A 72,089-nucleotide genomic window follows, 5' to 3' on the forward strand; every position below is an offset into this window, starting at 1 on the left:
CGACAATTATCTTAACACACAAATTTAACTCTCTTTTGACAATTGTAGTACAAGTATAAGTAGGGATCGTTCTAGACCAGGGATTAGGAGGGCTTGCTAATAACCTCTAAACTGACTCAAAAACATAAAACTAAACTTAAAAACACTTAACAAGACTCACAAGACTCAAAGCAAACTTAAAATACTCAAAACAGCTTAAAACAACCAAATAAACTTAAACTATGTAAACCATTGTGTATGTTGATGAAGAAAGAATATGCAGGAAGAAAGACAGAGAGAAATGTAGAAGAATAAGAGAGTAAGAGAGTTTAGAGAGTAGAGAGAGAATCAAGAATTGTATTTTCTTTTTAGTTAGTTACAACTGACTATTACAACATGTATTTATTTGTATTGGTAGCTTACACTCTAAGCCACACAATAACCACCTTAACTAACTCTTATATCACAGCTATAGAATCTTAGTACACCTATCATCCCCCCTCAAGCTCAGGGGCAGAGAAATTGAGCCTGAGATTGGCACAATGAGTCTGAAAGAGTGGTGCAGAAAGACCCTTGGTGAGGATATCTGCAAACTGCTCAGTAGACAATACAAACTGAACATGTAGTTGCTGTTTTGCGACCCTTTCTCGAACAAAATGGACATCAACCTCAATATGTTTCGTACGTTGATGTTGAATTGGATTGCAAGTCAGTGCAATTGCAGACAGGTTGTCACAGAAAAGTAATGGGGGCTCGGCCAAAGGAATCTGCAAGAACGACAACAGAGATTTAATCCAATCCAATTCAGCCGCTGTAGTAGAGAGAGCTCGATATTCAGCCTCAGTTGATGAGCGAGAAACAGTGTGTTGTTTCTTAGACATCCATGAAATGGGATTAGACCCCAAGAACACCACCATTCCAGTTGTGGACCGTCTATCATTCGGATCACCCGCCCAGTCTGCATCACTATAGGCAGTAAGATCAAGGGAACCTCGGATATACTGAATACCACAGCCTCGAATAACCTTTAAGTACCTAAGAATCTGTTTGACAGCCATAAAGTGGGAGTCCATTGGTCGTTGCATAAACTGGCAGACCTGATGCACTGCGAAAGCAATGTCAGGCCGCGTAAAAGTCAAGTACTGGAGAGCACCAACCAAGCTCCTGTACATTGTAGGATTATTATAAGGCTTGCCATCATTGCTGAAAAGACGGTTGTAAGGCAAACATGGAGTAGCACACGGTTTGGACAGTAGCATATCAGATTTAGTAAGCAGATCCGTAACATACTTGTCTTGATAGAGAAAAAAACCATTCTTGTTCTGTACAATTTGAATGCCTAGAAAATAATGAAGAGGTCTCAAGTCTTTCATATCAAACTCATGAGTAAGAGCTTGAATAACCTCAGTGATAGCTTGTGGATGGCTGCCTGTGATGATAATATCATCAACATACAACAACAGAATCACCACATATGTGTCAACAGTTTTTACAAATAAAGATGAATCTGCAAATGTAGACTTGAACCCTAAGGAAGGTAGAAAAGTAGTGAACCTTTCATTCCAGGCCCGTGGTGCCTGTTTCAACCCATAAAGCGATTTATGTAATCGACAAACATAATCTTCATGTTTAAGATCAACAAACCCAGGTGGCTGTGTCATGTAGACCTCTTCTTGTAATATGCCATGGAGGAAGGCATTTTTCACATCTAATTGTCTCAATGTCCAACCAAAGTTTGCTGATAAAGCTAGAACGATTCTCACTGTTGTAGGTTTAACAACAGGGCTAAAAGTCTCTCCATAATCGATTCATTCTTCTTGATTAAAGCCTTTTGCCACCAGCCGTGCCTTATACCTCCCAATTGAGCCATCAGCATTCTTTTTGATCTTATATACCCATTTACACCCGATTAAATTCTTGTGACGGGGCAATGGAACCAATGACCATGTTCCCTGATTATGCAAAGCCAATATCTCATCTTGCATAGCATTAAACCAAACAGGGGATTTCAACGCAGACTTATATGTTGCAGGTTCCACTTGTGTCAAATCAACCCCCCCATGTTCATGAACCTGAGCAAGTAAAGCAAGCTTCTTAATAATACCACTTTTGGATCGTGTCTGCATAGGATGGAAGTTCACTGGGGGAACAGAGAGAACCACTTGGAGCTGCTCAGGTTGGAATTCAGGTACCACAGGAGGTGCAGGGGAGAAGGGCTGTGTAGTTGGAGAAGTAATGGAGTGAGTAGCAGTTGAATTTCCTGCACTGTCAGGTGAACCTGTAACTGGAACCGTAGTGGAGGCTGCTAAAAGTTACTGGAGTACCAGATTTGGCATGCCACTAGAGATAGAATCTGAGCTTAATGATGCAGGACACTCAGTGTAGGGATTAAGTGACTCGGGTAACACAAGTACATTACTATGATTGGGAATTGGAATTGGTGTTTGAGAATGTGATGGAGGTGGTGAAATAGTGGTATAGTGAGATTTAGAGACCAAAGAACGATAAGGAAACTCTGTCTCATCAAATAAAACATGTCTAGAAATATACATTTTGTTTTTAGAAGCATCATAACAAAGATAGCCTTTATAGTTAGATGCATATCCCAAAAAGATACATTTTGCAGTGCGGGGATCTAACTTGGTATGAGTATAAGGCCTTAACCAAGGATAACAAGAACAGCCAAATATTTTCAGATGTGTTATTACTGGTATGGAATTGTGCAGCAATTAAAATGGAGATAAATTTCCCAAGGAAGAAGATGGCATTCTATTAATGAGGTACACTGAGGTTTTGCAGGCAAAAGACCAAAACACTGAGGGTAAGGAAGCAGACTGTAGCAAAGCAAGGGAAGTTTCAATAATATGCCTGTGTTTTCGTTCAGCTATTCCATTCTGTTCGGGTGTGTAAGGACAGGAAAGTTGGTGCTTAATTCCTTTATCAGACAAAAACTGTTGAAATGCTTTGTTTATGTATTCACCACCACCATCACTGTGAAGAGTTTTAATGACTACTTGAAACTGATTTAAGATGAAATTGTATAAAGAAACAAATATACCCGAAACATCACTTTTATTGCACATGGGAAAAATCCAGCAATATTTTGTACAATGGTCAATGAAAGTGACATAATATCTAAATCCATCTAGAGACACACAAGGAGCAGGACCCCACACATCACTGTGAACAAGATCAAAAGGTTTTACAGATTTATCTACGGAGGAAGGAAATGGGAGTTTACTGAATTTGCCCTCTAAACATGGGTGACACAGTGAAGGTGTTTGATCAGCAACACAAGGAACATGTGAGGATTCTAAAATGAAGGAAACAATTGAATTAGAGGGATGACCTAATCTTTTATGCCAAATACTGGTAGTAACTTGTTGTCCCAGAAAAGCTGCAAGGTTCCTTTTGTGGATGACTGCAGGAGAACTTGGTGAGATGATCGGATACAAACCATTGTTACACAGCCTTTTGTAAAGCACCCTCCCTGTGGCTTTGTCCTGAATCCAAAAGGAAAAAGCATCGAAGATCAACCAACAGTTATTATCCAAGCAGATCTTATGAACAGATAATAAATTTTGGGACAATTTTGGCACATATAGAACAGAATTAAGCCTAATAGGCTGCATTGGAGTTCGAAGAAAAGTGGAACCAACGTGAGAGATAGCTAAACCTTCACCATTTGCAGTCTGAATAGTCTCATTAGACGAATATGGAGTGGACAAGGAAAGATTTCCCAAGTCTGAAGTCATATGATTATTTGCACCTGAATCAGTAAGCCAAATTTGCTGCTGTGGAGGAGGAGATGGCACTGAGAAAGAAGGATTAGGACCATTGAGTGTTACAGCATGCATAGCACTCATTTGAGGATTGTCATTCTTTTGAAAACATGTTTCTGTAGTATGATTGGAGTTCCCACAAATAAAGCAGCCTGATGGACCACTTGTATTTCGAAATCTACAGGTATCAGCCATATGGTTGTGCTTCCCACAGATTTGGCAACCTTGTGAAACATTCATGTTTCGAAAACGACATGTAGAAGCCAAATGATTTGACTTCCCACATATTTGACAAAGTTGAGGCTGAAACCCATAAAGCTGTGTTCTTGGCGGAGAAGCACCAAGAATGCCAGGTGCAGGATTTGAAGAGAAGTTCTTTTGATTACCATATCTCGGATTGAAATTAGAACCAAAACGATTTCTGCCTTTACCATTGTGATTAAAAGACCTGTATGCATTTGTATTGGAACTAGGATAATTTCCACCAGAACCTGAAAAAGACTGATTCTTGGACACCAAGTCATTGTTCTGTGCCATTAGTGCAGACAAAACAGGTGATGCAGGAATGGTTTCAATCAATGCTTCTTCAGCCAACAATTGAGAACGAAGATCTTTCAACGATATCACAGTTTCACGACCCCGAATCACAGATCTTATAGTATTAAATTCAGCAGGCAGACCATTCAATTTAAGAATCACCATATCATCATCATCAAAGAAAACACCAGCAGCAGATAGTAAATCCCGTGCTTCTTTAATCTTCTGCAAATACACAGTGATAGAATCATTACCCTTCTTTATATTTTGCAGTTCAGATTTGAGTTGAAAGATACTGGTTCTTGTGATAGTTGAGAACTGTTCTTTAAGCCTAGTCCACAATTCTTTGGAACTGGTACTACCAATCGCACAAGAAATCCCAGCAGGAGACAAGGTTGCAGTGATCAACTGCATTAATGCTTTATCATGCATCTTCCATACTTTGTAATCATCCGATTGAACTCGGGTAGTAGAACCCCCAGATAATTCTTGGCAAAATTGGTCAGGACAAGGAATCGAGCCATCAACAAAACCAATTATACTATGGCCTTCAAGCAGGAGCTCCATCTGAAAATGCCAAGCCAAATAATTTGTTTCATCCAACTTCACATTAACTGAACTTGAAACCGACGAGATCAAAGAAGCAATCGGAGACTGAAGAATCTGTAACTGAGTAGCAGTCACCATTGTTACCAATTAGGAGAAAAATCCCAAGAAATCTTGACAGAGGAATAATCACAAACACTTGGTGGGTGTACTTTGATCGAGAACGAATCAAAGGAAGAAGAAGACTAAACCAGCCCAAATTTTAACACAAGAAATCACAGCAAGGAGAAGTAATAGGGTAGAAGCGGAAGCAACCATAACCAAGATCGAAATCCGTCAAGCTTTCATGCTTGTTCTGGCGATGATACCATGTAAACCATTGTGTATGTTGATGAAGAAAGAATATGCAGGAAGAAAGACAGAGAGAAATGTAGAAGAATAAGAGAGTAAGAGAGTTTAGAGAGTAGAGAGAGAATCAAGAATTGTATTTTCTTTCTAGTTAGTTACAACTGACTATTACAACATGTATTTATTTGTATTGGTAGCTTACACTCTAAGCCACACAATAACCACCTTAACTAACTCTTATATCACAGCTATAGAATCTTAGTACACCTATCAAACTAGACACTAGGAATGACTTTGGATGAAAATTTACTTTTACTTGAATCAAAACATTTAAAAACACAAATTAAAACAAATTTAAAACACTTTGAAACAAGAAACTAAAAGGGGGGTTTTGATTTGGATGAAGTTGAAACAAACAAACAAGTATGAAAAACTAGACAGATTGTAAAACGAATGTGAGAAATAAGATGATGGATGGGATGGCTAGAGGCTTTTTCTCCACACATGATATGTATGCAAACAACTCAATTTCCAGTTACTACTTCATTGAACTATGAATGACAATGCTCCAAATTAACCGTGACATCACTAATTAACTCTCAGATTTTCCATGTTTTATTGGATTGGATGACATCATTCGACAACCCAAAACATTCTTCAAAAGTTCCCTACATGACATCATAATAGAGATACAATCAAAGATCATTACGTTTAATGAAAATCATAAGCATTGACAAAAACACTTGCAACTATGACATCATGTCACTCATGCTAGGAATTGAACTTAACGCGATCGTTTATAAGCGACCTTCACTACATGTGAATATAAGTTTGTAACGATTATGTGAAACTTACTTATATTCTAGCAACGGATTTATGCATGCCAATTAAGTGTCGACCCTTAATTAACAAATACAAATAAGTTATCAATCAAATAGTTAAACCAATTGCATTCACGATTCAAGAGTTCATAATTGGAATTTACCAAATTATATTGCACACATAATCATGGCTTTGAAATCACCCTTAGCCAAGAGGGGTTTAGCCACTTATATTTACAACAAAACAAAAGGAAATGAATTTAAACATTAGAAACAAAAGAAAGAAAACACCTAAACGCTCTAACGATCCAAGTTGGACAGCAAGCACGTCCAAGCATTTTCCTTCCTTTCCTTTGCTACGGCACAAGGTGTTGGTGAGTGTTTGAAGGTTTGTTTGTATGGAGGAATGGATGTGAAGATGAATGGATGTGTTTGAATGAAGGTTGTGTTGAAATGGGAGTGAATGATCTAACAAAGTATGAACTCAATTTATGTTACACATACTTCCTTTTATAGAGGAAGTGCATGGCAATGGGGGGGAACATGGAGTGGTGTAGCAATTGAGTGCAATAATGCATGAAATCTGAAATGATGGAAGGAGCAAGGAATGGTGTAGCAATTGAGTGCAATGATTCAATGTAATGATGCATGAATCTGAAATGATGGAGGGGACAAGGGTGATTATGCATGGCATGGGTGGAAATGTGAGTAAGTGGTGAATCAATGAGTGCAAGGAGGTGAAAGGATATTGTACACATGGTAGACAAAGGAAAGGAAGTGGAATGATGCAACAAATGAGTCAATGGAGGGAATATGGATGATGATGCACGGCATAGGAATCCGAAGGGAGTGCAATGGTGGTGCACGTCAATGATGGAAAGGTGAATGGTGGAGTGACACTCCTTTGTGGCTGAGCTCTTTGTCCTTTTTACATTAATTCTTCTTTCTCTTTAACACATTCGTAGCCTTTTTAGTCTTCAATTTCGTCCATCCACCTTGCTCTATGCATGTGCTATTCATTCCAAGCCCAAAACTGCTCCAAAATGCACCAAAATGCATCTTATTGATTTATAAGGCCTATGGACCTACAAACACGAAAATAGCTTAAAATACATAATTAACTAAGAAATAACAACATAAATGCATAAGAACAAGCTAACTCAGTCGCATAAATATGCTCCTATTAACCAACTCGGATTTTCAGAATGACTAGTGGGTTTGTCTTTTGACAATATGGAGGGAGAAGGTGGGGAAGGAGCGTTGTCGACCACCCACATGCAAAAGTAAGAAAAAGAAAAAGGGAGGCTCTCCTTAAGAGCACATGGGGACATCGCAAAAGTAAGGAATAAACACCCCACCAGAATGATGTGATTTACTTTTCTTGTTTTTGAATGATGTAATTTATTTTTCTTATCTTTTGGAGATATATGTATAAACCCCATCAGAGGGTAATAATCATAAAAAAAAATAAAAACAAAGGCAAAGCCCAAAATAAATGGGCTGGAATGTTGTGTGGAGGGCGAAGGCCCATAAGCCCAAAATAGCACCAACCAGGTGATCAAAAGTACACCCAGTACTCCAAAATTATTCGCCAACCTGCCGCTATTACTACCAACTAGGTGATCAAAAGTACGCCCAGTACTCCAAAATTATTCGGCAACCTGCCGCTATTACCACCAACTAGGTGATCAAAAGTACGCCCAGTTCTTCAAATTATACATGAGCATTACTCATGTCAATCATACATAAACATTCATGAGAATCACTCATGTCAACATTCATAAGCATCACTCATGTCAACATCCATAAGCATCACTCATGTCAATCAGCTTCAAAATCTTCATTTGCAGAGCTCTAGCTTCAAAAGCTTCATTTACAAAAGCTCTAGCTTCAAAAGCTTCATTCATAGAGCTCTAGCTTCAAAAGCTTCATTTACAAAAGCTCTAACTTTAAAAGCTTCATTTACAGAGCTTCAGCTTCAAAGCTTCACTTACAAAGCTTCACCTACAAAGCTTCAGTGCAGGGTATACAAATACCACATCCGAACAACCACCACTTCGGCCCATACATGGATTCAATTTGAAGTCTCCAGCCAACAGACTCTATTGACCGAAGACTTGGGGGACTACATTATGTACCATATATTGGGCCTCAACTGGGCTTCATGAAAAATACTTGGGGGACTCTAGCCCATCATTCATGTATTGAGGAGCGAGCCCTTATTCTATAAAAGGGACTCCCTCACCACCAGTAGAGAGCATCAAGTCTAGCCCATTATTTATGTATTGATGAGCGAGCCCTTATTTTATAAAAGGGACTCCCTTACCATCATTAGAGAGCATCAACTCTAGCCCATTATTCATGTATTGAGGAGCGAGCCCTTATTCTATAAAAGGGACTCCCTCACCATCATTAGAGAGCATCACCACTAGCTGAGCAACCGCCTCGCCGCGAGCATCAACTCTAGCCTATCACTATATATTGGGCCTCATAAAAAAATACTTGGGGACTTAGCCCATCACTTATGTATTGAGGAGCGAGCCCCTATTCTATAAAAGGGACTCCCTCACCATCATTAGAGAGCATCGCCGCCTGCTGAGCAGCCGTCTCGCTGTGAGCATCACTCCTAACCCATCACTTATGTATTGAGGAGCGAGCCCTTATTCTATAAAAGGACTCCTTCACCTTCAACGTCATAAGCCGAGCCAACCAAGGCAACATAAGCCACGAGCTGAGCAGCCTCGCAGCATGTGCTACTTCTAGTTGAGCATCATTTCAGATTGAGCATCGCCTCATATCGAGTATCAGTCCTAGACGACATCTAGTTACTTCGGTCCACATATGGACTGAATTTCAAGTCTTCAGCCAAAAGACTCTCTTGACTGAAGACTTGGGGGACTATCGTTTGTACCATACTTAAGGCCTCCGTATTTAGATCTCGTACAAATACTCGGGGAACTTAAATGTAATTATGTAATAAAGGAAGGGGGCAAATATGTAATAAGTGAGGATCCCTTATTCTATAAAAGGACTCTTCACCCTCACAATTAGTGGAGGCCAATCCTTAGGCCTAACCCTTCATCCTCTCAAAACTCTGACTCTCAAAGCTCCCTCTCTCCCTCTTCAACATTCCTCATAAATACAATAATTAGTGTGGACGTAGCCCAAACATTGGAGTGAACCATGATACATCTTGTGTTATTTACATTACTTGCAGATTCACGGTCGGATCTACGTTGTTCCAAGACCCTTCCGGTTTTGTGCATTAACAAACTACATTTACAACATTTGAGATGGCAAATTTTCTAATAAAATTTACATTCAAAGAAGCAAGAATAAAGCTTGTAACAATTACGACATTCAAATCATAAACTATGAAAATACAAAACCCAAAAGGATTCACCAACTACTAGACCTAGGCTCTTGATACCACTTGAAGGATTTTTTTTTGTGAAAAACATGTTCATTTGAGCAACATCTATGGCATGCAATTAACAATTAAAGACGGAATCATGCTTGTATGCATTCAAAACAAAACATTACCCATGACATTCAAAGCCTAGTAGAAGGGTGAGCCAAGACTCAACTCAAGAACAAAGTGAGTTGAGAAATCTTATACCTTTGTTGAATCCTTTTTGCATAAGCAAAGGCTAATCACCCAAGGAGAGGGCCTTCATTCCTTGCTTCTTAGCTCCATGGATTTCTTGGATGAGGATGGTTGAAAGGATTCTCCAAGTTCCCAAAGTTGAGAACCTCTAATTTTTCCACACCAAGGAGAGACTTGAAGAAGAGATAAGTGACCTTGGAGGAGTGAAGATTGCTAGCTAATCTCCTCCAAGGGGGCCGGCCTCCTAGAGAGAAAGGGAGAGACATTGTGTTATCATCTTTTCTCCAAAAGAAACCCCAATGAAGAAAATGCTATAAAGTCACATTTATACCTACCTTTATTGGAGTGGCAAACTTGTTATAAGTCCAAAACCCACTCCTTTATCAATATGGCCGGCCATAGGGTTTTATTGGGCTGTTTGGGCCTTTGTGAATTATTAGTCATTAAGTTGTCATACAACTTCAGTTAATGGGCTTGACGTTCGAAACCCATTAGGCCTTGAGGCCCAAAACTAACCCGAGGTCTTTAACGAACTTTATTTGTTTGATTAATTAACATATTAATTAATCCTTGCCATAAATAATTAAACCATTTAATTATCCTTACTCATCTCCGTTGTTTCTTCAATCTCTACCTTACACGGTGTACGCTCCATTAGGTTCCTTGTAGCGAGGCAGTGGGCGATTAGAACTCTTTCAAATCGATTGTGAATTGAAACTTACTTTCAATTCTCCCTTTAGTGATTATACATGTTTAGGGTTTCCACAAACCATGAGTGACACCTAGCAGTATGTCATGGTTACCCAAGCTAATCAGAAGAGGTGGAGAACCTATTCAGTTTAGGATTACAATGCAATACGGTCTTTCTCTAATACAATACTCTTGACCACACTGTTTGGTTTGATAGTTTATTCATGTCTACTATCCAATGTGATTCTCCTACTTATATGATTACCTTGAATGTGATTTGGAACGATTTCCCAAATCTCATTCATACTCTGGCCAGAGATTCTTTATCATATCATAGAGTATTCTCCCTCAAATGGTTTAAAGGTTAGAGATCCATTGTTACGCATTCACTTACCTCCATGGCTAAGTGGCTTAACCCCAACTATGTCGTGGACACCCTCTGACGGAGTCACTTTGACATAGTCAAAGATTAAGGACCTAACCACAAGACAACTATGATGCCTCAGGTCAAATGACTACTTTGCATTATCCCAACCATGAGTTCTCATGTGACATGAGTATGAGAACTCCTTTTTTATCGTGTTCAGTGGACTCATTCTCTATTGAGCACCTACATGCTTGTCTTGGTGTCAGTCACACCAATGACTCGAGACCAGTCACTCTCCCTAAGAGAAGACATAACACGTACTGATCTTCATGGACTGTCAATGCCTAATTGGCAATCCTATGATCAGGAATGTTTAGGATATGTATATGAAAGAGAATGGTCTCATCATATGATTGGTTTTAGGGCACATTTCCAACATCTATCGGGTAAGTGGTGCAATACAAATTGAAGACCCCCGTGGGAGGATAGGTAGACAATTCGAAAATTGAAATTTTGACCATCGACTATTGGATTGCCCGACGGATCTCCATCGAGAAAGGTTAAGAATAATTTTTTCTATATACATATACAGAAATCGATTTAATTACACATGTATTTATTATATAGTTTCCCAATTTTATTATTATATAAATTTCGTACTCCAATCCAATTTGATACCATATTACTATTAGAATTGAACGTTTCAATTAGAATTGGACTTTTTTGAATTTTTACCACTAATATCAACCTTTAAGCATATGCAAACATGTTTAATGTGGCGGGTCGTTGAAACTTAGTCTTTTTTTTTATACTTTCATTAAGTACAATGTAAACTTTTGTGAACAAAGACTTAGCTATAGGGTTTGCAGCTTTAGAATCCATTAGAAAATATTGAGAATAAAAGACAAATTTACATGATACCATTAAATGTTATGATATAAGACAAATTTGATTTTGCAATGCCTAATGTATTTGTTAGGGATAACAAAAATTTATAAAAAAAAAAGTCGGGTCGTGAACTCACAAGGAAACACTTTTAAATCCAATCTTGCTTAAGCTTTACAAACAAGGCTGAGTCTTTTTTCTTGAACGGCTAAGCCTTATAATTTAGGGCTTTTCACCCATTATGGTGGTATCCTCTCCATGTTCTTCCACGTGCAAAAAATCCGAGAAACTTTTGTTCACCATCTTTTTTTACCTTATGGTGGTATCTTCACCATGTTCTTGCACATTAAGATAGTATCATCTCCAATTTACTCCCTAGACCTTTGGCCATAATAGCCATGCCTTTGCAATTGGCGTTTTTCATGACCTTGTCCAAAGTGGTGAAATGGTAAGGTTTGGGCAGTGGGAACAATGGGTCTTGAACAAAAGAAGAATGGGAGAAGGGAGAAAGATGAATAGGAAAGCATAGAGAAGAAAGAGAAAAATGAAGGTATGAAGAGGAAAAAGAAAAAGGAAGGCACAAACTTATAAACTAATGACAAGGACTTGCCCGACAAAATCATCCATCAAGAAAGTGTTAAGCAAACATCGAGCAAAGTTTGTGGCGGTAAACATTTATTACATGTCATTAATGGACTTTTGACCGCTGATATAACACTTAGCATACAAAACTCCATTGGAAAAATATTTCCTAAACGACGATCATCTTTTTCGTCGAATAAATGTCTCCTATCTGCGCCAAAAGTTTACTTGATGACTTTGTTCCTGCCCTACGGACCTTTTCCGTTGCGTAAATGTTATCAGTCAACCCAATATGTTGACCTTCTTCGCATTACCAACTAAAATATCCGTCGGGTAAAGCCTTTTTAATCGGCAAAATTCCTTCTGTTGCGCAAAGTTTTGTAGGACTAGCCATAGTTTTTGGTAGTGGCTCTTGTAATCTGTATGTCTACACCACAAGACAATAGATCTCATCGATGTAGGCACATGCATTTGATGAATCTAACTTTTGCATCCACCACACCACCACCAAAATTTAAGTTATACATGATATGATTTCGTTAGCCCATTTCATAATGTAGTTCAATGATCCAATTGTCTATATTTTAGGTCTTCCCTCAAATATTATCTCTACAAAAAATCACCCAAATTTGAAATCATATGACTATTGGATTTGATGGTAGTCATTTTAAGTGTTTCTTTATAGAACCATATTCATCCATTATCTTCACTACAAATGAATGCCTTAATGGTTTTGGATTTGTCTAATTTTTTGCAATGATGATCTACGAATGATGAGTTGAAATATTTTGAATCCTTGAAAAAAAATATGAAATGAGAACCACAAGAAAGTGTGTGTCAAAATAAGTGTCCTCCGATTGTAACCACATATGTAACCTAGATGATATTGAAATATTTCAAATACTTGGAAAAAATTACGAAATGAGAACCACAAGAAAGTGTTTCAATAGGTGTGATGTGAAAATTACTTGACACACAAATTAAACCCTATTGATGACAATTGTAGCAAAGATGTAAGTAGGGATCGTTCTAAACCGGGGATTAACTAGGGCTGCTAATCTACTCAAATTAAACTCTAAAACACTAAACTAGACTTAAAAACACAAGAATAGACTCTATAGACTCTAAACTGACCTAAGACACTCAAATCTGCAAAACTAAGTGAAATTGACTCAATTCTAAACCTAACAAGTGAATTGGACGAAATTAAAACTTACTTTGACTCAAAAGATTAAAAGAAAACAGATTGTAACTTAACTAACTCAGAAAACACTTAAAAGACTCAAAACAGCACAATACTAACAATTAGACTCAAAACAGATTCTAGAGATGAAATTGGACGAATTTAAGACTAAACTAAGACCCAAACAATGGTTATGGACTAAACCGAACCTATATTGACTCAAAACACTCTAAAGAACCTAATTAGGACAGATTCTGACCTAATAACATAAAACAGAAAAGGGTGTTTGATTTCTGACGAAATTGAATTAAAACTAAACAAATTGCAAATCAAAGTAAACTAAAACGAAATTGAGATGAATTCAAGGGTGAAAAACTAGTTAGAGGATCCTTCTCCACACATGAACATATGCAACATAAATCAATTTCCAGTATTGTTTCTTTAAACCATGAACGACAATGCCCCAAATTAATCGTGAATGCACAAATTAACTATCAGATTTCCCTAAATTCATTGAATTGGATGAATGCATGCAACAACCCAAATTATTCTTCTCAAGTTCCCTATATGAACAGCATGATAGAGATACATTCAAAGATCATTAAATTCCATGGAAATCATAAGCATTGACAAGGCAATTATAACTATGAACTGCATGATACTTTTGCCAAGAATCTACTTAACACGATTGTGACTAACAATCTCCACTACTTATAATTATAAGTTCCTAACGATTAGGTGAAAGTCCCTTATAATTTAGCACCAGATTCAAGCATGCAAACTAAGTTGGCCTCCTTAATCAACACACAAGAATAAGTTATCAATCAAATAGATAAGTAAATCGCATTCATATTTTACGAAACAATAACTGAAATGAATCAATTCATATTAACATATGTCCATGGCTTCAAATTCACCACTAACTAATAAGAATTTAGTTCCACATGTTTATATAAATTGAAAAGCAAATTGAAATAGACATTGAAACTGAAACGAAGGAAGAAAGAACTCTTAAAACTCCCAAAGATGCAGATGGCTTGCGCACAAGGCCCTCCTTCATCAATGGAATGCACGACAAGGCTCTCCTTCTTCTCCAAAAGGTGCGGCAGAGATGTATAAGGATGTAGGATGGTGTTTCGTGATGTAGAATGGTGATTAGGGTTGCGGAAAGGTGTTTCTGAATGGTGTGAAGGGTGGTTCCGAATTTAGGCTTTAAAACATCTATTTATAGGCTAGGGTTTCCACAAAATCTGATGAGAAAGGGTTAGGGTTTTGAAGATAAAAGGCTTGGCCCATCCAAGGGAGAAAAGAACTAGGGTTTTATGCAGATTTTTAGGCTTCTAGAACACTAGGTGCGGCACAACCCTAGGGTGGATGGATTAGGGTTTAAACTTAACAGAAAATAAAGGATTAGGGCCCTAGGGTGCGGCATGGGCTTAGAACAAAGCTGAAAAAGGTTAGGAAACTTCCAATTCAAGAGTAGAAACTTTCAAGAATGGAAACCTCCAAGAATAGCAACTTCCAACTTTAGAAACTTTGGTTTCCAATTCTGAACTCTTTGTTCTTCATGTTCATTTCTTCATTTCTTGCCTCCTTTGATCTTCAATTTCGTCCATCCATTTGACTCCAAGCATGTGATATCCATTTTATGCTCAAAACTGCTTCAAAAGGCTCCAAATTGCACTTTCTCTCCAACTTTGTCATTTGGACCTACAAACACACGAAAATAGCTTAAAACACTATAATAACCACAAACTAACTATAAAAGTGCAAGAAAACAAGCTAACTAAGTTGCATAAATATGCTCCTATCAAGGTGTCCCCTGATCATAACCACATATATATAACCTAGACGATATTGACGTTGATTAATTTTTGTGAGAATATGTTGTCAAAATTCACAGTTTAACAATATAAATCTAGCTAGGAACATAATCATAATAAGAGAACACTACATGACATAATAATATATTTATGTGTTGACGCACCTCTCCTTCTTGATTTTAATTTCTATCCACAATCTTAGTCATTGATTTTTTGTCTTGAAATTCACATTTTTGGCCGAGTTAATATTGCGACTTGATTTTGCATGCACTTGGCCCATATATGTTGTTTGATGAGAGAAATATTAAGGTGATTTTCAATTATTTTATATTGTTATGGTTTTGTTAACTATAATAATTATCTTTCAAATGATTGGAATTATCCTGATATTTTATTGATATTTACTTACCCAAAGATCATGATTGGTTTTTGGATAAAGGTTGAATTCATCACTCAATGCGACCATGTTTGAAATTTAGTTCGAGTAAGACTCAACGACAATTGAGCTTCTGCTAAGAATATTGAGTATATTTAGAGAATATGCTAAGGAATTGGAATATTATCAAAATCCTGCCACTCGGTAGACTTGGTCATCACGAAGTTCACCCCTATAGAAGTGCTTTTGCAACGTAGAGAAAACCTTCAACTCAAATGACGACAAATGCTCTACGTGAAACCCTCTCACACCCTAAGAAAAGTACTAATTGCTTCACTAACCCTTTCGTCACCACATATTCAGTTTGGTTAAACATCACTGAGTTAATAAACCTGCGCCATATTTAGTTTGGTTAAACATCAATGGGTTCGTAGAATCAATTGGTCTAGGAGTACCTTCCATTTGGTTAAATTAACAACACTACTTGTAATTCGGTTTGTTACCTATCCAATTCTCTGCCAGTGAGGAATCTTTGATTCTCTCACTAAACGAGGTCACTTAATTAGCTTTATCGGCAAAGTGAGCTGTTGCCTAGGTCACTTAGTATTCAACACATTAAAAGACAAACCATTGTTGAACTTCACAACAAAAGGCATAACCTTATCTTTAGGTTCTAGAACCCTAGGCCGAGAGTTTTAGCCGAAGTCACTTGGTGCAAAAGCTTGCAAATCACCACACCACCACATTTATCTCATTTGCCCAACTGGGCTCAATTGCGAATTTGAACGCCCACATCAACAGAAGGACATAATTGGCACAATAATTACTCAGCATGCGCGCCATATAAGTTTTGTAATTTCTAGGATCAATAATTACATTTCACCTCTAACTACTTACCATTCTCAATGCTTTTTCTATAATTTAATTCAAACAGCGTGTGCGAAATTATCCAAACATTGCTGTGGGTTTTGCTAAATAGTTACTGATATAGAAACTTTTAATTAATTTAATTAAAAGAAAGTATGATCATCTAGCTGAATTTTTCTTAAGTGCCATATGATGCTGCTAGTTTTTTTTTTTTTTTTTTTTCAATTAAAATTGCAGGGTAAAAAAAAATCCTAGAAAGTAACCGGTTGCAATTTATTGAAGAACTATTTTTCTCTTTTGCCGTTCTCTTTCCTCATGCTCTTCTGGTTCTTTCTCCATCTTCCCAATTCTACTAGCACATAAACTAGAAACTCTCTCTTCCGCAGGACCAAATAATTAGTAAATTCCAATTTAATAAATAGTTTGAGTCGAAATTTCCTAAAAAAAAATTCCAACTTCTTATTTCTCTCACCGCTTTCGAGTATGGGTTCCTATCTCTTTGTGAAACTTTGAGGTCTAGAAACTGAAAATTTGCCAATAACACTATCTGGATTTTGTTTCACTTGATCATAAAAATAGAGATGATAGAGAGAGTGGAGACGAGAAAGAAATTGCAGACGAGAGAGAAATTGCAAAAACGGTGGATCGCTTTTAGCGAGTATCTAAGTATTATCCTTAACGGGTCAACTCGTTTTTTGTGCTTCATAGTTGCAATTTGTTTTGTGGCCGTTCGATTGAGGAGGAATCAATCCTAGCCATGTGTTGGTCGTAGTACCTGACACTACGTAGCGTTATAGATTTTTCGCCTCTGGCTAGTTGGACTTACATTAACTGTATTAACTGACAAACAAATCCAATAATTCCTATATATCAATAAGGTGGGGTCAATACAATCTCTTCAAATTTTTTGCAGTCCAGTATATATCTAAAGTTAAAGGCATAAATTCAAAGACTTGAAAAATGCCATCTCAAGCTCCTTTTCTTTTTTAATTTCTGTCGGCATGGGAACATAATATTAGTAAACAAATGGAGTCAAAAAGCAGCTTACCAATATGTTATTGCTATGTTACGATTCGAGTCTTCCACAGAGAGCTAGACTATTCAGATTAAACCAGAAAAAGCAGCTTACAAAAACACTTTAGGGTTTCGAAGATCAATCTTTTTGGTTGCATGCATGCATAAAGTTCTGTTTAATTGTCTTGAATAATCCTACTTTTCTTTCACTATATACAAAGTGTGAAAGAAAACAAATCTTCTTTTCTAAATTGTTTATTTATTTTGATGAGCTAGCTAGTGAGGTTGAGTTGTTGAATTGAGCCTCTAAAGGAAACAAAAACCAAAAGAAGATTGCCGAGTCAATTTATTAGCCTATGTTAGTCAAACACCATGCAATTAGGCTTTTAAGATCTTGCAGCACCGCCCTTATTAGGTCTTAAATCTCAAGTAAAGTCATGATCGACCAACTGAAATGAATGTCCCCAGCTGATGTGAATTTGAAACCTCAAACATGATTAAGTAGGCATGCAGAAAATTAGACACTTCCCTCACCATAAAAGTTAAAGTTTCATGATTAAGTCAACAAATATATAATACGAACACACTCTCATGTCATATTGATCCTTATCCTACATGCGTAGAAATAGATAAATAACAAATAGAACAAAGCAAATTTTGTTCGTTACCAAATATATGGAATCAATATATATTAAGAAACATCTCTGGTACCAAACTAGACAATCGTTGAACCCAAAAACTTAAGTTACTAGAGAATGAGTTAATAATATATTCCAAGCGAACTATAAGCTGGCATCGAGCAGATGATGTAACATTAGGGTTTGGATACAGTGACAAATGTCCGCACCACATGCTGACGGGCGCATATTTCTCAAAGAATATTGCAACTTGTAAGTTGTAATTATCCTACTGAAAGGTAATCACTCGTTGCTACTTGTAAACGGCATTATATGAAAGTGTGCGGAACCCCAAAACCCCTGACTGGCCAGAAAACCTAAACCCTAAAATTTTGAGTTGCAAGGCATGCATGCACTATTAGCTAGCTATATACTACATGGTACAAAACATGAGGCCACGCCACTGCAGGCTTATATGTCTCAGTGGGACTGCCACGTCTTGGAAGGGGGTATTAAAAATAATGTACCATGCAAGGTCAAAGTGTGTTTGCCTTTGCTCACACACGAGAGATTTTTCAGTGTAATTGTCATACGAGGTGGTACACCATGTGTCCCTATATAAATGGTGAGATATGTGTGTTAAAAGGTTAATAACTTAAAAATTAAATTTTTTTCACCATTTACATAAAAACATGTGGTGTACTATCCGTATTCCCATCACAACTAAAAATTTCTCCTCACACGCAACAGTAGTGAGATAAGAAAAAGAAAAAGGGCATAATATATGGCTCCGAGTCTGCGATTGGCCCAAGGGTTTGTCTCTTTTCATCTCAGTCGACTTTCAAATTGAAAGCATTTTGTTTCTTGTACAAGAAGCCAAACACTCATGGACAAACAACTTGGAACATCCTTATCTTGCTCCATATATCTTGCACGATGTATTGGGGATTCGTGACAATACCATTCTTTTGTTGTATTATATTGTCGCCTATCATGTTTTTTGAGTATTATCGTGAACAAAGGGTTGTGTCGAATTAGATTCGCAAAAAAAAAAAAAAAGGAATTGTAGCAATAGTTTTTGAATTAGTGTATCGTCTTAAAACTCATTTTGGGCAGTTAGGAAAAAGAAAACACTTAATGTGTATGATAAGCTTATATTTGACAGATTATTATGCTGATTGAATTTGAAAATCGAGTCGAAATTTCAGAAACAGTCTAGAAGCAAACTAGATAGAAAAAAAAAATGAAAACAAAGGTTTTCCAAACAGGTAGGAAATATATAATGTGTTTTCCAAACATGAATAATGAATCAGCCCTAGCCTAGCTATGCTGTAACATATATAGGATACAGACGTGACCTGATATCCTTGTTCCATATATTGGATCAAATCTCATCCTGAGTAAAAAGGTAAGATACTGAATGATTTGGTTAGTTTTCTTATACTTCCATTGAAAAACAAATAACAAAGAGCAAGTATACATGATTTAAATAAACGATACGCACCCTCTTACATCGATTATTTTGATGAATATTGAAGGATTAACATAATTAATCTAGGGGTTGTGTTATTTTCTGTGAACATATATGCTGGTGGTTAAAGTTATGGCGAAAATGTAAGATATTCGGAGCTCATATACGAGCAGCCGCAGAACGTTTGTTCTATCCACATTGTATTGGTGCAAAAATTGAGTAGTGAGGAAGAACTTTACTACTGTGTATCAGTCATGACATCTTCTCAAATAAATAATAAAGAAAAGTGTGGTCTAAGTCAACATCTGAGTGTGAGCTGAGCAAGCATGACTCTTTATAGCAAAGGTAAAGCCTTCCATTTTTGGGGTTTGCACCTTTAATTGATTAGGATTTTTTTTATTTGAAATAACAACAACAAATTAAAAAAAAAAATTCCCTCTCTTTTGGGTGGGTTCAAATGGAATCATTTATAAAGGGGCTTTTTAAATAAATGTAATCAAACTTAGGGTGAAAAGGGTGACCTGAACTAACACTCTATATACAAGCAGTAGTCTAATTAAGCATGATGCTCTTAATCATTATCAATTATCGATCCAAATTTTTCCCTCCAAGAAATATGTGACCATTTCTAACTGTTGCAGGAGCAGATTAAGACCCAAAAGTTAAAAAGAAGGTAAAAGAAAAATAAAATGGATCAAGTGCAGTCTAAGTGAGCCATTTAAAAATTCACAAAACCTACTAAACTACCAGTCACAAGAAAACCTTTTTGTAGTCAACAACTTTTGGCTTTTGGTAAAAGTCTATAAGGCCAATTACCATTACCAAAACTATATCTAACCAATAATCCCATTTGATTAAACTCGATTAATTGGTGGTTAAGAACTTACAAAAGTTGAGCTAATTGGTCTCTGGAACAAGTCAAAAATGACATAATTTTCTATCAACCGCCATGAGAAAGGTTTTAGCTTTTTGTTTTTTTGTTTTTCTTTTGTTTTTTTTTTTTTTTTTTTTCGCAGACAAAGTGAAAAGGGTCCTTGCTGTGCTTCAACTTTCAGAGACCATGCAAGAAACTAAAGTTAGGGTTTTTTTTTCCAAAATTTTTAAAAGAAAACAAAAATATTTTTGGTGGATGGGGTAGGCGTCATATAATAGGTACTATAAATGTCACTTGCTGGTTGGAGCAACAGCCAAAAGTGACCACCAATGAAACTGTAGGCCATAACTATGCAACTTTTACGTGATTCTTCAGCATATAATCAGGGAAAAGGAACCTCGCCGAATCTTTTTTTTTAGAATTTTAGAGATTTCGTGATAATGATCGTTCATCGTATATCGTGCGATCAGTTTGTATTATTTATATTTAATTTTAAAATTTAAATTTTGAAATGGTTTATGATCGTACGATGTACGATGAACGGTCATAATCACGGGATCTCTAGAACCCTTTGGAAAATGATTCGGCGAGGATTTTTTCCTATAATCAGTGAACAAAGGCTAAAATTGATGCAGGCATCCAATGCCATGAGGCCACGTGTCAAGCAAGGGAAATTCCTTACTTATAGCACAGGAGAATGGGGTAGCTAAGCAGGCTATACCACAAAACACGAGTGCTTCTGATTATGCATTGCAGTAAGGTCTTTTGATGCAGAGCGATATGGCAGCTGCAAAGTCCAGATGCCATTGGAGAATACACAAGTTTTTCTCTCATTTTATTTCAATCAGAAGTACTGGAATATTATAATGAATTTGTAAAGGGTTTGTTAGATAGTTGAGCACTCACTTTTTCATTCAAAATTTCGAGTTCGATTTTCCTTCACTCATTATTGCTTGTATAAATAAATACTAAGTAAGTTGAATAAGCAAGTCCAAATGAGACTTGTTGGCACATGCACATAGTATTTCTTTGTTAATTGTTTACACACTCTTTTTCTCTTTGTATACACACATAGTTAATAATATTTGTTTTGATTTATTTAATCTAATGACCAGAAATATAGACTATAGATCTATATTGGATTTAAAGATATTTTATTCCTGATTTAGAGGAAGGGTAGATGGTGAAATGTACACAATAAATAGGGACATTGTGAAGCTACCAACAACTGCTATAACACTGTCTGAAATCTACATGTAGCAAGATATGGGATTTTCACAATAAATAAGATTTAAGTTAGTATTGGGAAATGAAGGTAATAAAGGGAGAGGGCATGCAGTCAAAGAAATTCAAAGCATTGAAAGGTTCAGAAAGTTTTGCAATTGTTCTCCAGCTGGTACTCCCTCAGGCTATCTTCACCGAAGGCTGGTCAGAGGGCTCGTTTTAGCCCTCTGGTCCTCCAATATATTAATATTTTAATGAACAACACAGGGCCATATTTGTCTCCGTCTCCAACCGAAGGCCAAATGGCCAAAGGGCTCATTTTAGTCCTGTCACAAAAAACCGTCTCCAACCGAAGGTCATAGGGCCAAACATAATTTATTAATTTAAATTTAAAAACTACAACAACTTAAATTTAAAAACTACAACTTATATTTAAAAACTACAACTAAAATTTAAAAACGACAAATTAAATTTAAAAACTACAAATTAAATTTGAAAACGACATTAACTTAAATTTAAAAACTACAACAACTTAAATTTAATATCCATAATCAACATCATCTTCATCATCCGCCATCGTAGGAGTATAGTCAGAGGTAAACAACCGTCGTCGGCTCATAATTTCTTCTTTTTTTTTCTTATCAAAATATGAGAATTGAAATGGTGTAGGAATGGTGAAAATTTTGTGAGGAATGGTGAATGAATGGTTTAGGTATTTATAGGAAAAAAAATAGATTTTTTGAGATTTTTTTTTTTAACTAGCGCCAGCTAGCCGTTGGATTCAAAATTCTTTTTAAGAATTCCTATCAGTTATATTAATCAGTTTTTTGGCTAGCCCTTTCAGATTCTGTGGGGCCCTCTCAGATTCCACGAGCCCTCTGGCCTAACCCTCGGTTGGAGATGGTTTTCGGACTATTTTTTGCCCCCTGACCCTCTGAACCCTTCAGTTGGAGATGGCCTCACATTGTGCAATTTAAGCTGTGCAGGCATTTGTTGTTGCACCAAATGGTATCCCATCTTTCTAGCTATTGGACATCTTCTAGCTAGATCAGCTGTTACCATTATTTGGTTTGTATTGGCTGTCCACTGAAATTGAAGCCTCAGCAGAAATGTAATTCAGAAAACCAGATGAGGTCTGGCGAGACAGAGTCATAGACAGGTTTTATCTCAGTGTTGTTTGTCCCCCTCACACATTCTGCAGAGGTGGCATTACCATTTGCCACAAATCATGTGTATGGATGAAATGTTAAGGAATCTTTTGATAACCATTTCGTTTTTTATTTTTAATTTTCATTTTTTGGTATACTTTTAATTAAAAAAAAAATTGAATACCAAAAAGTGAAAGCTCAAGGCCAAATAGAGAGTGGTTTTTAATTTATTTTCTAATGATATTTTTCTTCATCGGTAGGTGAGAGGTCTTATGTTCGATTCTTGTCAAATGCGAATTTGAACCATATTATTGCTAATCCATTGTAAAACTTAGCCCATTCTTTCACCCCCTTAGTGTATATAATATCACTTTTTAAAAATAAAATTACCAAACAAGATTTCATTTTAAAAAAGATAAAAACAAAAATTTTAAATTTAAAATGAAGTGATTATCAAACAACCTCTAACCTAATTATTATCTCACATTGGATGCAAATTTTTTTATCTATTGTTGGAGCAAACAATTCCAGTTCAACAACAAATAAAATTGTAATACGTTGGGAAGTAAAACGTCATCATCTTTCCTTGTCACTATAGTAACGGAAGAGCGGGTATATATTGCAGACATATGAGGCTCAAGTTAGTGAATGTTCAAGTAGATTGTAAGGTAAGAACTATTTTTTAGTATGTATTTGACCACACAGTATAGCAGACGTATTATTGTACTATGCTCTGGGATAATAGTCATAATACTAGAAATTTATGTATAAACTAAACATTACTTGATTAAATAATTGATGTAGAGGGCTAAGACCTATCTTCATCTATAAAATAACAAATAAATAAAGAAGTTTTGTCGTGGATTTATAACTTGCTAGCTACAATAATATGTACTACATGTATCTTGCATTACAAAAGAATATGATGCGTTTTTCCCTTTTGTTTATGAGTTTAAGTGGCATTCAAGTCTTGGCCTCCATGTGTGATGTTACTTGATTTTTATCCATGATCGTAATTAGTCAACATTTATCCGTTATTAGATTTGAATTTAGAATCTTTTTCAATAAGATGTTATTTAAATAATTAAAGTCCTCGAAAAAGGGTATTGCCAAGATAAAGCTACCAACTGATCTATTTTTGAAAAAAAAAAAAAAGTAATTGCGGCAGAGCCAAATTATGCTGTGTTTATTGTGTAGTGTTAGCAAAGATGTCTACATAAGAATATTACTTCAACTAATAGCAATGGGATATAAGTAACAGTTGGAGAACACAAAGATATATAGTCTTAATAAAATGCCATAATTAGTACTAATGACTTTAGTGTATGTTTGTATGTGGGTATGTTATATTATAATCAATTTTTTTTAACTAACAAACACATAAAAACATGCCTTAAACGCGCATGCAAGCATGCACAAGGGTTATACATACTATATTAGTATAAGCTCAATCCCCTACTACGAATAGTAATTATGAGTTTATAATCTCCAAACATAGGGACTTATATAGGGAGGTGGACAAAGAATTAAGTAGACAGACAAAGGAGAGAGGTGAACAGAAACAGCCAGAAAGGCCAATTTGGGGATTAGGGCAAATATTAAAATGAAACATGGTACAGCATATTATTTTAAGGGCATGGGTTCAGTTCCTGCAATCCAGACAATGAACAAAACTTAAAATATAAGCTTAACCTAATAATAATTTTATGCAGCAAAAATTGCAAGCAGCCCACAAAATATGATTAGCAACAAATTAGCAAGGGGTGTGTTATCCACAAATCCTATTTTACTTCTCACACACTCTTTGATAATTTATGTCCGTTGATCTTCTTCAATTCATCCGATTCAACAGCCGAAAATTAAAAAGGTGTGTGAGAAGTAAAATGGGGTGTGTGGATATCACACCCCATTAGCAAATGGGGTAACATTATAGAGGAAACTGTTTTTCTTTAGGGAATTGTTGTGTATATTTAGAATTTTGTATTGTTAGTAATAATTATTTCTTTAATTCGTATACGTTGCAAATGAATGCTTATCTTGATGAGTTGTGAATATAGATTGTAAATTTTAATAAATAAAAAAATACAATTAATGATTCAGATTTATAATTTGACCTTATATTGTTATATAGTCTAGTAAGAAATAACATTTTCCTATTTAGCAAATCAGTAATGTTCTATTGCCACACAAGTATAAAGTTAGATAAATACTTGTGATGATTCAGGTTTGGTCTAAATAACATAAGCATGTTATGCTTCTAAATAGTTAGTAAGAGAACACTTCTTTATTATAATACGGTCAATAGTTTAATTAGATTCACGATACAGAAGCATCTTATGTTGTCGCATAGTCTCGTAAGAGAAATCATTTTCCTTCCATTAATGTAAAAATGTGGGTTTATGGAGAAGAAGATATTCTATGGGAGAAGAGGCAATGCAAATAGGGATACTAGTGTAGATCGATGCGTATTGGGGACAGCATGCTTGGAGAAGTGAAGAGGGAGGTGGAGGTGGAGAGGGTGGCGGAGGGTGGTGGATATAGGGAGGTGAAGGAGCGCGTGAAAAGAAAATTGGAAATGTTTCCTATGCTCACAACAAGTGTGTCGAGTGAAGGAGGGTTGATGGGGGCACAAGCTGGTAGGTCATAACCCATTAATGTTTTTTATTCAATCATATATGCACAATGCTCCATATATTTATCCACCACCACCATTTGCTTCAGAAATTACCCATACTTTTCTAGTTACCTCACATAAATATACGTAAATGTTAAAATGTCATAAAAATACAATTAAATTAGTCGGTGATGCCTACCTTGAATGGTTTAAATTAATATATACCCCCCTGTGGGATTGTCCATTTTTTGGCCTTTTCCTAGGTTAAAAAATGGATGTTTGTCTGTGTTCTTAAAGTTTATTATCTTGAGTAAAATAAAAGAGAATGGCCGCTCGCTAGATTGTTGTTAATTAAATGAACACTAGTGGATGGTTTTTAAATTAGGTTGGGTTTATTGTTTTAACATCTTTGCATTTTTTTGCCTAATCTAGCGTATGCGACATTATTGGCATTACTATTTATGGATGTCTTAATCTATTTGTTTGTCTTAAGGAATAGAGTAGTTAAAAGTATTTTTTCAAAAGTTCTGGCATGCCGTAAAGAATGATGTGGTGATTGCTATTCGTTCTTTTCTCACCTCCGAAAGGCTGCTACGGTAGGCTTGTTTCACTCACGTTGTCTTAATTCCTAAGGTGAATCAGCCGCAAGAGATGTCACAATTGCGTCCGATTAGTTTATGTAATGTAATGTACAAGATTGGGGCAAAGGCGATGCGAACCGCTTGAAGAAATTTTTGGATACAATAATTTCTCCACATCAGAATGCTTTCATCCCAAGGAGGTTGATTTCTGACAACACTTTGGTGGCGTCGGAAATAGGCCATTTTCTTCATAATAAAAGGTGGGGCCGAGAGGGATCTTTTGCACTCAAGTTGCATCTCAGTAAGGCGTATGATAAGGTGGAATGGGAATTTTTAGAAGCTATGATGTTGAAGTTGGGGTTTGATAGTAGATGGGTGGCAGTGTTGATGATGTGTGTGAAATCGGTTTTGTACTCTTGTTTGGTCAATGGAGCGACATGTGGGTATGTGGTGCCGTCTTGTAGTCTTCGTCAAGGCGATCATTTATCTTCCTATTTATTTCTCCTTTGCATTGAAGGTTTGTCGGCGCTTATTGCACACAAGGAGCAGCGGGGAGTCATTAGCGAAATTCGGATTTGTGATGGCACTCCTAGTATCCATCATTTGTTGTTTCCCGATGATAGTTTCTTGTTTGGAAAAGCCAAGTTGGAGAACTGTGCAGAGGTCCAACATATTTTGGATGTGTTCTCGCAAGTGTCAGGGCAGGAAATAAATTTTGGGGAAGAGTAGCATTGTGTTTAGTGCTAATGTGCACGACCGGGAGCAGCAAGGACTTGCCAATTTTTTGGGAGTCCAATTGGTAGAATGGCATGAGCGCTATTTGAGCCTGCCTACTTTTGTGGGTAAGAATAAACGGCAAACATTTTCTTATATGGGGTTATAAGAGGCTGAGTAGGTGGAAAAGGAAGTGTTTAAATGGGGTGGGAAATGAGCTACTTGTGAAGGTGGTGGCTCAGGCATTGCCTACATATGCTATGAATTGTTTCCTTCTTCCAAAGACTTTTTATGAGACATCAACTAATGGCTCGGTTTTGGTGGGGTAGTGATCCAAATTCGAGGAAAATTCATTGGAAGTCATGGGATAAGTTGTGTCTTGCTAAGCCGGAAGGTGACATGGGGTTGCGGAATCTTTATGCGTTTAACGTGGCAGTATTGGCGAAACAGGGTTGGCGCATTATTCAATATCCGGAGTTGTTAATTGCAAGGTTGTTCAAAGCTAAATACTTTCCCCATACTACGTTTTGGGACGCTCTGGTTCCCTCATCTTCGTCTTATTGTTGGTCTAGCATTCTCAAGGCTAGAGTAGTTTTGGAGAAAGGTTCGAGATGGTTGATTGGAGATAGGGCTTTGGTAAGGATATGGAAGGATAGGTGGGTGCCTAGACCCTCGTCCTTTCGACCCATAACTCGTCCGCCTCCCTCTCAGGAAGATATGAGGGTGCATGAGCTTATTGATGTGGAAAGGAGAACGTGGTGTGACGCCACATTGAGTAAGTTTTTTGACAAGGAGGACAGGGAACATATTTGTGCTTTGCCTATTAGTTATCGCCTTCCTTCTGATAAGCTAATATGGCACTATACCGACATGGGACATTTCACAGTCGAGTGCATATTGGGTTGCTTGGGACTACGTAAAACCATCGTTCGTGAGTGCTTCTTCTTCAGCTTCTGGTGGTAATCTATTTACTCCGCTACGGAAAGCTATATGGAAGGCCAAAGTCCTGTTAAAAGTGTGGAATATGGTATGGAGGACGTGTCAAAACATTCTTTCAACAAAAGAAAATTTGACTAAGAAATGAGTTCCTTCGGATTCGATGTGCGTTTTATGTAATAAAGAACCGAAGATGGTGGTGCATGTTATTAAAGATTGTCATTTTGCAAAAGCTACATGGTTTGCAACCCTATGCAGTTTTCTAGTTGATTATGTTCGTAGCGGATCTGTTAAGGAATGATTTTTATTGTTGCTACAAAATCACCATTCGACGTTCGATTTTATATGTATTGTTGTCTGGCACCTATGGCAGAAGAGGAATGATCGAATTTTGAAGGGAAAACTAGGGTTTCCTGGAGGTTTTGCTCAGCAGACCCTGGCCTGATTGCAGGAATTCCAGGTTGCAGTAGATCTCACACCTGCTGCTTAGCAACCGCGCCCTCAGGTTGGGCATGAGGAAGGTAGTTGTGTGAGGCATGAGGGGGTGGCAGAGGATTAGGTGCGATTAAATGTGGATGAAGCGACTAAATTCCAGGAACATGCGAAGGGGGGCTGGTGTGGTACTCCGGGATGCGCATGGATTTTTTGTGGTAGCATAGACATGTTTTCTTCCCATAGTGTCGTCGGCCCTTTAAGCTGAATTACTAGCGGTTAAGTATAGAGTTGCACTAGCTCAAAGGCTTGACTATCAGAAGGTTCAAGTTGAAAGTGACTCCTCCCAAGCAATTTCCATCATTAATACTTGTGTGGATCATGCTTCGGCTATAGATTTGTTAGCAGGGGATGTCTTATATATTGCAGATTCTTTTACTGCTTCTAAGTTTATTTCTGTTTCTAGGAATAGTTACGGTATTGCTCATTATTTGGCAAATGTAGCATTGTCAATTAGGACAATAGTAGTTTGGGTTGAGGAGCCTCCTAGTGTTATTCTGGATCTCTTCATCCAAGAAACTTTGTAATCTTTTTAAGTTAATGATATCGTCTTCTCTTCAAAAAAAAAAAAAAAGTATTCCTACCAAGAGAAATGCTAGTGGATGCTTTAATCTATTTGTTTGTCTGTCGAGCATGCCTTACGAGATTGTACCTTGGCGAGGATGGTCTGGTTTCAAAGTTTGGGGCTGAGGGTGGAGATGGATCATGGGCTGCCTCTAGTGCACTGGATCTCTCAGTTATCTCTATAGCTTCAGTCATCTTGTTTTGAATTTTGTTTGATGTTGATTTGGGCTCTATGGAAGCAAGAGAATGATATGGTTTGGAATGGTATTTCACTCCCGCCACAGGAGGTCATGCTAAGAGCTGAGGGATGGTTGATTGAGTTTCATAAGTGGCATAAAGGGGCTGCTAAGAAGGCTAGCCAAGAGGTGCAGCAGTGTCAGAAACCTGAAGTTGGTAATTTTGATGGGGCATGGAGCCGAAATGGGATTCGAGGGGGCTTTGGGGTGGTAATTCGTGATCATTTGGGGGAGTTTTTTGCTGCTTCTGTAGGTCCTATATAGATGACACAATTTACATTTCATGTGGAATTGATTACTCTTCGAAATGCAGTTTTATTGGTTAAAAATGATTGTCCTATAAGCTGGAAGATTATTTTTTAAGGAGACTCTAGCTTGGTGCTTGCGGCAATGAAGGATCAATGGGAAGATTGCTCATACTTGGTCCCTGTAATAAACGATGTTAGATTCTTCCTCATAGGGATGGCTCACTCGAGGTTTGCCATGTGCAGTGGGAGGGTAATTCTGCACCTCATCGTCTTGTTCGTATGGGCATTGGGAGTTCTCAAGAGTTTATGTGGTTTGAGGAGCCTCCAGATTTACTCCAAGATGTTTTAGTTGAAGAGGGAATGCAATTTTTTTTATTATTCAGCTGAGGATAGGTTACATTGTTGTACGGGACACTTTTTTTCCCTTCGACTAGGTTGAAATCCCCGACAAGGTTTTTATCGAGGCCCAGTATGCACACTATCCTTAGGTTGTACGTATTCTTTGCCGTTTAATGAATATCGTACCATTTCTAAAAAAAAAATATATATAATGGGATTGTTCATGGACTCTCCGCTGACTTTCCGTCACCTCATCTTTGTGACACAATTCCCGTGCCAATATTATAAAATAATGTGTCAAAAGGATGATGTGGCAAAGAGTCCATGACGAGTCTCACTTTGTGAGAGTCTCCTTAGCATTTCTCTTCATGCCAAATGTTGGACCATTTTCATATAATTCACATGATCTTGGAAATTAAAACAAGAATTTATATGACGTAAAGCATGATGTGGTGTCGGATAAAATTCCTCTAATTAAAAAAAGTCAATAAATACTTGCAAGGAAAAGTTTTAATACAAAACTCACTCCCTCTCTCAATCATATTAAGCTCTTCCATAATCCTCATGCACGACATACATTATTGAGACTTAATCTTAGTTTGGTACACATGATTGGACTGGAACGGATAAATCATTATTTTCAATGTCCGTAGAAGGAAGAAATGAAAAAATTGTGTCCAATTTAGATATATTGGATTACTCATGAAAAAAGAAGAAGTTTGTAATCCTAAAGACCAAACAAGGCCTTAAGAATTAATTTCCCTTGATAATGATTTTAGGGATAATGGTTCTTCTCTAATTAGTTTCGTAGCTTAATGAACCGAGCATTATTGTCATTAATCTAAAAATGGGTTTTACACTTCACAAGGGGCGTTGCATTAGTTATGTAGTTGTATTTTTTATCATAACATAAGAAAAGAGAAACGCAAGAATCGAACTTCAGTTGCATATGTGTGAGTCCTCTACACGTTGTAAGCTTCCAAGTTGTAACAAGTCAAACCCTTCGATCCTTTTGTATAAAGAAGGACTTCTCCTGTATAGTTGATAGTTCAGTTCATTGACAATCTAATAGCACTCTCATTCTTTCTATTTTACTTTCAATTTTCAAACATTATTCCGGAGAAAAATAAAACAAAACAGACATTTCGTAAATAAAAAATTGGGACAACTTTATTTATGCCCTAAGTTTTATGATCACGAAATCAACAAAGGGGTGACATTAAAAAATGTAAGAAAATCAAGAAAAACACAAATAAAAACAGAGTGGTCCACGCGTGCCAATGCTTTGTAGTTGTGCACTTGTGTGTGTGTGTGTGTGTTTGCAAAGCGTGCGAGCTTCAAGCGTGCTGACGAGGCACTCACGTGCGAGGGGGGCTTATAAATACGCATGTAGAGAAACGGCACCACCAACACAAAGTTGGGAGGTTTTTCTGAGTTGAATTTTCTTTTTTTCTGTAACACAGAGGTCAGAAGCAAAACAGAGACAGAGGAACTGGCAAAAGGAAAAAGAAAAAGTTGTCTTAAATTATTCATTAGATTTTGTAAAGTAACTGAAAAAGTTGAGAGAAATGGAGATTGAGAGTGAAATGCAGCAGCAATCCAGGTTTAGGAGGATTTGTGTGTTTTGTGGGAGCAGCCAAGGGAAGAAGAGCAGTTACCAGGATGCTGCCATTGAGCTTGGCAAAGAACTGGTATATAACCATGGCTTCTTCTTCTCCTTTTTCTTTTGAAAAGCAATAGGATATTATACATTTAAATTCATCTAAACTACGCAGAGAGTGATTCGAACATGGGTTTAGTGGGGAGAGCAGATAGGTTCAAATATAGTTTTGTGGCGGTTTCTTGACACATGGGTTCTTGGAAAAGTTTTTTGAATTTTTCTCTCATTTGGATTTGAATGTGATTTGTGAGCATGTTTTTGTGTTTGTTTCTTGTTTTGTGAGATGGGTTTTGCTTGGAATTAGCTGATCATCTTTGTGTTTTGTTATGTTTTCATGTTAACTTGTTCTGTTTTTATTGGGACAACCACATTATGATTTTAACTTGTCTGTCACTTGGATCATGAGAGTTTTAGAGAAATTTTAGCAGAATGCATGCCAAAAAAATGTTGCTCTCTCTCTCTCTCTCTCTCTCTCTCTCTCTCTCTCTCTAAACTCATAACTTGAACATTTTTGTTGAAGGTTTCAAGGAACATTGATCTGGTGTATGGAGGGGGCAGCATAGGACTGATGGGTTTGGTTTCACAAGCTGTTCATGATGGTGGTCGCCATGTCATTGGGTACTTTTATTCTATCAAATCTCAGATTATTAAAAGAAAAAAGAGATTAAGAAAGAATTATGGTTGGTTTAGTTCTGCATTGCACACTGATTTTGTCATGTTATTGTCTCCCCCTGCAGAGTTATTCCCAAGACGCTCATGCCTCGAGAGGTATGTTTCCTCCAGCCACATAAAAGTCTTTCAACTCTCCGGTTGCAAAGAATACAATATATATATATAAACACATTATTATATGTGTGTATATTTATAGGGATTACGATTAATGCTCTGTTCTTTCTTTTTAATCACTTGCTTTGCTCTGTTCTTTCTTTTTAGTCACTTGCTTTTCTTATTTCTTCTGAGTGGGGATGATGTGAGCACTTTTAGCTACTGTTTTCGGGTTCATTTTGTTTTTCTCCCTTTTGGGTTTTGTTTTCTTGCTTTTGGGTTGTGTTATTCTCTGTTTGGTGCCCTAGAATTCAGTTTCTTCTTCAATGGATGCTTTGGTTGGGGAGGCTTATCCATTACACACATGAGTACTTGGCACTAGCCCAATAACCCTAATAATAATATCCCACATCTCTGATTCTTTTGAGTTCTAGTGTACTTCAGGTATCTTAGACTCCGGGCGGGTTACAGTTAGATCATTGGTTAAAAGATATAATTACCAAGACCTAACGGCCAAATCAGTTGAAGTATCAGATACTCCGAAGTACTAAAAAATATTCGTCATGCCGTGCTCACTTGAGCTATAAAGTAATTTTGCTTCTTGTGCTTTTCTGTCTTGGCATTTTCTCTCTATCGAACTTTGTTTATTCTTACGTCTCAAAACTACTGGCTGGGGTTCAAATTTTTGCATTGAGTTCATCGTTTCTGCAACTCATCATTGCGTTGCTGCACAAACCTACAAATCTCCCTCTCCCTTCTAATTGTTTAATTTGTTTGTTTTGTCGTGTGCATGGATGTCATTTTGCAGTTAACTGGTGAGACTGTGGGGGAAGTGAAGGCAGTTGCAGGCATGCATCAAAGAAAGGCAGAGATGGCTAAGCACTCAGATGCTTTTATTGCCTTGCCCGGTTAGTATGAGTCCTCAACCAATCTCTCTCTCTCTCTCTCTCTCTCTCTCTCTCTCTCTCTCTCTCTCTCATACACCAGAATTCTTAAACATTGAAGCACAAAGATTTGGCAAGAGAATCTTGATAATTTATTGTTGAAACAATCTGTTTTTGTGGTATGATAGCACTGATATTTGACAATGTTGATTCAGATTGTGATTGTATAAATTTGTAAATTATGAAAAATTGCTCTAACACAAAACCCAAGAAACACCCTGGTTAAGAGTCCCCAGAGCATGACACGTCAACATCTTACACTCAAAATTATAGGTTTTCTGAGGAAATCTGCTTCTGCTTGTGCCGGTTAATATCCTGTTTAGCTAAATATAGTCGTTTGCTGTATATATTGACTTGCACCAATTGGGTTTGCCAACGAGCACCTGCACCTGCACCTGCAGGGAATATGATGCTCACCACCTTCATTCATATACCCGACATCCGGAGTTTCCCCTTGCATTTGAGTTCGAATTTTTCTCCGTGTAAATTTTTAATTTAGGATATCCATCGTCAAAATAAATAATAAAAAAATCCCTCTACAAGCATATGTTTTTGACAGTAAAAGTGTAAGTATTCATATTCCATGGTCAGTCAAAACATTACACCAAGGTTAAAAAGTCCAGATGGAACAAGTCGGTATTTCAAATCTCTTTTTACCCTTCCACCCCAACAAAGTCCTTGTCCTTATCCTAGTACTCGTTGTCTTGTTTTGCCCCTCTATTCTGTGTCCTTATTGCGCTCATCTCTTTCATTACATACGTGTTAACTTAACTATTACCAATGTAAGACGTGAACTGTGCAGCTTCTGGGACTGCAAAAGCTGATTTAGTTTTTCACTGCAGGTGGTTACGGAACTCTGGAAGAGTTACTCGAAGTCATAACATGGGCTCAGCTTGGAATTCATGACAAGCCAGTAATTCCCTGTTTTTTCTGCATTTTTATTACTAGTTGAACGTAAAACTCATCAACTTTTTAGGCTTATCCACCTATTGTTCTTGTCTGTGTGCAGGTGGGATTGCTGAATGTCGATGGATACTACAACTCCTTGCTATCGTTCATCGACAAGGCTGTGGAAGAGGGATTTGTTAGCCCGAGCGCCCGCCACATAATTATATCGGCGCCAACAGCCAAGGAGCTGGTGAAGAAACTGGAGGTAATTTCAAAACGTTGTTTAAAATACTCTAATCTACGGGATAGAGAGGGATTCGAACTCTTATGCAAGGGGATGGGAGCACATCGCTTGGTTTGAAAATTTGTTTTGATGTTTGGTTACTTTTGGTGGTGCAGGATTACGTCCCATGTCATGAAAGAGTTGCTCCAAAGTTGAATTGGGAGATAGAGCAGCTTGGCTACACACAAGAATATGACATCTCTAGATGATATTATGGGCTTGTAAGGCAGCATTCAACCACTAAAGCACTAAAGCTTGTTGGAATTTTGGAAGTTGAAGAGGCTAACTTGTAGAACTCCAAATTTCTGATCGGGGGATCTTTCTTTTTTTGCTTTTGTTTTTCCAATGTAAATTATTGGAATTGACCTCACTATGTGAAGCTTCAATATTCTATGTTTGTGGAAATTTCCTTCCCATTTCTTAACTTGTAAGTAACTGAGCAGCACTTGAGGCTTTTGTGAACCTTCCCCTATAGTAACTAATTTATACATTTATTCTTCAGCACATATGCTTTTGTTTTCACTTTGTTGTGTCTTACCGCAAGCAGTCTGTAACTCAAACGATTAATACCATGTGTCTCTGCATGCGGTGTACCGTGTTCCATTCTCCTCCCATGACATTGCTTGTATCAACGAATTGAGCAAATGGGTTGACAATGCATTGACACGTGGTTGGAAAAACAGAACCAATGGTCCCATTTAGAAGGACAGAAGTGTCACTAACAAAGAAAGAAGGAAAGAAAGAGGTTGCCAATTGTTGTTTGCGGACGCAGATAGAGTTCCATCTTTTCCAGTAATGCTTTTCTGTTAAGGTTGGGAAGCTAAGGCCAACACCAAGAGTGGGGCTTCAAGCCAGCAAACCAGAGGTGCGAGTCATTTGTCAAGTAAATGTTTGATTGGAATTTGGAGGAACGGGGGCCAATCTTGAGAAAAACGAAAGGGGTGCCCTTTGCTGTCGGAGGAATGAGACAATGACATGTGACTTGTGGCCTATGGAGGGCCACTTGTTATGTACATAGAAAAGTAAAAGGCCAATTTTCTGGGACAGTTAGGACCCAGTTTCTTCTAGGTGCCTGTGGTTGATTCCACTAACTGTGTACTTGTGAAAAGGGGATATATTCTCGTGTCACTCTCTCACTGATTGAGTAATTTAACTAGTAATTGAAGATATCCCTCTTTTTTCTCTCTCACTCGTTATGTGACTATGCTCTTTCGTTTATCTCACTCATCACATGACCCTATATCTTTGTCTTTCTCACTCATCACGAGACACCATACATGTAACTGGAAATATAATCCTATCTCTCAGTGGACACTCATCATGTGGCACCATGCATCTAACTGGAAACGGATCATTCTCAATAACTAATGTGACCATACTATCTCTCTTTCTATCTCAATTATCACGTAACTATATTTTCCACTCTTTATCTCACTTACCAAATCACACCATACACGTAACATGAATACATCTCTTTTTCTCTATCTCACTCGTCACATGAAGAAGAGAGAGAGGTATATGTCCGATCACATCCAAAGCTCTTGTTGGTTTGAGCCTTTGAGGAGTCAATTTTTGGAGTTTCTTGGTAGAGGTTCTTTTTCAAACTTCCAGTGTGAAAAATACAAAGATGGGACATAGAGAGATGGTGTTATCAAACGACAGTGGAAACATTTGGAATAAGAGTAGGAGGACAAAACTCCTACAGTGCAGTCCTATCTGTTATGATTTTTGCCAATAGGCCCAAAGCTTTATTAAAAAAGAGGGAAACAAGTGTTCATTTTTTCAGAAAGTTTCTCTGAGCAAGTTAGGCTGAAAATGTACGAGAAAATCTCCAGGAAATTCAATCTATGACACCAGTTCGAATAGGACATTATCGGATTCCATTTCTACAGTTGTAGCAAGGACTCATAGATGTAAATCGTGTCAAGCTGTGAGACGTGACGCTTATGTTGGGTTGTCGTGACATGGTGCATTGACCAATTCTTCATTATTTCTTTTCCTTTTGAAGACGGAGAATTATGATTTTGATCCATATAGTTTGTACAATCTTCTATTTCGGGCCTCATAGGTTATAATAGCAGATTAGACCGCGCAATGTTTGCGGTTTACCATGCTAGTATCGGCCCAACTCAAGCAAACTCAACTTATATGAGGTAGAGAATTTCTAACATTTTGAGTAGAAGTGTGAATAATAAGACTCAAGGTCTAAATAAAAGATCTTATGAAATTAAATTCTTTTTAATTTCAGCCACCTATGTTCAACAAGGTATATAATTTGATTGAATTGAATAACAACCTAACTTCTTCTAAACAATGCACCACTTAATCCAATTTACAGATGCAAGAGAATAAGCAACTTCTAACATTCAAGAGACAATGGAATATATTGAATAAAAAATTTAAAATAAAAATTAGGGCTTGAGGTTGAAAGAGCCACTCACTAGCTGTTTTCATGAGTTTGTTGTCCATTGCAGCATGATGTTGGTACCGGAATCCGATCAGTGGGCTTCGATTCTTTCGGATTGCAAGGCTCCAACTTTTTTCTAAAACCTAACCTTATGGGAAGGATGCTCCAACTTCTCTTGGCCTTGACCAGCTTCTGGAGCTCCTTCTTCATGCTTGAACACTCCTTTTGAAGCTCTAAAACACGTTCCCTCATGTCATGATGATCGAAACCCACAGCTTGGTCTTGTGCAGCGTCCACTTGACCGGACACATCATTTTTGGCGGGGAGCCCAAGGTTTCCGCTGGGATTTTGTGAGTTCTCAAGATTGTCAACAAAGAACCAGCCAGAAATTGATGTGCGGAGTCGAAGCTGTTCAAAGAAAAGGACTTGAACAATTACTCGAAGAGGTAATCTTTCGTTCTGAGCTGCATGCGTACTGGCTTCCAGAGAAAGCTTCTGGCAGTTCATGAGTCTGCAGAGTTGCTCCCTTTCAGCATCTGTAAGCCAAGGATGTGCCTAAGGTTTTGAAAAATGCAATGTTGTTAGCATGCATGATCAGAAAGACACCAAAGTCGTAGAAAAATATTACCCCAACAATGTGTGGTACTCCCGATTATACTGACATATTAGTAATGCCCTAGTTTAAAAATTGGGAAGTTTTCGAGTACTGTGACGGTAACATATGGACCGGCTGATGTAAAATTTACAGTGCAATGCTATTCACAGAATTCTACTCTCAATAGAAATCCATCGACATTTTCGCCAGACTATATCTAAGGTGAAACTAAATATCATTATGTCATGAAGATTAGTTCATACGCCATGCACTTAAGTTTGATTTACCTTCAAGAAAACATCGATTGCATGATATATGCCATCATCCACCGGCCGGGCATATTCAGGGATGACAGCAGCAAGTGCCTGAAATTTTGGTAACTTCAAATTAACATCTGGTGCTACCTCGGCAAGGTATCCATCCACCAGACTGGCTACCATAGTAATAGGTGTCAGTGGATCAGTGCCAGTCATTAGTTGCCCCTCTTCGATTATGCATGGGGAAGATGATGCAAGTGAAGCCTGGTTTACTGACATGAAATGATCAAGAATCCTCTGAATGCAGTCTATGTCGTAAAGAGTCTCCACAGAATAGCCCATATTTGGTATGAGAAGATCTATGAGCACAGCTTGGTCCAACTGGGCACCTACCCTTTTCTCCAAATTTTCTCTGCATGACGGACTTGCATGTAAGATCATAGCCGTTCGTAGCAGCCTAAGGAGAATCTTGGAGGATGTGACTCCTTTCTTATGAGGAAGTAACCCCATGATATCTTCAAGTAGAGCCCTCTGGTCTGCCTCAGAAATGTTAGAAATGGTGGTGCCTGAGTTTACATAATTTGTGTCATGAAAGCTCGACTGTCTATTCATCAAGGGGAGATACTTTCTAACATAGAATATGAGAGAAGCGGCAATACTCTCAGGCATCATTCCTTTCAATTCAACGGCTTGAATCAATCGCTTATAGAGAGGTAAGCTAAGTAAGGATGCATCTTCATACCACCAATCATCAGCGAGAGGTTGGGGCTTAGCGTCATCAGAAGTTATTCCATTCCATGAGGCTGTTGGGTTCTTCATGTCATTTTCTCCTGATAATATAGGCCAACTGAATAACTTTGGATCTGCACAAGCTTTGATAGCCAAGGAATCAATGCATCGTGAAGCAATGTGGAGCTCTTCAGCATATTGTTGAACTTCTTCACATGTTTCAAGAGCTACTATGGAGTCTCTCCAATTGCTGAAGACTTCAGTAAGGAAAACCTCCGTTTGCGCAATGAGATTTCCTTGTTCGTAATCTTCAGTCATTTGGAGGTATTCTGCTGCACATCTAAGGATGACTACGTTCATAGCAGTCAGTTCTATTTTGACGCCATAGCAGAATTTGGTTACAAGCTCAAATGCTTTAGCTCCCCCGGGCACACCATGAAGTTGCAAGGCACAAGAAGATCCTTCCTCACTAGAACACTCTTCGATAAGCCTCTCTAGTAGCCCACTTTTAGAAAGCAACGGAAACTGCAGTAATGGCCAAAATGAGTACTAAAACGAGAGCATAGCTCGCACACCAATTAAAGTTCGACTAAATAAGAAAATTACAAAACAAGTGTAGACAGAGCAAATGGAAATCAATACAATGATGCACCCAGTCATTCACACACGCACACGCACACGCACACATACACAATGTTATTGTTTTCAACTGGAAAGATATATCAAACAAAATGCACCTTGTGGAGGTGAAAAGACATTTCCCCAACTTGAATCACAACATCGCTCGGAAGCCCGGTTGTGCAAAGCCTGAATGAGAAACACAAATCAGATCCATATAAACATAGCTTAAATCACCTAATATAGTCACAACGCAATAGCATTAATTATCACAGAATCAAATACATTGCAGGAGACCTCATAATATTCCTCAAAAGAATCCATCTTTGCTAGTCGTTATACAAACCCCATGTGGTGGGTAGCTAGCAGGACTCTAATCCAATAAATGGGTTCACTTCACGTTCATATAAACAAAACCCGTAGCTACTTTCTGTTGCTAATGAATTCTCTATCAAATGGGTTTACAAATTATACGTAATTAACACATGCATATATAATCAAAGTACTAAACTTTCTTGCTTCTTATATATTACCGAGTACAACAAGCAAACACCAGATGGGCAATTTCTAGTTCATCGATTCTATATATTGGTTTGTAATAGTGCATCAGAGCATATGAAAAAAGGGGTTACCAAGTTTGGCCTTCGCGATGGAATGCTTCAGACTTAGCTCCAAGCTTCATGCAAGCCATGAGTTCTGGTGGTGGTTTTGTAAAATGGGCAGGCTTGGAATCATGAAATTAATAAGTGAAGCAAGAAATGCCGATCAGATAAAGACTTTGGTGAAAATGTGAGTGAGAGTGAACGTGGCATGCTTATCATTTGTGGAAAATAGTTTCAGAGTTTAGAGAGAGAGAGAGAGAGAGAGAGAGAGAGAGAGAGGTAGCGAGTCTAAAGCAAGAAGTGAAGGGGAGAAGGAAGCGGTTCAAACAGTTACAGTGGCTCCATCTGGAGTAGCGATTTAGACTCAACTCTTGATTCCCTTGTGTTTTGCTGTCGCCTTCCTTTCCACTCGGACTCGGCTTTTTGCCACGTCTACAAATGTTCTCAGAAACGGCCATAAGTTATAGCTTGGGCTCCAAAAACACTGAATCCTCTTGAACCTAAATTGTACCTGTTTGGACGTCTTGGAAAAGTGTGAGTTGGGCTTGGGTTGGAATTGTTTGAACTTGTTAAATTTTGCTGTTAGGGTTCGGTTGATGCTATGTCTGCCCGTACTCTGTCAACCTCAAATAAAATCACAGTATGGACGGACAGAGCTTCAACATATAAATTGTCCACTCATAGCAAGGATTTGAAATCTTACATGTCCTCTGTTGTTCATCCGTTGATTAATAAAGAAATGGCTCAACTGCATTTTACATTCTTAATCGATTTAGGTGATTTTCCAAAATGGATCACGAAATATTAATTTTCTTACATTAAATCCTGAGATTTTGGAATCATATCAATTTATATTATTCATCTATTTTATCTAATATATGGTACAAGTGTAATTTTCACATTAACTCAAAAATTAGTCTCAAGCTTCTCACATCGTCATCGTAACGAAAAACCAAACAATCAAATGTATGTACGGAAAAGTAAATATGTTATATGTATATATTTTAAAAATCTCATAAGGCAATGTGCAAATATTGAAACTCACTTTAAACAATCACTCCGAACCAAAATGTGTAAAATGTGATTAGCACTAAAGAAACTGTTTCCTTAAAACAGTGTTACGTCTAATATTTGGCTAATGCATAATATAAGGACATCTTTCTAGCTATTAGATTATGTATGTACACTAAAACATAAGTTTGTATCAAAGTCGTGTGTTTGATTCCTCTATATCCCCAATATCATCAAGAAAAGACATACATAAGCACTGAAAATAATGTTGGATAGGATGATAGATCATAGTAGGATATGTTCAGCTTTCAGGATCCTCTGCTATAACTAAAAAAAATGAATTGTTATTGGTACTTCAAAATTTTCATTTTGTATTCTAAACTTTTTATAATCAGAAAGAAAAATACACTTGTGATAAGAAGTATATAATGAATTTTGCTGATAATAATTTCCAAAAACATTCACACTAGAGATGCATATCGAAAAATAAGTTATATTAAGAAGAAAGACAGACAGATATATGATACGTATGATGAAACGGGTTGCAGGATTTTCTCTTCTACTGAAAGAGTGAAAGACAGCAACAAGACCAAAGTTCCTTGAAACGATTAAAAAAATGGAAGTTTGATTTGAGCATGGGGTGGTGTTGGTTTTAAACCCCCCATAACCCAGCAGTCAGGCCGCTCAAGAATTTTCCATAAATATTCGTTTCATGGACCATATATATGAGTCTTATGGCTAGCCCATTGTTTTGTTTTTAAATTTAATTACTTGTGAAGCTTTTACGAATGTTACAAATCACATCATGTAATCAAGTCTCTGCGCCGGCATCGGCAGCCCAGCCGGCTCTGCATCCGCCTCCGCCAACCTGTTCTACATGTGTGTGATTTTAATGTTGTCCCCAATTAATCCATATATATATGTATATCATATATGTATGTAAAGTTTATATTATTAAAGTATTTATATATGTATGTATAGTGTATATTATTAAAGTATATCTAAATCTATAGTCTTTATTAGTATGAGCAGCCTGCCTGCCTTTGAATTTGAGGGCCACCTGCATTGCATGGAGAGGATGCGACTCTAAACTCTAAAGTCGTAAGATAAAATGCATGAAAGATATGAGCCCTCCACTCACGACTCAGTGGCCACTCTATTCATCCACTAAGACAGTTTAGATAGTTGACCCACTCATTACTAATTGGGCTGCACTAATTAGACTTAAGTCTAAATTTGTTAGATTAATTACTGATATTGTCTACAAATTACAATACAAAGTTAGAAACAACGTAAATATATAAACAATAATGATCTTCGATATATAATATTTGTATGTTACACATCTAACAAGCTAGTTTCATAGATTTAGAATCATAATTAATTTTGTAGTGAACTAAGTCACACGTCTCCACTTAAAAGATTAATGAGAGTTTAACTAATCCTAGTTTGAGTTTGAGTAGGTAGAAGAAGGAAATGATTAATTCCTACTCCAATGTCAAGCCAAGTTCTAACTATTTTCTCTTGAATTTGGGACCTAATTTTTAGGGATTGACAATCTTTTTTCATAGTCAAGTTTATGATAACTCATATATTTCGTATATTTATATCATTAATTTTTAGTCTCTTTGTGATGTTTTCCAGTTAAATTGGTTGCGTTATACCCTATTTTGTGTTAGTATGTAGTTACATGTATTTTAAGATTCATTTGAGGCAAAAGAAGTGAAAATATAATGTGTAAAAAAGCTTTGTGGCCTGTTTTGAAGTCCAAGTAAAGTTGTTGCCTATTTAAAAGTCCAAATAAAGTTGTTGCTTGTTTTACAGTCCAAATAAAGAATTTAAGGCGAATGTGGCTTGTTAGAAAACCTAGAGCATAATGGTAAATGAATTGGGATTGCTAGCCCGATTTGGACATATCAAATAATGCAAAAACGTGCAAAATAAAAGCTAAGTTGTTAGGATCTCTTTGGAATATCTTGTAGCCTCTTTTACCCCATAAAAACTTGTCTTTTAGCCACTTCTACATACCCTTTTTATTCTGGACAAATTTCATTTTAACTTTGTTTAGATTTTTAAGCTACTTTAGTTTTCAAAACAAAAATCCAAATCACACTTGTTATTTTTATTGTTTAATTAGGGTTCACTTAAAGCTAATAATCCGTAGAGGTCTAACCGTCCTTGTGGTTCGACACCCTTACTTGTGCCGCTATACTATCCTCATATTTGCACTCAGAAGGAACACAACAGTTTAAACGTGTAATTTTGGTGTGGGACACTCTTTTGATGTGCTTATATTTTTTTTAGTTTGTCTATTCTTTGCAATAATTTTAGAAATTTAATATGAGTTTGTTGTATTTTGTAGTCTCGCTATATATAATTTTTGGTCAATTTGTTTGGTGGCTGAATATGAGATTTCATATTTCGTTTGCTTCACCGGTCATTTCAAATATGTAATTTGGCTCACCTCAAAGGTTATGTTACACTAGTCACTAAAAAAAAATTACGCCTATTTGGGGTAATGTTTTCTTTTAGTTTCAATCTTATAAGCAACCTATTATTTTATCAAATTACATACTAATCATGTTGGTACTTTCGTTAGAGGTGGGCCAACCTCGATGGAAGAAGTGATTTATGTATGACCCATGGTGGAATCAAGATGAGTAGTGTGCTGAGGTGGTGTGGCATGGTTGGACTAGTGTTCAAGGTGGGTCTCATGCCCATAGATTGGTGAATAACTTGAAAAATGTCAAACATTGTTTACTAGGGTGACGGAAAAGGGCTAGGCGAAATGAACAACAAGAAATTTGCCGATTGAAGGAAGCCCTTCGAAATGCATATTAGCAATCGACTTTTTATGATTTGGGAGATGGAAGCGGAGCTCACACGGGCAATTAAAAATGAAGAAATCTATTGGTGGACGAAGTCCAGAGTGCAGTGGTTGTAGGAAAGAGACAAAAATACAAGATTTTTTCATGCTTAGACTATGAAACGGAGATGACGGAATGCCATCCGAGGGTTAGAGGAGGAAGACGAATCTTGGTCCACGAACAGGTAGTGTATTCAGGAGGTTGCAGTTCAGTATTTCCACTCCTTATTCTCTTTGGCTAGGGCCACTAGCTTTCATGAGATTATCTCATGTGTGCCGAGTAAGGTGGGGAGTTTGAATAATAATTTATTGATTGCTCTGGTGACTGATGCAGAGATTGAGATTGCTATCTACCAAATGCACCCAACTAAATCCCCAGGTCCGGATGGGTTTAATGCTGGTTTCTTTCAACACATTGGGAAATGGTGGGTGGTGTGGTTCTAGGTATGGTCAAATCCTATTTTCCAGACTAGGCGGTTGTTAAATGAGTTAAACCATACCAATATTGTACTTATTCCAAAAGTGGACAACCCACAAAATATTACCCAATTTCGGCCAATATCATTATGTAATGTAGTGTATAAGATTATTTCCAAGGTTCTGACGAACCGGCTGAAGAAAGTTGTCTCTAAAGTAATTAGCTGAAGAAAGTTAACTCTAAAGTAATTAGGCAGAACTAGTCAGCGTTTGTAGCTAGAAGACAAATCTCAGATAACATCTTGGTGGTTCATGAATTGCTACACTACATGAAGCAAGGGAATGATGAAGGTATTAATTTTATGGCGTTAAAATTGGATATGGAAAAATCTTATGACTGTGTTGAATGGCCGTTTTTGAATGCTATGTTGCATAAATTGGGATTTGATGATATTTTCGGTCAGTGGGTAATGGAGTGTGTGCAAACAGTCTCATACAATGTGATTATTAATGGGGAGGTCACGGGTCACATAGTACCATGTAGGGGACTCCGTCAGGGGGATCCCTTAACACCATTTATGTTTTTAATTTGTGATGAAGGTTTATCTGCCTTAATTCAAAATGAGGAGAGGGTTAGGCACATCAGGGGGATGACATTCAACCATTTAGCCAAGCCTCTCTCTCATGTGTTCTTTGCGGATGATTTGGTTCTATTTTGTCAAGCCACGCGAAAATTGAGGCGATACATGTTAATGGAGTACTCCAAAAATATGTCGAAAGGTCTGGGCAGTTTGTTAATGTCACACCCCGATCCCAACATGTGCCCATGATCGACACGTGACGTCACCAAAACTCGTATCTCAAACTTATTCCGCCTCCGGAATATGGCAAATTACAACTCCATAATCAAATTTCGTAGTGATTTTTCGTATATCTTATGGTTGTATCTAATCTCTCGTTAGATTGCCTTCGTACCCTCAATAGGGATCAAGCCATTCATAGTTCGTTATACATTACACTCGAACAATTATCACATCATTCACTTGATCTTCAGCATGATACATCCATAGCATGTAACATATCAAATAACCAATGAAGCACAATATTAATCTCAAGGTACCTTGATCAACTAAAATAATCATAATAATAACAATCATATTCAACGTCATTCCACAATCCCATCAATTAAACAATTCATGAATAAAAGATGAATGATCTTAGCATTTAACTACATTAATCAAACAATCCGATAACATATCATTTTATGAATCTAATTAAAGAACTCTATATAATTCCCTAATTGGATTATAAGTAATAAACATGGTAAATCTAATTTGTATTCACAAGGTCTTGTGCGGGTAATTCTCATTCGTTCGAATCTAGGGTTCTAGACTAACCTTATGGAAATGAGCAAGAGCAAGGATTCCGGACCACTCAACGGAATCCAAAATATCAAGTGGCTTCTCATAATCTACCCAGATATGTCACATGTAAAATCAATGCCTACATCATGGAAATGGTACATTGGGCCAATCAGACACTGAGATAAACTACGAGGCTCGGGTGAGTGACAATTATACAAGTATGTGATATTTAGTAAAAACAGACCATCGATAACAATCTATAAACATCGAGTATAGAATGATGCTTTATGAAATCATAATCAAGTCGCTGTAAACTCCGAATGAGTTACCCAGACATCCAACAGCTTTTCTAATTCAAACCTCAAGATTCTCAAAACCATCATTCATATATGTATAAAAAAAAAACTAGGGTTAGAAGGAAGCAGTTCGGCCGAACCCTACATAAGTAACCAAAAAGGAAGTGGCCCTCCAAAGCAGATTAACCAAGCAAAGCCACCCTTGATAAAGTAACCAAGTAGGCAGTGACCCCCCTAACGCGGATTAACCAAATAGAGTCACTCCTACAACTGTTAGGAAGTGATCACCCAACGCAGATTAACCAAGCATGATCACTCCTAAGCATACATGGCCATAAAGATAGCCCAACACGGATTAACCAAGAACGATCCATATATAATATGGTCCCCCAACACGGATTAACCAAGCAGGACCACTAGTGACCCCCCAACACAGATTAACCAAACAAGGTCAAGATAACCAAGTAGGTAGTGACCCTCAATACGGATTAATCAAGCAGGGTCACACCTACATAACTATTAGGCAATGATCACCCAATGCGGATTAACCAAGCATGATCACCCCTAAATATAAAGGGCTATAAGGATCACCCAACACGGATTAACCAAGCGCAATCCATAAATAGTATGGTCCCCCAACGCGGATTAACCAAGCAAGACCATCCATACACCACTGCTACATGATGCAGTTAGATTAACACAAAAACCACTTACCCTTATCTCATTCGTTATGATTTACATCGTAATCACTTGCACTATCAACTTCTTATGACCACTAACTATCTTATCATACAAGCATAAAAGTTCTACATAATACTTCTCATAATATTCTGGGTTCACATCGTCATAAAAACAATCATACACATCATACTAATTATACATATCTAACCACATTTCATAAATGTTTCCAAGCTACAGTTGAATCACAATTAATAAACATAGATCGACGCTAAAAATAAAAATAACAATTTAATAGAAAGCACATTTAATAAACAAGTATAACTCAATATGGTGCCACTAGTACATATATCAAGACACATGTCAACTGGAAACGACATGTCATCGTAATGAGCCAAGTAAGCTCCATCAAGCCTCAACAACAAACTAGAGATAAACGACACTCTAGAGTAGAGCACGTTGACTAGAACGTCAATCGTCAATAAGGTAGGTCCATTAAGGTCAATAATCTACGGTTATTCAATCCGGAAGATCCGCACATCGGATTTCCGATCTATAAGTTCTCAAAGGTCTAATAACTGATAACTAGGGTGCTCACAAAATTGTACGACGATCCAACGATCAAATTGTCGTCAATCACACAAACAAGTGGTGGTCCAATTTGATCACCACACCAAACAATTGAATTTCGGGAAACCAAGCTGGACATAGGTTCATAGGGTCACTAGAAAGTATTTGGTACTTAGACAACACTTGTGGACGGTCCCACGCACCTCCACACGTCGTGGTAGCCAAGGTGGAGCGTTTAGAAAACTTGAATTTTCAACATTAACTAAATGAGCTCAAATTTACGTGGTAGCTAGAGCTCAACAAGGGAAACACTTTTCAAAACTAGGCCAGTGATAAATTCTAACCGGAAACCGTCCAAATTCACTGAAGAAAACTGGATTTCTAGGGTTCTAAACACCCAACTCTAAAATGAATACAAAAGCATTGTAGAAACTTATTTTCCTCAATATACAGTATATATATATATACACGCACACAAGTGAGTAGATAATACTCTATGGTTACATCTTAAAGACCATAAACATACACATAAATATGGAGTTACAATATAACGAACAATTGGCCAATATTCTATAATTAGTGTCATTAACTATTGTAACTCCCTAACATCCCCCCACAAACTTGACATTGGAAAATAGACAAGTTTGGAAATAAGAAGCCTAAAACGATCAGCAGACAAGCGCTTGGTAAAAACATCTGCTAGTTGATGAGTAGAAGGGATGAAGTGAACCTGGTGACTGCTCGAAGTGACACGTTTGCAAACAAAATGATAATCAATAGCAATGTGTTTGGTGCAAGCATGAAAAACGAGATTGGCAACAAGATACGTGGCAGCTAAATTGTCATAAATAAGAATAATTTGATGTGCGAGATAATGCTGAAGTTCATGGAGAAGACCTTGAATCCATATAGTATCTGCACATGCATAGGCTAAGGCTCAGTACTCAGCTTCAACACTCAAACGTGAAACAGTCTGTTGCTTCTTTGCACTCCAGGATATTAAATTAGGTCCAAAAAAGACACAATACCCAGTAGTGGACCGGCGGGTATCAGGACAACCTGCCCAATCCGCATCTGAATAGGCAACAACAAATAAGGAATCAGTAGAATAGCGAATAGGGAAGCCATGTCCAAGGGTACCTTTGAGATAATGTAGGATGCATTTGACTGCTTCATAGTGAACATCAGTGGGAGATCCAATGAACTGAGAAACATGTTGTACAACATACGAAATGTCGAGACGAGTCATTGTGAGATATTGGAGAGCACCGACAATCTGTCGATATGGGGTGGGGTCTGATAGGGGAGTATCATGGGTACGGGAAAGGCTGCCTTTAGACGACATTGGTGTAGAAACCGGTTTCCATGCCAACATGTTACTGTGTTGAAGGACATCAAGAGCTATTTAGCCTGATTAAGATGAACATAACCTTTCTCATATGTAACCTCAATACCAAGAAAGTAATGAAGTCGGCCAAGGTCTTTGATGTCAAATTCAGTGCCCAAGGTATTGATAAAGCTTGTAAATAGGATTGACTACTACATGTGAGCACGATGTTGTCAACATAAAGAAGCAAAATCATCTTATGAAACTGATCCTGATATACAAACATGGAATCATCAGAGTGGCTTTGAGTAAAACCAACACGAATCAAGAATGAACTAAAACATTGAAACCAAGCACGAGGTGCTTGTTTAAGACCATATATAGCCTTGTGAAGTTTGCAGACATGATTTGGTCGACTGGATCAACAAACCCAAGAGGTCGTTGCATATAAACTTCCTCAGATAAGGTGCCATAGAGAAAAACATTCTTGACGTCGAGTTGTCGAATAGACCACCCAAAACTAACTGCAAGACTGAGCACGATTCGAATTGTAGTTAGTTTAACAACCATGCTGAATGTATCAAAATAATCGACCCCATATTGTTGGTGAAATCCCTTGGCCACAAGACGTGCTTTGTAGCGCTCAACAGTGCCATCGGATCGCCGTTTGACTTTGAAAACCCATTTACAGCCAACTGGGTTCTGTGTGGAGAATGAAGGAACCAATGACCATGTACCTTGTTTGAGAAGAGCATTGAAATCATCATGCATGACTTGCTTCCATGTTGGAGATTGAGCAGCTTGAGTGCAACATGTGGGTTCAACATCAGAGGTGAGTAGTGCGGTCAGGGCGTGAGAAAGAGGGTAACGGGTGGAGAAATTGGCATATTTGAGATTTGGTTTAAAGATTCCTAATTTAGAACGAGTTAGAATAGAAGATGGACAACCGGAAATTGGTGGGAACGGTGATGTATCAGGAATAAGGGTGTTGGAAAGCGGTAGATGCAAGATGGGTTCTAAAGAAGTTGCAGATATGAGAGATTGTGTGCTAGGCACGGGTTGAGAAGTCTGGTTAATGTGGATGGGAGTTTGGTCTGGTTGATGAATTGGAGTCGCGACAAAAATAGGCCTTGAGTCTTGTGTGATAGTGGTGGGCCTTGTAAAAGAATTTTGGTCTAAGCAAAAGTCAACAGGTAGAAGGACAAAGTCGGTGTTCACGACAGGTGTGGAAAGGTTAGAAGCACCAAAATAAAATTTGGCTTCATGAAAATTCACATGACGAGAAGTGTAAAGTCGACCCGTAGGAGGATGTAGACAGCGATAGCCTTTATGACGATTGATGTAACCGACAGAGACACACTCAAGAGAGCGGGGTTGTAATTTATTAGAAATATAATCACCAAGAAATGGGTAACATACACACCCAAATGTCCGAATGAGTGAGTAATCGGGATTGTGAGAGAACAATTTTTGATATTAAGAAGCCCATTCAAGTACCGGAGTCGGAAGTCGATTGATCAAGTAAACAGTTGTACAAAGGGCTTCAGCCCATAAATGATAAGGCGTTTAAGCAATAAGAAGAAGAGTACGACCCATGTTAGCGATATGACAATGCTTTTGTTCAGCCAAACCATTTTGTTGAGGTGTGTGGACAAGAAAAACGATGCATAATTCCATTCGTAGCACAAAATTGCTTAAATTGGAAGTTATCATATTCCTTACCCCCTATCACTTTGGATTTGTTTAATGGACAAAGAGAATTGATTTTTGACATACATGACAAAATTGGAAAAATAACCAAAGACTTCATATTTGAGACGCATTGGAAAAATCCAGGAGAAGCGAGTATAATCATCCGTAAATAAAACATAATAACGGAACCCAGAAGTAGAAATAACTGGAGACATCCAAACATCAGAATGTATTAATTCAAAAGGAGTAACAGAATAATGTTCATTACAAGAAAAATGAAGCCTAACAAATTTGGCCAAGGCACAATGGTTACAAAATTGACTTGCCAAACATTTAGAATCTAAGAAGGACTAAGAAACAAGTGTGCGAAGCACTTTATTGGATGGATGGCCGAGACGATGATGCCAAGCGGAAGATGACATAGCTACAGAAGCAAGTGCAACTGGTGAGGTAGACAAGAGCATTGGAAGAACAGGATAAAGACCATCTTTACATTGGCCCTGAAAAAGAAGAACTCCAGTGGTTAAATCATGAATTATATAGCCCTATGGAAAGAATGTAATGCTAACATGACAATCCTTAGTATATTGAGCAAGGATAATAGATTTTTATGTAAGGAAGGAACACGAAGAACATCGGAAGGACGAAAAACATAAGTACCAAAAGTGAAAGAGACATTACCAGAATGAGTGATGGGGAGGGAAGTGCCGTTACCAATAACAATTTGGTTAGAATAAGACTGTGGAATTTAGGTAGAAGTCGAGTGTGCATCATGAGTCATATGATTGGTAGCGCCAGAATCAAAGTACCAATTGGGGTCGATTGAAGAGGCAATATGCATACCAGTAAAAGCATGAGGATAAGGACACTGAGCAGCAAGATGACCATACTGTCGGCAATTCCAACATTGCCGAAGAGGAGGATGAGGGCCTAAAAGGCCTTGAGAAGGAGTTGGGTTGAGTGGCGGGCGAACAAGACCATATCCCTGTGCAGAGGCAACAACAGGAAAGCAAGTGGGTTGACCACAGGTTCGAGGGGTGCGGGGTCCACGCGGATTACGAGCAAAGAGAAAAGCACTTGGTTGAGCATTGGGAGTCATCTGTGTTGGAAGTATGCCCATAAAGCCACTCATTTGATGTAATAGCTTTTGGAATACTTATTGTATTAAACTATTATATGTTTCATGAAGGGCAAAGCTTATTGTTAATCACTATTTATTGTATCATGTGTTTAAGCAATAAGGGAATCCAATGAAAGTATTTAATCTGAGAGAGAAGTGATCTAAGTAAGTTAGATTAACGAGACATTTCTCTTATGTTCATTCCTAAAATGTTCCTAGCCATAGGATTGCCAATTGGGCATTGACAATCCGCTAATGTTAGTATGTGTTATGTAAACTCAAGCGTGAGTATAACTAGTCTCAAGTCATTTAGTATTGGACACTGAGACAAACACGTAGGTGCTCGAAAGGGTAATCGAGTACATTGAACAACGATCAAAAGAGAGTTCGAATATGCATGTCATGTAAGAACTCATTAGTTGCAATATGCAAAGTAGTCCTTTAACCTGAGGCATCATAGATGTCTAATGGTTAGGTCTTTGATCTTTGATCATGTCAAAGGCATTCCATTGAGAGTGTCCATGGCATTGTTGGGGTTAAGATATCTAGTCATGTAGGCATATGAATGCACAACAAGGGATCTCTAACCTTCCATGGTGGTGGGAGAATACTCTAAGATATGATTCAAGAGTCTTTAGCCAAAGCATATGAATATGACTTAGGAAGTTTGTTCTAAATCATATTCAATTGAATCATATAAAGAAGTATCACATTGGATAGTAGACATGAAACAAACTATCACTCAAACAATGTGATTAAGAGTATTGTATTAGAGAATGACCGTATTGCATTGTAATTGTAACTAGATAGGTTCTCCAACCACTTCTACTTAGCTTGGCTAGCCATGACATACTGCTAGGTGTCACTCATGATTTGCGGAAGCCCTAAAGATTAGCAAACACTAATCTTCATCAAAGGGAGAATTGAAATGTTGTTTCAATTCATAATCGATCGTTAAGAGTAACAATCGCCCACTGCCTTTCTAATTGGAACCTAATGGATCGTACACCGAGTGAGGATGAAAGTGAAGAAATATAAATGTGATGGATAAGCGATTAAATGGTTTAATTGAGAATGGTCAAGATTAATTAATTAGTTAATTAATTTTATGAAAGGTTCGTATTGGGCTTTTAAGTTGGTTTTGGGTTTCGGGGCCCAAAAGTGTTTTGGTCCACAAGGCCCATTATGTTTAAGTTGTATGACAACTAAAACAAATTGGGCAATTAGCCCAATAACAAAGACAAGGCCGGCCATAAAAGTGAGTGGATGCAAACTTGAATTAATTACAGGTTTGCCACTCACATGTGATGTAGTATAAAGTCAACTTTATAGCTTTTTCTAATTTGGGTTTTCTTGAGGCAAAGAAGAGAAACACTTTCTCTCTTTTTCTCTAAAAGGAGGCCGACCACTTAGGGAAGAATTAGCTAGCAATCTTTTCTTCTCTAAGTCATCCATTTCATCTTCACACCTCATCCTTGGTGTGGAGACTTAGAGACACCAAATCTTTGGTGTTCTTGGAGATCATTTCCTCACATCCTCAAGGAGCAAAGGAGCATCAAAAAGGAAGAAAAACACAAGGAAGGTCCAAGGAGCTAGGAGGTGACTTAAAGGCCCTCCACTTGGGTGAATCCCTTGTGTAAACAAGGATGAGCTTCAAGGGTAATGAATCTCTAAATCCTTCCTTCTCTTTAATATTGTTAAAGAGTCTTGTGGTTCACCATTCACTAGGCTTTGAAAGTCATGGGTTTTAGAATTGTTTTTTAATGCATGCCTACTTTAATGTGTTATTAGTTTGCATATGTGTTCGAATGTTCTCACATGTTCTTAGCTAAGACAAAAAATTTCCTTCAATATGCACGACCAACTCTTGCTGAGCCTCAAAGGATAAAAGACGAGCACGAAGATCAGAAAAACTAGGCAGGGACGGCAAATGGAGAATGGTCGTAACATGCATGCCATATTCAGGACCCAAACCACGAAGAACAAAAGTGACCAAATGAGAATTGGATATAGGGTCATTGATGGCAGTCAGTGATCCGCTAGATTCTTAGCATGAGCAAGGTAGTCGGAGATCGACTTGGTACCTTTTGTGATGGAGAAAAGATGAAACTTCAGTTGAGCCCCATTAGTAAGAGATTGCTATGAAAAGTTATGTTGAAGACAATCCCAAAGATCTTTGGAGGTAGAGAGACCAACTACTTGAGGAAGAATAGTTTCAGACAACGTGGCACGGAGAATGCTGATCAGACTTTGATCGGTTTGAAACCAAGAAAAGTAATCCGGATTAGGTTGGGAATCTTGTGATGTAGCTGGAGGGTCAGAGGACTTGTCAGAAGAGGTATTGGGAGCAAGAGTGGCAGGTGGACATGGGAAAGAACGATCAACAAAATGCCAAAAAATTTGACCAATAAGGAAAGGTTTGACTTGGCTTTCCCATATTAGATAATTGGTGTCAGCGAGTTTCACATAAACAAGATGAGAAATCTTGGGAATGGAGAGAGGAGGAAACGTGGAGGGAGGAAGCCATAAGAGAGAGAACACAAAGAATGAGGATCGAACGAGGCTTGCTAGAAATTTGATACCATGTAGAAACTGATTTTCCTTGATTATTACACCATCAATATATAGTGTATATATATATACAAGTGAGTAGATAATACTCTACGGTTACATCTTAAAGACCATAAACATATACATAAATATGGAGTTATAATATAATGGACAATTGGCCAATATTCTATAATCAGTGTCATTAACTATTGTAACTCCCTAACAAGCATGAACCAAGCATACCAACTTGAAGATTATGAAGAGTAGATGAAGTTTCATACCTCACTCGAAGGAAATGGTTGCCGGAATCACCGAAAAATGATAAAAGCCGTGGCTTTGTGGCTTCGAACTGCAAAGATGGAAAAGAAAATGGGAAATCTAACACTACAGAGATGTAGGGCTCGTCAAGAGCTTTCCATGGACACCAAGATCACCCAAAACAGAGCTCGGACAAATGAGATACAAGCGGGTCAAGTGGGTGGGTTAACGGGTCCAATTTCCCCCCAAAACGGGTTAGAATCAGACTCCTCCCACTTTTTTTTTTTTTTTGGAACCTTCCCCCTTTAATTTGATTGGTCCTTCTCCTTCTAATTGATTGGTCCCTTATTTTTCCTTAAATCTGATTAGGCTTCTTCCTTGTGGAAATTTAAATGATTTAAAATCTATAGTTTAGTAAAACAACTTCAAATGTCCGTAACTATACCGTTATAATCCGGACTCGCAAACGGCTTTCGCCTATACGTTTGTGGTTTCAAGATCTATTCGAAACTATAAATTGTGACCTCAAAAGGTCTACAGATTTTAAATAATTAATTTCTAAACGTCAAACTTCATAACTAGTTTAATTAAAATCTAAATTAAAATAAATTAAAATAAATTCTCGAGAAATAATATAAAATCTCAATAATACAAATACGTAGATTATAACAGTGAAGTCCAGGAACGGGATTTCACAGTTAATTTGGAGAAGAGCTTGACATTTTTTAGCTCTAGTTGTCCGCAAGCATTGAGAGTTCGGTTATCTGAGGTGTTGGGGATTACCTATTAGGAGAGCTTTGGGAAGTATTTGGGTATCCAAGCGGATTTTGGGGGTTTGAAGATATATGGAATAAGCTGGATGAGAGAATTAATGGATGGGCGGAACAATTTTTATTGATTGCTAGGAAAGAGGTGCTCCTCAAAAATGTTGCTACTGCTTTACCTAATTACACCATATCTTGTTTCCAGCTTCCCATTCAATTGGAAAAGATAATTAAGCAAGTTATTGCTCGATTTTTGATGTGATAGAAACTAACACACAAATTAAACCCTATAAATTATGCAATCGTAGTACGAGTAAGTAGGGATCGTTCTATTCCGGGGATTAGAAGGGATGATAATCAACACAAATTAAACTTATAAAACTGAAAACTAAGTTAAACTAGCAACAAAACAAGTTAAACTAACAACAAAACAATGACTGGGGGGATTTTGGACGGATTTAATAAAAACAAAAATAAATGGCAGCAAGTAAATTAAGCTGTGAATAAAATATGGATGAAATGATAGTTAAAGGATTCTTCTCCACACATTAATCATATGCATACAAATCGATTTCCAATTATTCTTCCTATAAATCATGAATGACAATACCCCAAATTAACTATGAACAGCACTAATTAACTCTCAAATTTTCCTAAGTTCATTGAATTGGACTCAGGAACACAACCAAATTATTCTTCTCAAGTTCCCTAACTATGAAATGCATGATAGAGATACATCTCGAAGATCATTAAGTTCTATGAAATCATAAGCATTGACAAAGCATTTGTAACTATGAAAAGTATGATACTCCTGCCAAGGATTTACTTAACCCAATCATGACTAGTGACTTTTGCTACTTGCAAATATAAATTCATAACGATTAAGGGAAAGTTTTATTCTAGCATCAAATCTCTACATGTAAACTAAGTATGCATCCTTAATAAACATACAAGAATAAATTTTCTATAAAGCAGATAAGTAAATCGTATCCATGTTTTATGAAACAATAACTAGATGTAATCAATTTATATAAAACATATGATCATGGATACTCCTGCCAAGGATTTACTTAACCCAATCATGACTAGTGACTTTTGCTACTTGCAAATATAAATTCATAACGATTAAGGGAAATTTTTATTCTAGCATCAAATCTCTGCATGCAAACTAAGTATGCATCCTTAATAAACATACAAGAATAAATTTTCTATAAAGCAGATAAGTAAATCGTATCCATATTTTATGAAACAATAACTAGATGTAATCAATTTATATAAATCATATGATCATGGCTTCGAATTCACCTCTAACTAAAAACAAACTTAGTTACACTTGTTCATCATAACTGAAAAACAATCTAAAATAAAAAATTGAAACTTAACAAAGATAGAAAGAACTCTGAAATTTTCAGCAACTTCAATGAATGAACGGTAGACGCGGCACACCTCTTAACATTGCAGAACACTTCATATATATATATATATATATATATATATATATATATATATATATATAGGGCACATCTAGGGTTTTCTTTAAAGTGAATGAAAAGAGAGGAAAAATTGGTAATCAGAATTGGGTAATTCACCTAGAATAAAAAGGGCATGTAAAAGTGGCAAAAAGAAAGTTTTTATGGGGTAAAAGAGGCGCAAGATATTCCAAAGTAATCCCAGCAATGTAGCCTTTATTTTGCACGTTTTTGCCTTACTTGGCATCTCCAAATCAGGCTAAATATCCCAATTCCTTTCCCATTTTGTTCCTGGTCATCTAACAGCCAGATTCATCTTTGATTCTTTATTTAGACTTCAAAACAAGTAACAACTTCTCTCTAACTAGGATTCCTCTTTCTTGTGTAATTCCTTGCCTTTCAAGCCTCAACTTTAATTTCTCCAGATTTTAGCACTTGTTTAACACCTTTTAAACACCAAAATGTCCAGCCCATATGCTATTCACGCCTGTTATCCAATCCAAGTCCAAAACTACTCCAAATTGATCCATTTGACTATTTATTGTCCTCTTTACCAACTGGATAAATGCAAAGAAATAAGATAACAAAGTCACGTAAATATGCTCCTACCAATTTTGGTGGAGGGATCAGCAAATGCAAAAGGGGGTTCATTGGATGGTGTGGAGTAAAATGTTGAAAGGGAAGGCAATTGGAGGGCTTGGGTTTAAGGAAATTATTTCTTTTAACTTAACCATGCTAGTGAAGGTTGAGTGGCGTATTATTTGTAATCCAAACTCTATCCTTGCTAAAGTTCTCCAAGTGAAATACCGTCCTTCTTAGTCTTTCTTGGATGCACCAACGGGAAGAGGCACCTCGTGGGGGTGAAAATGTATCTTACAGGGACGGAAAATATTGAAAGGGGGGCTTTGATGGTGAGTTGGGGATGGTCAGAGTATTCGAATTGTGAAGGATCCCTGGATGCCAACTCCACGAACTTTTCTTCCTATCTACAGTCCGTGGACATGCCACAAATGGTTGGGAGTTCATGGCCGCTGGAGGTCATTGAAAGAAGAATATTATTTAATGGTGTTTTAATGAGGAGGAAGCCCGTATTATTTTAAGTATGCCGCTTAGTAAATTTGGGCGTCCTAATCGAATTATTTGGCATTATACACGGAATGGGATGTATTCCATTAAATTTGGTTATATGGTTGTTCAGGAGATGAACTGGAATATAGAGCTTGGGAGGAAGGGTGTGGGACAGTCAAGTGGGGATCATATTAGGGATCATATTTGGGCGGCTTTATGGCAGTTGAAGGTTCCTCCTAAGCTTCGGCATTTTATTTGGATGGGCTGTAAAAATATTCTTGTTGTTCGAACCAATTTACAACGACAGGGCGTTTGTTAAGAGACAAGTTGGCCACAGTGTGGGGACGATATGGAGACACATGTACATCTATTTTTTAAATGTCCGTTTGCCCGAGTGTTTTGGTTTGGCTCTCCATTACAATTGGATGTGGTATCAGTGGATGAGGGAGATTTCTTGGAATGTTGGAAATGGTTGTGTAGGAAATATGGCGAGGCGGTAGAGGAGAATAAGCTTATGCGATGGGTTGTATGTGGTTTGTGGCGGATCTGGAAGTGTCGGAACATCGTGGTTTTCGAGAAGACCATGGTGGAGCCTAGTGTTGCCTTGGAGTTATTGCAGCGCCAATGGTGTGAGCTTGAGGGAAGTGGCCATGAGTACATACAACCTGCCTACCGACCACACCAGGTAGGGGAAGAGGAGGTCCATGAGAGATGGGTGAATCCTCATTTTTAGATAATTAAAGTTAATTGTGATGGAGCTTGGCAAAAGCAAACTGGTAAGGGTGGATTTGGGTAGGTTGCTTGAGATTTTGCGAGGATTTTTAAAGGAGCTAGAGGAGTGAGGAATGTATTTTGTGAATCTAGTTTGATGGCGGAAGCGGAAGCACTGCGAGTGGGTTTGTTGGCTTGTGTGGAGAAAGGATTTGGGACAGTTCAACTTGAAACTGACTCTAAAGTTTTGGTGGACATGATAACGGGTGCACTACAACCGGAGGCTGCTATGGAAGGCGTCCTTTGGGACATTCATCATATTAAGCAACAATTGAATTTAGTTGAGTTTCTTTTCACCCCTCGATCGCAAGTCATGTCACGCGTGTAGCGGAACATCATATGTGGTATTGCTTTGAACCGAAGTGGTTGTTTAATGCTCTGGTTTATGATGTAAACATTTCAATTCGTATCTAATAATATTCTACTCCTTGACAAAAAAAATTAAAAAATTAAAAACTAAAATTATTTCTATCATTTTTAAAGAAATTTAAACTAATTCATAAAATAGTATTTGGAAAAGAAACCTTTTGTAAATATAAACAAACACACAATATATAATGTCTTTTACCATTAAATGTATGTCATACATTACATGATTTTTTTATTACAAGTGATATTTTACGTTAATTTACTTTAAAAAGAAAAAAAAATGTTTGAAAACAAGATGCATGAATTGAAGAAGAAAACTTTAGCCACCGGAACACTCCACAAATTTTGGTCCCAAAATCACTTGCATGGTTTTCTAGCCTTTAATTTAGTTTCGACGTGGACCAACCTTCACATAGGCTTTCAGTGCATGGATAGACTCACTTTTTCCCTCCTCTTTCACCTTTTCCCCCAACCCCCCTTAAATTTGTTTCCTTTTGCTTTTGGCATTGCCCGAATGTTGGTCCATACCCAAAGGCTGTGGGGGTCACAACACCATAAAAAAAAACACAACCGGTGGGACCAAACCAACGTCGCCGATCTAACTATCCTCCTCATCCGAGCCAAAAACGACGTCACATTGACGGGTAAAAAATATAGTCAACGTCCGAGGCAATTGCCTGCTCTTGTTGTCTTGTAGCTGTCAAGTTAGCGTACACCAGTTGCAAATCTCCCTCCTCCCTCCTCCCTCCTCATACCCTTTTTAGCCTCCGGTAAATCCCGTTCTGGGGTATGCCACGTCAACATTTGGGTTAAGAATGGAGCCAACAGTGACATGGCATTAAAAAATTGGGAAAATGATCCGACGAGGATCATTTTTCTGAAAATCTTAGGGATTATGTGATCGTGATCGTTTATTGTATATCGTGTGGTCATAAATCATTTTAAAATTTGAAATTTAAAATTAAATATAAATAGTACCTAATAAAAACTGACCGCACGATGTATGATTAACGATCACGATCACAGGATTCCTATAATCGTTTTCCTAAAAATTGCATAGTGATAGTGGGATAGAGTGGTTATATCTGTACACTTTTTTTTTTTTTTTTGTATTCTTTAATATTTTTCAATTTATTTGATTTATTGGCAAAAAATTCAGAGTTATGTTGAAGGTAAGTTGTGTAAATAGTACTACCCATGAAGATATGTGGAAATAATATTAATGAAATATTTCTCCACGATTGACACAAGAAACTGATTTCAAATGGTGCAAGTAATTTATCCTTTAATCAATTTAGTTTTCGTGTTTTCAATATAGTCAATCTATTATATATTTTACATTGTTAGCTAATGTGATCCATTTTAAATCATTACAAAATCTAATTATTTAAGAAATACTACCAATTTGCTATGCATGTGCTTAGGAGAAAGTTTGAAATCTTGATGAATAAATTGTAGTTGTACACTTTTTTTATGGAAACGATAGGTGATTCAATTTTGTAATTGTAATTGTAGTTGTACACTTAGTCAATCTCTAACCATTGGGCTAAAATCTAAAATTTTTAGCCTAGAAAATTTAGGTTGTAGCCCAAAAACAGTTTTTATGCTCCAACTCTTCTGGTCTAAATTTTTTAGCACGAGATTATTAAAAAATAAATTTAGGCTAATTTTTTCTTTTAGAGTAATTTAAAAAAAATTATGTACACTATCATAATTTAATTTTATGAACATTTTAACCTAAAAATATTTAAATTCCGATAAATATTGAAAAATCACTAAATTTGGGTGAATTTTGAGTTAAATAATTTTTTTAATTATTTTAGCCGTTAGATTTAAATTTGGGTTGTTAGATCTTGTTTTTTTTACCGTTAAATTTGATTATATTCGATTTTAACCGTTTGATTCAATAAATCATACGAGACATGCCCATGTGGGTGGGGTCCTGCTGGTGGTGCCCACACCATTTTCTGGGCTAAATCCTGGAGAGAATTTGGTTTTTGTTTAGCTTTTAGCTTGTAGCCCACACATTTAGTATGGGTTAGGTTGGGTTGGGCTAAATCTAAAAACTAGCATTTAACCCGGAATTTGGTATGGGGAGATGAACGTAGGACTATTTTCTCTGACATATTCAAGAAGTTGATGTCAATTCTTAAATTTATCCATGTTTTTTTGTACTTGGCTGACAAGGCATCAACAATATTCTGGTGTCCAGAAACTTTACGTTACAACCCTCTTAAATGTCGCATAATTTGTTGGAGTTGTATTGGGATTGTGGTGTAGGACTTGCCTATAGGGTGGTACATGTAACAATTATGAGACAATTCAAGGCAACCGACCTCTAAAGAAGAAAAAGGAAAATGCTATCTATGTTTAGTATGTGTGCATTATTTCCTTTTTACAAATAAAAACGTGGTTTGATATGTGTGCATTTTATTATAATTTGATAAGTTCGCTTATATAAATGTGTCATCTTGTAATTTACAAATAAAAAGAACGACTTCTTAATTTAAGAGTCGAGCAATGTTCTTCAGATAAAAAAAACAACCCATTTGCATTTTTACAATGATTTTAATTGTTATGTTGGTGTGTTAGATGCATATGGGTTAATTTGAACAGTCTCGTTCACTTAGACCTCATAGTTTAAGAAAATTGTAGTTATCCACCATTCGATCTTAAATCAACAATAGGCAGTCGTATAATTTTTGTTGTTGCACTTTTTCATTAACCATTTAATTAAAATCAAACGATGAATGACTACAATTTTCTTAAATCTTAGAGCTTAAGAAATCGAAACTCTAGATTTAAATGTGTTATCATCAAGCAATTGAGGGACAAAAAAACCCACCTAAAATGGACATGTGACATATAATATATGGTGTTATAGGGTTACAACTTTATTGATGCAAAACATTAAAAATGTAGGGAAGTGGAGAGGATCGAATGAGCTGTGAAGCTTTGGTTTTGTAAATTTGGTGCCCCCAACCACTTTCTTCTTGCAATTATCTAATTGGCTTTGGGTTGGTAGGTCCCCAATAGAGGAGGTCATGTTTTTGGTTAGGAGGTCTCTGTCTTATGGTGTTTGAAACATTGGTCCATCACAACTTTGTGATCGTGGCCCTAGTTTACAACATAATAACTACCAAAACGAAAGTTAAGAAAAAAGAAATACAAACATTGTGTAATGGGGTTGTACGTCTTGTCATAATCGGGTCGTCTTGGAGGTGATAAATCGAAGGGACTTCTCCCACTCGATATATGATCACTCAAAGGTAACAAGACTAGTTCTTCCTACCAAGTGATTGATGGCTCATAGTTTCACATAAACCATATGATGTCATAGTTTCATACAAACGAAATGATTTTTCCAATAAATCGTTAACTAACCCACAACAAAGGGCGGAGCTACAATTTCATATATATATATATATATATATATATGAGAAATTAGGTTCCGGTTCTTAATTATTGATCCTCTCTAATTAAAACCTTGTTACTTTTAACTTTTTTATTAAAGTCCTTGAAGTTTGTACACATCAGCATTTTATTACCAGCATATTTCTATGTTAGCTTTTTTATTTTTACTAAAATAGTTCATTATTGCAATTTTTTATCCCAGGCTATGTTTTTATTCCACAATTATTATGCCTGCAACGCCTCCTATGCTTTCCAAACTGAATTGACGCATCCATTACACCAAATAATCATGCTCTATTGATTTCTTTAGTTTTTTATTTTCGTAACTGCAAATTCCATAATAATCTCACTCAATTTTTCAAATCCAATGTTATTATATTTGATATGATTCTTCAAATTCAAGTTTCGCCAAGATTTGAGTCGAAGTCATACTTTATCCACGAGCGTTCGAATGAGCGCATTTTTTTTGCAGAGTAACTTGAAGAATCAACGACAATTCCAAGCTAAAAGTCGAGGTATTTTTTCATTTTTTGAATTTGCAGCATAGTTCGTTTATACCAATTTGGCCGTAATGGTGGATTCTTGGGTTTATAATTTTTGTACCCATATTTACAGGTAGTGCAGTATTGTTTTCACAATTGGTTTTGCATGTAAAATGATTCTTTAACATTTTTTTTGGCATGTATTGGGGAACTTCAATGATTTCAGCATGTGTCAAGTAGTTTTTGCAGTGTTTTTATGGTGCATACCAAGTGTTTGTCAAAATGTTGAAAGAGAATTTCGAATATGAAATTTTTGTATGCATAGAAACTGTTTATAAAAATTATTGAATAAGTCTTTTTCTCTATTATGGTGTGCATGGGTACAATTCAATCGCATTGTGTACATTTTTTACCAATGGTTCATATGTTGCTGTGTTGAAAATTAATAGAGTTGTAAAAGTATAGACAGGGGTACAACATAAGACTGAGCAGATAAATCAAGGGAGGACTAGCTAAGGCAGAGAGTTTTTGCCATCTATTTTTCTGTTTGACATATACGGTATTTGGAGTGGGGGTACGAACAGCAAATAATAACTCTACAACTGTTGGATTGTACCCCATGCCACCTAGTTCGTACCCATTCTTGTCAATGTTAGTAAAATGAATTCACACTCCCAACAGTTAAGAATGTATCCGCACTTAGTTATTACCCCAACACAACAAAATATTGCATTATACCCCATGCCAACTCGTTTGTACCCACTCCTAGAGTTCTATTATTGTTCAAATATTCACTCAAAACCACATATATCATGGACCACTATAAAACACAAATACAATGCAATTGAATTGAATTGTACTCAAAATTATCATTCAAACATTTCGACAAACACTTGGTATACACTAGAAGAAAAACACTGCAAAACAATAAGGGACATGCTGAAATCATTGAAGTTCCAATACTTGGAATTTTAGCTTGTAAGGGTCGTTGATTCAACAAGTTCCCCTGCCAAAAACTGCGCTCCTTCAAACGCTCGCAAATAAAATATGATTTTGACCCAAATCTTGCCGAAAATTGAAATTGAGGATTCATATCAAAAATAATAATGATGAATTTGAAAATTTGAGTGAGATTATTGTGGAATTTGCAATTACAAAAATAGAAAATTGAAGGAAATCAAATGAGTGTGATTATTTGGTGGAACGGATGCGTTAATTCAATTCGGTAAGCATAAGAGGCGTTGAAGGCATAAGAGGCGTTGAAGGCATAAGAGTCCTGAAATAAAAACACAGCGTGGGATAAAAAATGTAATAATTAACTATTTTAGTAAAATAAAAAGAAAGCAGACATGGAAATATATTAACAGTAAATGCTGATGTGGACAAATTATAGGGACTTTGATAAAAAATTAAAAAACAATAAGGTTTTAGTCAAAAATCTATACCAACTAAGGACCGGATATAAAGTGTTTCATATATATATATATAGGAATTGCTTAAGGGGAGGGATCCCCATTTTTTCAAAAAAATGGGGATACGCTCCCTACCGTTGGATTTGACTTTAATGAAATCATGTGGTTGAGATTCTGTGGCCTGTGTTTTAATCTCAACCACACAATTTCATTAAAGTCAATCTAACGGTGGGGAGCGTGTCCCCATTTTTTCAAAAAAAATGGGGATCCCTCCCCTTAAGCTCTCTGTATATATATATATATATATATATATATATATATATATATATATATATATATATGTATCCCTCGCATCTTTGTTCTTTCCATGCACATTTTTGTTTTTGTGACTTGTTTTTGGATTGAACAAATCAAAAGAAAATTAATGGATATAAATAAACATGGTCAAATGTCATAGTGTTGGGAGTTTGGTTTTTACCAATGTGTTCTGGGTTCGATCTCCCTCATCCCCCAAATTACGTAATAGTTTTGTACATTCCACCATCCTCTTAATAATAATAAATTTTTTAAAAATATGGGTGTACAGAAAGATAAAAGGGTGCACGGTAATCATTTCCCTTTATATAATATAATGTTAGGTTTTTAATATTTTTCTTAGTTCAACTAGTCTTAGATATGTACTGTAACATCCCACATCATCCAGGGGAGTGATCCTTAAATGTATATTCCCATCTCTACCTAGCACGAGGCCTTTTGGGAGCTTATTGGCTTCGGGTTCCGTAGGAACTCTGAAGTTAAGCGAGAAGGAGGCCAAAGCACTCCCAGGATGGGTGACCCACTAGGAAGTTGCTCGTGAGTTCCCAAAAACAAAACCGTGAGGGAATGGTAAGCCCAAAGTGGACAATATCGTGCTACGGTGGTGGAGTGGGCCCGGGAAGTGATCCGCCCCAGGCCGGGATGTGACAAATGGTATCAAAGCCAATCCCTGGCTAGAAGTGTGCCGACGGGGACGTCGGACCCCTAGAGGGAATGGATTGTAACATCCCACATCGTCCAGGAGAGTGATCCTTAAATGTATATTCCTATCCCTACCTAGTACGAGGCATTTTGGGAGCTCATTGGTTTCGGGTTCCGTAGGAACTCCGAAGTTAAGCGAGAAGGAAGCCATATCACTCCCAGGATGAGTGACCCACTGGGAAGTTACTCGTGAGTTCCCAAAAACAAAACCGTGAAGGAATGGTAAGCTCAAAACGGACAATATCGTGCTACGGTGGTGGAGTGGGCCCAGGAGGTGATCCGCCCTGGGTCGGGATGTGACATGTATAATCTTCTATTTTTAGTATTACTCAAATTAGTAAGAAACAGACAATATCGTGCTACGGTGGTGGAGTGGGCCCAGGAGGTGATCCGCCCTGGGTCGGGATGTGACATGTATAATCTTCTATTTTTAGTATTACTCAAATTAGTAAGAAACGAGATGGGTCTTATACATGTAAAATACTTACATGTATTATTTGACAATTTTACTAATAATACTATGAAAGATTTGGCCATAATTCAAAATTTTAATATTTATATATTTTTTTAATAATTGGTTAAAAATACATGTAAAATACATAAATTTCATATGTGTTATTGAAAATTGTGCGAAATCACATTTAGTAAACGTGAAATTACATGTATAACGTGAAGTACCTACGCCCAGTTACAATACGTTGGGGTTTTAAAGGTGTGCAATTTAAGAAATCATTGAGACGTGTACAACTAACTAGTTATTACCTATTAAAGAATAGTCATATTTTCCTAATTAATATGCATATTAATTGCATATTTGATGTTTAACAAATTTAATTAATGTATTTTTTTTTTGGTCAAACAAAAGATTTTGTTAAATTAGATGTTAGATTAGTCACCGACAAGATTTAAACTCATACCGTCATGTAAGAGCTCAATATTTTTCTACCACTGTGGTAAATGATTACTTACTTTAATAATGTATTCTTCGGAAGCCTTAGTTTTGCTGAATTATATAGCAAAAAGTTCTCCCCACTCATAATAAAATTTCCGGTTCCATCCTTGCTAACGACAAATATATATCGGCATCTTCGAATCTATATATCAAATTTAAGAACTCATCCAACTAAGTAGAGACAAAAGTGCCTCTAATGAACTAATCATATGTTTTTAAGTTCAAGATCTTGAGATAGGTAATTACCCATGTATCTACATGGATGGTTAGGGTTTGTAAGTCGAGATTTTTATTTTTTTTATTTTTATTTTTAATAAATGATATTATCTACACTAAAAATGAGGGATAGGCTTAGCCTTACAATAAGCGAGTAATAATGTAGTTCAAATTTGCCTTTGGTGAGAATCAAACCTAAGACCTCTCACTTACAAGTAAAGATGAATACTACTAGACCGTAGTATTAAGTGACTTGTAAGTCGAGATCTTGAGATAGGTAATTACCCATGATCTTCTCTACGTAAATTGAAAAGTATGTGTCAGTGTGAGACAAAGATTGCAATTCATCTTAGGGTAGTTGGGGGTTGTTGTGCTGTGAAAAAAAAAAAGCGTTGTTTTCAAAAGCAGGGGTAGAGCTGCTTTTGTTTTATGTTGTTTTGGACCCATGATTTTGACAAAAAGCATTTCTTTTTTTCATTTACCAAACATAATTTTAGCTCAACTTTTTTAAAGAGTTGCTTTTAAAATAATTTCAGCAACGCCAAACCAACTATTAGTCATATGTTTCTTCTTTGTTCAAACGAAGATTATATATTAACAAGGATGCCACTAAGTTTTCACAATTCATTCAAACCCTCATAGAAAATACAACTGAAAGGGTTCATTAATTCAACATTAACTTTGTATTAGTGACATATGAATTTGATTTGCACAAGCCAATTAATGGACTTAATTGGAAAAATTGAGAGACTTTTGATATTGGAAAGTGTTGTAAGATCACAATTAAGGAGCACTTGTATTGATGTTCTTGGGTTTAATTGAACTGGCATTGTCTTGTCCATTCAATCCACCGCCCCAAAAAAAAAAGTCTTAACATAAATGACACATTTAGAGCCCTTTTTAAGATTAATTAAGGACCCTTTTTCATTTAAAGTTGCTTGAAAAAGTAACGCACATTTAATCATATAGACGTGGTATGTCGTATATAGATTGAGTGTTGTTTTCTCACCTCTATTGTCTTATTTTCTCACTCACTTTTAATCAAATTTTTAGTTACAAATTTGTAAAATTACCGATAAGGACCTTAAAAGATATATAAGAATAATAGGTTGAGCGCAAAAAGGTACAGGAGCCCTAACTTACATTGGGTCATGAAGGATGATGACAGAAGAAATTCTGAAAGGAAAAAGTGTGGATGCTTATTCCAATTAAAAGGTGCGAAGCTAGCAATTGATGATGGTTGAATATTAATGGTAATTATTGGAGTGTATAATCACACAACAACATCAGAGCATTTAGAGGGTCATTCATGGTAGATTATCGTCGGAGGAGGCTTCATTGTTGGGAAAATAGAATTTTCATTTTTTTAGGAATAATAGTGGGTGGGAAAACAACATATTAGAGGTTATTTTAGGAATAATAGTTGGTCAAGAAATAACATTTTAATTTTTTAACTTTTTATGGTGAGTGAGATTATAATGTGGGTGGAGAAATATGACATTGGGTTGATCTAGTAGCTCTCTTTTGAGTAGTGCACGATTAGATTTTTGGAGTGTCAAAAATAGGACTCTTGGCAACGTTAGCACTTCAAATATTAAATTGTGCACCCCCAACTTTTTTATAATTGAAAAAAAAAAAATTCTTATGAGTAGTGCACGATTAGATTTTTAGAGTGTCAATAATAGGTGTCTTGACGATTTAACAATGTTCTTTTCAATCGTGCGATAATGTAACTTCATCTAAATTACACTTTAAAACGAGGCCTTGTGTTATAATTTAGGGGGTTTTTGAACTTTAATCCCTCAAGAAGATTAAAATTTAAAAAAAAAACTGGTGTTAGATTAAATATTGATTTTAGTCCCTAATGTGCCCTTAATTCAAAATAATTAATGTGCATTTTATTTAATGTCTCCCATTAAATATTTAAATTTATTAATACATAAATTTTAATTTATTTTTTAACCAAAAAAGAGTTTTTTAATTTATTAATTTTATTTAACATTCTTCAAACTTGAAAGACTCAATTAATGTACCTAAATGTTAGTACCGAAATATATTATTATTGAACTAATATATTTAAATGTTAGTACCAAAATGTATGTACCTAAATATATGCACCGAAATGTATTAATATTAAATTAATGTACCTAAATGTATGTACCGAAATGTATGCACTGAAATGTTAGTACCGAAAATGTATTATATTGAATTAATGTACCTAAATGTTTGTATCGAAATGTATGTACCGAAATGTGTGTACCTAAATGTATGCACCGAAATGTATTATAATGAATTTAATATACCTAAATGAAGAAGATAAAGTACATCAAAATATATTGTATAACAAAAATTAGTTTATCTAAATGTTCACAACAAAATATATTATGATGAATGAAATGAAAATAAAAATTATAACGAAATAAAATTAATACATTAAAAATTAGAAAGAAAAAGATAAATAATTAAAAAATCAAAATATAATTAATAAATGAGGTTATTAATGTATCAAGGGACTAAAATTAGATTTTGATCTTACTCATGGTTTTAATCAAAAAGTCAAATTTACCAATGATTAAAATGAAGTTTTCTATATAATTTATCAATATCGCTTGCATATAAAATAATAGTTAAATATAAGAAGAATAATTTGAACCTAAGTATTTGGTGGAGATGCACTTTAACAGCTTGATTACGCTCACATATGCAATTTAGCAATGTTTAGGTTCACTAGTCTTGGTTATTGATTTAACCAAATTCAACAGTGTTTGTATGTCGATCTAGTACGGTTAGGGGTGTTTTTCGGAAGAATTGGATTGAAAATTACGTGTTAAATTTCTTACCCAAAATTTCAAAATCATACTGTATATTTTGTTAAGTACTAGGTTTATTGTTTGGCTTCCCTTGTCAAAAAATTATAAATGTTACCACACATGCTCATAATTTAGAATTATGGTACAATACTGATATGGGATTTTTGCTGGAATTAATTCGTCAAAGCACAACCATCTTCACTACAAAAGGTTTGAATCATACATTTGCATATGCATGTCAAGCTTATTTTTCCAGAATCATTTTGTCTAGTGTAGTTGTCTAGTCAGAATTTTCATCTGTTTTTCCAGCTATCTAGGCACGCAAAATAAGCCAACCCACATGGGTCATCTGACACCTTTTTCCTGTGCGTTGATCTCTCAACCTTGATCTGGAAAGGTCTCTTTGGCTCATGACACATGTCTCCTTGTTTCCCTTGTCTGAAACATCCATCTCTTCCAATATAAGGGTTTTCAAGGTCTTATTTGGTTTTGGTTAGGATTTTCAAATTTTCAAGAAAATAGTGCATTTAGTCTAGAGCTACCTCTTAAAGCTTCCAAACCGAAACTCTAGCCATAAAACCATCTCATGCACAAATACCCAATTACTGCATATTAGGGTTGCATTGTATTCATGGTTTTGCATTAAGTTCTTAGTCTAATCTTCAAAGTTTCATATCTTTCTTAAACTAAGCATTTGGATTCATGTTAGGTACTTCTTCAACTGTTTGACAGGAGAACTTGACCAATTGTTGAATCCTCATTTCAAGATCACATCATAACATCATGTCATTGCTCATGTTGATCTCGATGTCACAAGGTGATGAGCTCAAGAGGAGCTGCCACTTCGTGAAGACCGAAGGAGTCCGTCTCGTGTAAGGTAAGGTTGCACAAAGGTAAAGCTGCTCCTTAAATAGGGTTTAGCAATTGCGTTTTGTGTGGATCTTTGTATGAACTTTTGTTTACACTAGTGGATTGGACTCATTGGAGAGTCCTCGGCTTTTTAACCCAGAGGTGGGTTTTTCCGACCAAAAACTTCCTTGTGTTCAATACTTTGCAAGTTACCTTTATGTCCAAATAATCATTGTTAGAGTTAAACTTTATAGGGTGTGCTAGTATTGACACTTTGTTAACTAAGTAAACTTAACTTAAGAACAAAGGCTAAAATAATAACTGGAGTTCATTTGTCTTGCTTTAGCATTATCAGTTTACTTGGTTTATATGCTTGTGGCTATCTAACAACCTGTACTTAGTTGACTATTTCATCTGACTAGTCAGTATAGTTGCTTCTAAGTTTTTATTGTACGGTATTCCACCTGGTACCAATTTCATATTCAATTTTGAAAATTTCAAAATCGGAGTGACTTGGAAATTTTATAACATAATTCAGAAACTTCATGTATTTTACAAGTTTTTTAATATTCTTCCTTTTTTTATTACTAAACCAGTATGATTATAGATTTTAACATATAGCAGTATGTTTAATAAAAAAACATTGAACAAAATATATCTAAAACTAACACTAAAATACAAAAGTTGATAACAAAATACAAAATTTGAGTACGTAACAATAAGAAATTGTAATTTTTGAGGAATATTTTTAATTAGAATAAGTTCGGACACAATTTAAAAAAATTCAGATGGAAAATTTAGGATGTTCAACGTGGATATTCAACTAGAGGGCAACCCATACCGAGAGGTAAGTTCCACTACGCCTATCTCAAGAGAATGAGGTTTCAACGAGTTATTGAAATGGCTAAATGCATTTTGATTCTGTTCCTAATTTTCAAAAAATATTCAGATCCATAATTTTCACATTCAGGTTTGGAAATTTTAACCCATTCCAACTTGCACCCTTGAGTACAGTTTAATATTATTCATTTCTTTATTTGTAAGTGAAATGAATCTAGCTCAATTCTAATGGATGACTAGTTCGATACTCAATTGTTGGATCCTAGTCTCTCTCTTTCTTTTTTTTACCTTTATGGGACTAAGCAAGGTCATTTTCATTCATTAAAAAATAAACAAGTAACGTGTGTCATTGACTAAACGAATTTTGATATTGCAACCTTTGACCATAGATGGAGTTTAGATTCTAACCATGGTTAGGTGTGAACAACTGCCCTGCCTTGATTTTAAAGCAAAACAAACTGAAAAGTGAACAATTTTTAGTTGTGACAGGAACATGTGTGTTACATCACGTGTTTTTATATAAGTGGTAGAAAATTTTATTTTTTAAATTATTAACTTTTTAATACACATATCACACCATTTACATAACGACATGTAATGTACTATCCCGTGTGACTTTGGAAAAATTTCTTTACTTAACCCACACACGCGAGACTTTGGATTCGAATTTCTCGCGGGACACGGAAATTCATGTTCTTCTAATCACGAAAAATTATTAAAACGCTTAAAATAATCACACACTGTTTGATTGCTCGGAGCGGAATTAAAAAAAATAGTAATAAATTGGTGGGAATAGAATAAGAGGAAGGATTATAAAAGTATGGCTTCCTTAAAGATCTTTGTTGGTTTGCTGGCGTTCCAAGATACACACTGTTTCTTCAGATCCGAAGAAAAAGGTAACAAATATTAAATTATATTAAAATTTTGATTTTAATTTTGCTAGCTTTGCTCTAACAAAAATATATAAGGTAATTATTTACTATTAACTTGTTATTGTTGGTATAAAGATGCTACATCGTCGAACTAAATAATTTAAGAAATTTATGTTGTCCAAAAACATGTAACTAAGTAGAGTCTTAGACCGAAAACCATTTAATCAATCCAACGACACATATTCTTAAGAAATAATAAAAACGAGATTGAATTTGCATACGAGAAATATTGTAATATTTTAGTTTATTTAAACATGGTGTATTGATACAACACGTAAAACATGCTGCTTACACAGGTGCATATCATAACTGATGGTCGAAATTTCAAATTTTAAATAGTGAATTTTAGATTGAATTTACGTGTAAAAGTTACCAAATAAGTGCGTACAACACACCACGTCATTATGTCACTTTTTAGATAAATTTAATACGCGAGCGATATAACGTGTCATGATTATGTACGGATGAATGAAACCCATCATATATAGACACGTGTTAACGTTGATGTTATAGTGCCAAATTCCAAGTGCGAGATATTATACCAAGTATACGGTATACAAGTAAAAGTCACTGATTAAGTCTCACATACCACCGCATAAACATATGTTACTTTTTAGTTAAACCTTAGAGCAACTCCACCCTTGGAGCCCTCCCCCCCTGACAATCCACTATTCAATCTACCCTGTGAACAATAACTGCATTTTGCATCTCCACCGTTACACTTGAATAGCCCTTGCAATAGGCAATAAAATATTATTAATTTTTTTTTTACAAAATAATACTAAATAAATTTATTTGTAATTTCGAATAAGATATTTTAAATCGTTCTTCTTGCGTCACGTGTCATTTACCAAAAACGACTATTATTGGTCATAGATTTCGATAAGATTTTTATCCAATGTCATTGTGCCACGTGTTGTTATCTTTTCAGAATCTTTGAGGATATATTTCGATCGGATTTTAAATCGTTCTCGTTGCGCCACGTGTCATTATCCGAAAAGATAATTATTGGTGATGGATTTCGATAAGATTTTTATCCAATGCCGTCGTGCCACGTGTCGTTATCTTTTTAGAATCGTTTAGGATAGATTTCGATCAGATTTTTAACGAATGACGGCATGCCACGTGGCACTATCTACAACCTAATCATTTCAGAATCCTCCATATAATCCACCATCCATCCTTTTATATCTCACACCTCCTACGCACCACATCCTCTTTCTCTGACTTCCAAAAATATTTAGAATTTGGAGATTTCCCTTCTAAAGGCGTGTTCATAATCTCACGATCTCGTTAAGCCATTCTTTCTTCTCTAACCAGTTCTCTTTCTTGCCTAAGTAGCTCTCTTTCTCTTTGATTAAC

General features: G+C 36.5%; 3 protein-coding genes across 3 annotated transcripts; 1 reads left to right on the forward strand and 2 right to left on the reverse strand.

Annotated features, from left to right (window-relative positions):
- The first annotated feature begins 30,873 nt into the window (after window positions 1-30,873).
- Window positions 30,874-34,511, forward strand: LOC103433230 (cytokinin riboside 5'-monophosphate phosphoribohydrolase LOG3). Its single transcript, XM_008371466.4, has 7 exons — window positions 30,874-31,156; window positions 31,646-31,743; window positions 31,863-31,893; window positions 32,699-32,798; window positions 33,677-33,747; window positions 33,844-33,987; window positions 34,122-34,511. The coding sequence occupies exons 1-7, from the start codon at window positions 31,034-31,036 to the stop codon at window positions 34,212-34,214; spliced, it is 660 nt and encodes a 219-aa protein (XP_008369688.1). The 5' UTR covers window positions 30,874-31,033; the 3' UTR covers window positions 34,215-34,511.
- Window positions 34,512-36,211: 1,700 nt separating this feature from the next.
- LOC103433229 (BTB/POZ domain-containing protein At5g03250) lies at window positions 36,212-39,516 on the reverse strand. The gene is made up of 4 exons (XM_008371465.4): window positions 39,244-39,516; window positions 38,731-38,800; window positions 37,295-38,518; window positions 36,212-36,967 (listed from the first exon to the last, which is right to left on the reverse strand). Exons 1-4 carry the CDS (start codon window positions 39,300-39,302, stop codon window positions 36,446-36,448), a joined length of 1,875 nt encoding a protein of 624 aa, XP_008369687.2. The 5' UTR covers window positions 39,303-39,516; the 3' UTR covers window positions 36,212-36,445.
- Window positions 39,517-47,352: 7,836 nt separating this feature from the next.
- On the reverse strand, window positions 47,353-47,790 carry LOC108173197 (uncharacterized mitochondrial protein AtMg00810-like). Its single transcript, XM_017331853.1, has one exon. It carries the CDS (start codon window positions 47,788-47,790, stop codon window positions 47,353-47,355), a length of 438 nt encoding a protein of 145 aa, XP_017187342.1.
- Between the last annotated feature and the right edge of the window lie 24,299 nt (window positions 47,791-72,089).

Source organism: Malus domestica, chromosome 04 (genome assembly GCF_042453785.1).
Source record: "Malus domestica chromosome 04, GDT2T_hap1".
NCBI lineage: Eukaryota > Viridiplantae > Streptophyta > Magnoliopsida > Rosales > Rosaceae > Malus > Malus domestica.

What these genes read in the sequence shown, in the direction of transcription:
- LOC103433230 (XM_008371466.4), top strand. Translation starts at nt 31,034, where the DNA reads ATGGAGATTGAGAGTGAAATGCAGCAGCAATCCAGGTTTAGGAGGATT. An exon ending in GGTGGTCGCCATGTCATTGG is followed by an intron (nt 31,744 to 31,862) that starts GTACTTTTATTC and finishes CTCCCCCTGCAG; the next exon opens with AGTTATTCCCAAGACGCTCA. An exon ending in AGACGCTCATGCCTCGAGAG is followed by an intron (nt 31,894 to 32,698) that starts GTATGTTTCCTC and finishes GTCATTTTGCAG; the next exon opens with TTAACTGGTGAGACTGTGGG.
- LOC103433229 (XM_008371465.4), bottom strand. Translation starts at nt 39,302, where the DNA reads ATGGCTTGCATGAAGCTTGGAGCTAAGTCTGAAGCATTCCATCGCGAA. An exon ending in TGTCTTTTCACCTCCACAAG is followed by an intron (nt 38,519 to 38,730) that starts GTGCATTTTGTT and finishes CCATTACTGCAG; the next exon opens with TTTCCGTTGCTTTCTAAAAG. An exon ending in CAATCGATGTTTTCTTGAAG is followed by an intron (nt 36,968 to 37,294) that starts GTAAATCAAACT and finishes TCAAAACCTTAG; the next exon opens with GCACATCCTTGGCTTACAGA.
- LOC108173197 (XM_017331853.1), bottom strand. Translation starts at nt 47,790, where the DNA reads ATGTTGGCATGGAAACCGGTTTCTACACCAATGTCGTCTAAAGGCAGC.